At 44.1% G+C, this 72,089-nt stretch overlaps 1 protein-coding gene and 1 long non-coding RNA gene across 2 annotated transcripts; both read left to right on the top strand.

The window, feature by feature from the left end:
- Positions 1–47,969: 47,969 nt before the first annotated feature.
- Positions 47,970–56,794, top strand: LOC115477905. The gene is made up of 3 exons (XR_003943397.1): positions 47,970–48,807; positions 49,381–49,385; positions 56,783–56,794. It is a non-coding gene; the product is annotated as an uncharacterized LOC115477905 (long non-coding RNA).
- Positions 56,795–61,939: 5,145 nt separating this feature from the next.
- DIO3 (iodothyronine deiodinase 3) lies at positions 61,940–63,433 on the top strand. Its single transcript, XM_030215036.1, has one exon. The coding sequence runs from the start codon at positions 62,059–62,061 to the stop codon at positions 62,860–62,862; it is 804 nt and encodes a 267-aa protein (XP_030070896.1). The 5' UTR covers positions 61,940–62,058; the 3' UTR covers positions 62,863–63,433.
- The last annotated feature ends 8,656 nt before the right edge of the window (positions 63,434–72,089 follow it).

Raw genomic sequence — 72,089 nt, 5'->3', positions numbered from 1 at the left:
AGAGGGGAATGTTAATATATGGCCTGGCTTCAGACCCACCACTGGAATAGAGGTGTGCAAAGCCACACGGCCGAAAACAACTGAAAAAGTATTGACAAGGCCAGATAACAAGCAAATGATTTCATATATGAGAATCTGCAGAAAGCAGATCAGAACAATGAGTCTTGACACAAACAGGTACAACTTTCTAAAAGAATATAGCACCTATAATGAAAGAATGATGGATAAAATGGATAAAATGTGGTATTTAAAATGGAGCTTATTTTTTGTATAAGACGGTATAGAGATCATCAGAGGTTAAAGGTATTGCAAAAGGAAGATGTGAAACTGATAAAGATATTTTAAACGAGAAAAACAACTTGTTCCAAAAACATGTTGACATTGCCGGAAAGTGTGGCAACTCTAGAAATAGCTAGAGCGGAAAAGAGTTGGGTACAGAACAACAGGTGGCCGGATATGAAAGTATGATCTAAGAAATTGAGAAATATTTGAAAAAAATAGGTCCAAAATAGGTCCTGCCATAGACTTCTATTGAGATGTGAGGGTATAAAAGAAGAGAGAATTTGGCTTAATTTGAGAGTCCTTCGTCGACACCTTGGAAGCAGCGAAGCTCTGTCCGGTTACCTCCAGAATCTGTACCGAACTGAAGACCCTACTTGGGGTGAGCTGTCAGACTAAACCTGTAATTTGTACCAACTTGAAGACTTGTCTTTGGGGTAAGAAATAAAATATACTTATCTTCCTAAAACTATGTTTGTCTTAATTTCCATCCATTCTTCATTTCCCACTTATTCTACAAATTAATTTATATTCACACCCGTCACTCATTCTGTGTACAGAATACTGTTACTTTTTAATAGAAGACATTTGGGTACATAGATAACCAATAATTCATTTACATCTTGATAGACACAAGACCATGGTCATGGACATTATCCTGATATTACGCCTTCTAATGCCTCCTCAACAGAAATATTACAGGGATGCTATATCAAAACAATGTAGTCAGGCAGCCCAACAGATAGTAGAAGTGCAGACCCTTTGTCCCTGGAGAAGAATATTCCAGGGGAGCAAAGAGGGCCATTAGAATTTACAGTACTTGTAACCTGGATTGGCCACTGTTGGAAACAGAATGCTGGGCTTGATGGATCTTTGGTCTGTCCCAGTATGGCAATACTTATAACTTGTAAGGGCCAGCCTGAGAGTATCTGACACACTAGGCAAACCTTCAACTGTGTGACTCCCCCACCCAAAATGACTCAAGCCCCCTCCCATGTCTAGCATCTCCCTTTCCCCTCTGTATCCTTCTGCAGTCCAGCATCTCCCCTTCCCTTCCTTCCCTATTCCTCCCTCCCCTATGGTGTTCTGCGTCTCTTTCCTTCCCTATTCTTCCTTCCCTGTGGTGTCCAGTACCTTGTTCCTTCCCTGTTCCACTTCCCTATGGTGACCAGAATCTCTTCATTGTCCCCTGAGCTGTTTAGTGGCTTTTTTTCCCTTTCCTTGCCATCTTCAGGGTGGCAGTTGCATAGCAGTCAAGATGCCATCACAAAGCTGGTCATAGCCGGTACCAGGCCTTCAGCATCCATTCATGCTCAAGGCCCACAAGGTCCCACCCCTTCTGAAACAAAGTTCAGAACAGGCAAGATATAATGGGTCTTGAGCATGCACAGATACTCAAGGCACAGTCCCAGCTGCAACCAGTGTTGTCAGTACCCTCACTAACATGCAGGTTCCCTGGAGGGGAAAAAAAAAGAAGGGAAAGGAAGCTGCTGAACATTCGTAGCAGAATGAGGAGATGCCAAACACGGGTACATTGATTGCTGGGAAGCTGCCAAACACTTGTGGGAGAATGAGGAGATGCTAAACACAGTGGCGTTCCTAGGGTGGCTGACACCCGGGGCGGATCGCCGATGCGCCCCCCTCCCCTGGTGCAGCGCGAACCCCCCCACCCCCGGCGAAAGGATACCCCCCCGGTGCATTTTTACCTGCTGGGGGGGTTGCCATGCGTCTGTCAGCTTCGCTTGTTCCATGCTCCCTCTGCCCCAGAACAGGAAGTAACCTGTTCTGGGGCAGAGGGAGCACGGAACGAGCGGAGCCGACAGGCGCACGGCACACCCCCAGCGGCATGCACCCGGGGCGGACCGCCCCCCACCGCCCCCCCTCCCCTTGGTACGCCACTGGCTAAACACTGGTCCCTCTGAGCTGAGCAGGACTACTCCAACTGCATTGCTGCCAGTAGGGGGTGCTGCTTCTTCAATATTGTTTCTTCAGTCACTAGGGACAGGCAGGTTCCCTGGGGTTCTACAGAGCTTGCCTGTCCTTTACTAGTGAAAATGTGATAGCGAGACAGCACCTCCCACTGGCAGGACTATAGGTGGAGGACTCCCGCTCAGCATAGAGGGAACAGTGGTGTTAAACACAGGTACATTGGATTCTCCCATACTTGTGCACTATAAGACCAACGTATTTTCCTAAAAAACTTATATTGATATTGTTAATTCATCTACATCTGTGGATTTATTTAAACATAGTAACATAGTAGATGACGGCAGAAAAAGACCTGCACGGTCCATCCAGTCTGCCCAACAAAACAACTCATGTGTGCTACTTTTGTGTATACCCTACTTTGATTTGTTCCTGTGCTCTTCAGGGCACAGACCGTATAAGTCTGCCCAGCACTAGCCCCGCTTCCCAACCACTGGCTCTGGCACAGACCGTATAAGTCTGCCCAGCGCTATCCCTGCCTCCCAACCTCCAGTCCCGCCTCCCACCACTGGCTCTGACACAGACCGTATAAGTCTGCCCCGCACTATCCCCGCCTCCCAACCTCCAGCCCCGCCTTCCACCACTGGCTCTGGCACAGACCGTATAAATCTGCCCCGGACTATCCCCGCCTCCCAACCTCCAGCCCCGCCTCCCACTACCGGCTCTGCTATCCAATCTCGGTTAAACTCCTGAGGATCCTTTCCTTCTGAACAGAATTCCTTTATGTTTATCCCACGCATGTTTGAATTCCGTTACCGTTTTCCTCTCCACCACCTCCCGCGGGAGGGCATTCCAAGCATCCACCACTCTCTCCGTGAAGAAATACTTCCTGACATTTTTCTTGAGTCTGCCCCCCTTCAATCTCATTTCATGTCCACTCGTTCTACCGCCTTCGTATCTCCGGAAAAGGTTCGTTTGCGGATTAATACCTTTCAAATATTTGAACGTCTGTATCATATCACCCCTGTTTCTCCTTTCCTCCAGGGTATACATGTTCAGGTCAGCAAGTCTCTCCTCATACGTCTTGAAGTTGGTGTATCCTTCAAAGATTTATTGGTCTTTGTATATATGAAAATTAATAAAGAAATTAAATAATAAGATGTAGTTTTTGAAATTATTAACAAAACTTTTAACTTAATACAAAATGTCAGGGCCTGATGCACTAGGCTTTGGGGGCTTTATCCATGCAAACAGAACAGGAAGAAAGCCCTAGTGAATCAGGCCTTTCACGTCAACTTTATTCTTTTAAATAGTGCTGTTCTAAAAATGACTGTCGTCAGTTTGTGTGTACATACAGAGAAGGATAAGATTAGAGAAATGGCTTACTGTTAGTAAATATCCCAGTCAGCTCTTCCAGCAATGTCCAGTGCAAGCGCCAGTTATGTTATTTACAGATGCTTACAGGATATTTTTTGAAGTTTAATTAGACAAAGAGGTCAGTTGTCCAAATTCCAAAGCTCACTGCACTTGAACATTTTGTTCAGAGTCGTTCCTTTCACCATAACACTTTTCAGATACGATTTCGTAGCGCGTCCCACTCCTATTCTACTTATAAGAACATTCTCCTCTATTATGTACAAATTAAACCTAATATAAAATGTATCCAGTCATCCAAATACATGTCTATAAAGATAATGTTCAGAAGTAATCAAAGGGTGAGTTCTTACCTGCGATTACTGTTGCACTGCCGACAGCAGTATAATAAGACAGACTGACGGGTCGCACGGCTTGTGTCATGTGCTGAATTGGAGAACCCCCTCATGTAGGGGATTATCCACGCATCACTGGGCCTATTGCCATTCAGCTACTTGTATATCATAGCTTTAACCAACTTGAACAACTGGTTCGAAAGTAATTCCCAAATGAGTAGCAGGATGAATAGTGTGGCATATTCAGTGGTGTGCTGGAGCAGGCTCTCATAGGCTCGCAAGAGCCGGTTGTTAAGTAAGAATTTTGGGAGCCGGTTGTTAAAGTAGGGCCCTCCATGGCTACTTTAACAACTGGCTCCCAAAATGTGGGCTTGGGCCCCCTGCTGAATTCTCTTTTACTTTGCTGGTGGGGATGCTGAACCCTGCCAGCCAAGTAAATAAACTACTGCTGCTCCCCGCTCCTTGTTTCCAGCTCCGTGCAGCAGGCTGGGACTTCTCGAGCATGTGAGAGAAGTTCCAGCATGCTGCTCAGAGCAAGACATTGGGAGTGGTGGTAGTCCATTTATTGGCTACCAGCAAAGGTATGCCTAGCATGCCCGCACGAAGGGAGGGAGGAGAGAGAGGCAAGTGTTGCTCCCCCACCCCACCCCACCCCCACGGCCACCCCTGGCCCTTCCAACTGCAGAGCTGGCTACGTCCGGAGAAAGAGCCTGTTGTTAAAAATTTACCAGCACACCCCTGGGCATATTGTATTTCTTTACTTAAGAACAATTACAAATAAGCAATTGCTCTTTCTCTGGAAAGAGAGAGGTACGGTATGCCACGTTGATGGGACTACCTAGCTAAGAGTTCCCTTAAAAAAAGAAAAAAAAAGAATAAATATGAACAATATCAACAGATGAAAGCATAAATATTTTTGTTATTGGGAACAATTATTTTAGTCCAGTGGTTCCCAAACCTAATCCTGGAGGCGCTCCAGCCAGTCAGGTTTTCAGGATATCCCCAATGAATATTCATGAGATAGATTTGCGTGCAGTGGAGGCAGTGCATGCAAATCTCTCTCATGGATATTCATTGTGAATATCCTGAAAACCTGACTGGCTGGAGCGCCTCCAGGACCAGGTTGGGGAGCCACTGTTTTAGTCTTTTATCCAGGAAATCAACAGAAACGGGTCCAAGAAGGAAGCTGGATTTTACTCCTCAAACAGGCCTTATAGGCAGACAGTTCAAGCCTAGAATATCAAAACAAAGCCATGTCACAGCAATTAAGACTGCTGAAAGTCAAAGATGCCAACAGAGAGCAATTTTTGAGAGTGAGAATTTAGCCCACCCTCCCAGCCGTGTCCCCATTCACTGCAGCCCCACCTACTGCCCTACCTCAACATTCTAGAAAATCACTTATTTACACCAGTGACAATAGGGATAGATGAGAGCTATAAATAACCATTTCCACTATTCTTGCTGTCATCTCCTCTCACAACTTTTCTTTTAACTTAGCTTCCTTATCAGGTTGTTTTCCTTGTCTTAGGATGTAAAACAACACTGAATATACTACACCAGGTCCTGGAGCACCAGTGCAGCTACCATTGGGAAACTAGAACAAGTTGGACTGCTACACAGGAAAACAAAACAAAGGAGAAAGTCCAAACCTCATAGATGTATAGACAGCAAAGAAAGAAGAGAGGGAGAGAAAAACAAGGATATCCAAAGTTCAGTGTATAGGACCTTTAATATAGTCATAAAATCAATACTTCAAGGACCCAACACGGCCGTGTTTCAGCGTGTGAGCCTGCTTCATGGGTCTACAAACCTGTAGCGTATGTTGGTGGAATATGGTTCTATATTTAGTAGATCAAAGTGCCTTCAAAGTATACCGTACTAGACAGGGTCTCACGCACTGTGCTAAAGCGCGATAGCCCCGGGAAAGCAAAACAGGTTACAAAGCAACAAGAAAATTCAGAAACAGAGCTCCATATTACAAACAAGAAAGTTCAGAAAATAAAAACAAGAAAGTGGGATAAGGCAACTGCTAACCAGTTAAAGTACACTAACGTGGATAAGCTGTTTAGTGCAGGGATGGCCAATCTCCACCCCCTGGCAAACCCCACAAAAAAAACAAAAATATTTTTAGCACCCAGATTAGCGCATGATAATTTGGCAGTTACCGCTGGTTGCCTGATAACGTCCTGTGGTGCACCATTTTAAGCTGCAATATGCATGCATTATGCCTAACACCTGGACGTTTTTCAAATGTCCAGGACTAAAACTAAGACATTTTGAGCTAGACCTGTTTTCAGAAAGAATAAGTCACAAAAAAGTGACAAAAATGACCAGATAACCACTGGAAGAATAAAGGAATTACCCTCTTACTCCCCCAGTGGTCACTGGCCTCCTCCCACTCACAGCCAAAGATGTAAAAGAAACAATAAATACCATCCTCTATGACAGCCTCAGATGTTATAGGCCAATCCTATTAGAGCAGCAAGCAGGTCCCTGGAGTAGCCTAGTGGTCAGTGCAGTGTACTGTGGAGAAGGAGACCCAGGCTTATAATCCACCCTAACTGTTACACTTGTGGTGGAAAGTGTCAGCCCCTCATAACTCACCAAAAACCTACTGTCCTCACATATAAGTGACACCTGCAGCCATAAGGGCTATTGTAGTGATGTACAGTTGGGTACAGTAGGTTTTGGTGGGGTTTGGAGGGCTCACTGCACAATATAAGGGAGCAATGGTGAGATGTGTATCTGGGACCTTCTAGGTGAAGTCTAGTTGCCAGAGAACGTGGTGAAGGCGGTTAGCTTAGCAGAGTTTAGGTTTTGGTGGGATTTGGAGGGCTCACTGCACAATATAAGGGAGCAATGGTGAGATGTGTATCCGGGACCTTCTAGGTGAAGTCTAGTTGCCAGAGAACGTGGTGAAGGCGGTTAGCTTAGCAGAGTTTAAAAAGGGGTTAGACGGTTTCCTAAAGAACAAGTCCATAAACCACTACTAAATGGACTTGGGAAAAATCCACAATTCCAGGAACAACATGTATAGAATGTTTGTACGTTTGGGAAGCTCGCCAGGTGCCCTTGGCCTGGATTGGCCGCTGTCGTGGACAGGATGCTGGGCTCGATGGACCCTTGGTCTTTTCCCAGTGTGGCATTACTTATTTATTTTAGTTATATTTGTACCCCGCGCTTTCCCACTCATGGCAGGCTCAATGCGGCAGGCAATGGAGGGTTAAGTGACTTGCCCAGAGTCACGAGCTGCCTGTGCCAGGAATCGAACTCAGTTCCTCAGGACCAAAGTCCACCACCCTAACCACTAGGCCACTCCTCCACTTATGTACTGATGCCCCACTGCTCTTCTGGGATGTTTATGTGGCCAGTTTACCAAGAATGCTAGCTCCTCCTACATCCCAATGGCTTGATTTTGTGTGTTTTTCACTTGGATTTTTTCTTTTTTTAATGGACCAAAACGATAAATGCACAGCGCACAAAAACATCTAGCAAACAGCTATTTAAAAAAAAAAATAGACATTTTTCTGTTTCAAAAATGGCTATGTTCCCCACTGGAATGTTGGACCTTTTGAGCAAGTTGGACTTAGACGTCATACCGAAAATGCTCCTCTATGTAACTTTGTATGTCAGTACTTTGAAAATATGCCTCTATGTATAATATATCAAGGTAAATTATGTCACAGTTCTTAGTTATTCATTTATTCCCAGCCTTCAAGGCAATTTACAGCTATCAAACATGAAAGTACAGTACAATAATTCTGTGACACTTTTTTTTTTTTATACATTTATGTCCATTTTCCCCAGGTTGCTGTAATTGAAGGCTCAGGGTGCCAAATCCAAACCCTAATTCCAATTTAGCTGGAAGCCTAAAGGATCTGGACTGAAGTGCAGGACAGAAAAAGGAAAAAGCAGCAAGCTCAGTACGATACTTTTTAAATCTGTTTTGAGGAATGCTTTTGTGACAGCTCTGACATCCTTACCTACTTAGCACAGCCTGAAACAAACAACTGTGAAAAGTGTTGGGCAAATATGGATTATGTAATACGCTACGGATAATGTTTAACCAAAGTAACTTGGCAATGAATTCCTGCCAATGCAATTGCAAATTTTGTATCACAGGGTAAATGCTAGATTGTCAATTGGGGTTTTATTTTCCTTTTCTTTTCTTTTTGTGAGTGGGTAGAAAGAACAACAAATCTTAAAAAAAAAAAAAAAAGATTATGAATAGTGCAAAACTGAAACTTGACACTTTTTTATTGACTTTTGCAGTTATTTAACAATTTATGAATGAATCTCATTATACACTCTATAATGTATCATTACATCAAGGTATGAATCAGTTATTAATAAAAACAGATGAACACAACATAGAACAATTAGAGGGGCATTTTCAATATGACATCATTTCCTAGATGTTGCTCTGTTCAGTCCATCTATCTTTTTGACCATTTTCGGAAAAAAAAAAAAAAAAACCAGCCAAGTGAAAAAACGCACAAAATCAAGCCATTGGGATATAAGAGGAGCCAGCATTCTTAGTAGACTGGCCACACAGACATCCCAGAAGAGCAGTGGGGCAATGCACTAGACTTCACTTAGAAGGTGCCAGGTACACATCTCACCATTGCTCCCTTATATTTGTACAGTGAGCCCTCCAAAACCCACCAAAACCTACTGTACCCATCTGAACACCACTACAATAGGCCTTATGCCTGCAGGTGTCAGCTATATGTAGGTGCAGTACGTTTTTGGTGGGTTTTGGAGGGATCACACTTTCCACCACAAGTGTAATAGTTAAGAGTGAGTTATGGGCCTGGGTCCCCTTCTCTACAGTGCACTACACCAACCACTAGGTTGCTCGAGGGACCTGCATGCTGCTCTAATAGGACAGAGCATAACATCTGAAGCTATCATAGAGCCTGGTATGTACTGTTTCTTTCACATCTTTAGGGGGTGGGAGGGGGATCAGTGACAAACTTTTAACCCTGGACATGCTTTTAACCCATTCTCTCTCTCTCTCTTGCACTCCCCTGTGCCTTCACCCATTCTTGCTGTCTCATGTGCCCCTGTGCCTTCAACCGTTCTCTTTCATGTGCCTTCCTGTGCCTTCACCCATTCTCCCTGTCTACGTACCCCCCCCCCCCCCTGTACTTTCACCCATTTTCTCTCTCTCTCTCTCTCTCTCATGGCCTCCCTGTACTTTCACCGATTTTCTCTCTTCTCTCATGTGCCACCCTGTGCCTTCACCCATTCCCTCTCTCTCTCTAATGTTCTAATGTGCCATGCCTCCACTCCCCTCCCGCAGTTCTCTCTCAATGCCCTCCCCCACCCGCCTGCACATCGATCCAGCATCTCTCCCTCCCCTCTGGACCACCAGTGGCTCTCTCTCTCCCCTCCCTGTTTGCTTTTTTTTTTTTCATTAAACCATCACCCTGCAGTGGCAGTGGTATTGAAACACTGCCTCGGCCTGCATCAGGTCTTTCCTTCTCTGACCTGTCCCCTTCTGAAAACAGGAAGTTGCATCAGAATGGGGCTGGAAGGGTCAGAGGGAAAAGCCTGGTGCAGGCTGGGCACTGTTTCAATAGTGTTGCCGCTGCAGGGCAAAGATTTACTGAAAAAAGGTAAACAGGGAGAGGAGAGATAGCCGCTGCCGGTCCTGTAGGGGAGGGAGAGTGCGTGCATTCGTGTGGGTGGGCAAGGGAGGGAAGGCAGTTAATAATTAATCACAATTACATTTTTAATCATGATTAATAATTAATGCACTAATCGTGGCATTAATCATGATTAACATGCAGCCCTAAAAGTGTATCTTCCCTTCATATTACAAACAACTCTCCTCATGTCCTGTGATCTGAGTTGGATCTATATTTACATCTAACCATCCTCCTGGACAACAACAACAAAAAAAAGCCTACAGCAACCTACCTCAACTGGACCATCTAAGGATATCAGAATCAGAAACTAGAAAAGTGCATAACTAAATCTGTGAGTTGAAATTTTATTTTAACTATATATGTGACGTTTGTGAGCCCTTGGCTCAGAGGCGGCTGTGTGAGGATCACTCAACCACCTATGGGTAGATGAAGTCCAAAGAGTATCCCAAAGAACTGAACTGGATTCCAAGTGGAGGTGAACTAAGGTAGCTTTAATGGCAGCAAAAGAACATAAGGCAAAATGCAAACAAACAGCTCAGCAATAATGTAAGGGAAGAGAGGACAATAAGCAGCCTGGCTGCATATCCTAACACTAGCTAAAGCAAAACAAAACCTTAAGCATACAATATTGGCAAATAGTAAGACAGCCTAGCTGTACAAGAAAAGCAAACACAAGGGCACAAGAGACTAAGCAAAAGGCCCGCCCTGGCGGGCAACAGAAAGCAGTAACACTTAGCTGGAAGTGGTGAGACCGCTGGCAGTCAGATAAAGGTTCTGTCAGGACTCTCATGTAAGCCGCGGGATCTCCGCAGAAAGCTCTCTCAGAAGCAGGAGATGAGCAGCTGCAAAGCAAAGGAACTCAAAATAGTCTCTTGTAGAAGAAAACAAACAGTCTCTGAAACGCCAAGGCCGAATGCTCCTAAGGCAAGCAGGTCAGTAACAGTCTCTGAAAAGCCTGAGCCGAATGCATTGGAGCCGACTCTGGGGGTGCTATGGGTGCTTGAACACCCCCAATATTGAGAAAAGTCCTTGTATGTGTCCAGGGAGGGGTTATTTCCATAGGGTTTAGTACCCCCAATAATTTTGAAAAGTTGGCTTCTATGGCCGAATGCTCCCAAGGCAAATGACACACAGACACAGCACAGCAAACAGGAACCAGGAACAGCCCACATGGATTCCTCCGTACTCCAAGCACATCCAGGGATAATTCTTGTCCCAGCACACATAGTCCAAAACACAGCACAGGGCCTACTCACTGAAGCCAGCGACCAGGGACTCATGGGAATGACTGGGGACTCAGCTGAAGGGCAAGAAGCTCTCAGGACTTCAAGGCTTGAAAGCAGGCTTCACTGGAACAGAGCAAGAAGGAGAAACCTGCAGCAATGCTTTAGGCCACGGCCTGATAAGGAACCAGCAGAGCCTCAGGCAGGCCTGAGCTCAATCAAGGATCATTGCCAGAACCCTGAGTACACACAGAAGCCAGCTTAAGAAGGGCTCGGAACTGATGACATCACCAGCTTGGCTTTCACCACTCTACAGTGACCCCAAAGGTCACTGGCTAGAACTGCAGTTAAAATTAATGGGTCTAGATAGAATAAGGCACTGACGAGCAAGGCACGGACGTCAACGATCATGACAGTATAACTACTTTTTAAAACTAAAGTCCACCATCAAACCCCTCTGCACACTCCAAGAGATAAATATTGTCAGCGGCAGTCAACAATTTTTTTAACTGCTATCAGCTTTATGCTCAGACATTCAAGCCCTTAACCCTATAAGTTCAACTGGGCAAAGACAGGACTATGTTTTATGTTTGTCTGGTTAACCTATCCGGTTAAGTTGAATATTGTCACATAACCGTATAAGTTCTGACTCTGCCCCGGATCAGCCACAACACAGTCATTTTCAGTTTGAGTGGTTGGGGGAGCACGTCCTGCAGCGCTATCTGGCTAAGTGCCACTAAATACCTCTGGATTGTCCTGCACAGGCAGTTTAATCAGGCATCAGCCTCTCCTGCCTGGTTAAATCGCTTTGATTATTGACCCCCTCCCCCTCCCTCTGAAACTAACAGGTAACAGATTTAAACAAATTGGTGAAAGTATTTTTTTCACTCAAGCAATGGAATTTATTGCCAAAGGATGTGATTAAAGCATCTAACATAGATGGGTTTCAAAGGTTTTGCATAAATACCTAGAGCGGAAGTCCATAAATAATTATTAGCCAAGTAGATCTCAGAAGCCTAACATTCATCCCTGGGAGGGAGCTGCAGGAACTAAATGTATTGTTTGGGACCTGCAAGGTACTTCCTAATGGCCCAGATACGACACTATCAGAGACAGAATACTGGTCTGACCTAGCATGACATTTCTTATTTTATTTATTTGGCTTCTGCTCACAGTTTTTTTCAGCAGTAGCTCAAGGAGAGTTGTGTTCAAGTACACTGGGTATGATATTTCTCTGTTACTGGATGGCTCATAATCTAAATTTTGTTCCTGAGGCAACGGAGGGTTAAATTACTTACCCAGGGTCACAAGGAGCAGCAGCAGGATTTGAACTGGCAACCTCTGGTTGTTAGGACTGGTGCTCTAACCACTAGACCACTCCTCATGGCATTATAATGTTGCTATAGTTAAATGCTTTTAGACATAGACAACTCAAAGTTCACCGGCACGAACAACAAATTCTATTTTGGGCTCACCATGTAGGCACTGTGATGTCAGGGTCTGGGTTCAGCAGCCCTTAATAGCTAACCACTGAGCCTAAGAGCATACCTTGGAGAAGGTGCCCCTCCAGCATTCAGTGATACTGAAAAGATCCCTGTGCTGCACAGGCACATTATTAAAAGTGGGGAGAGGAAGACAGAGACCATCAAATGTGAAAATAGGGGAAAGAAATGACAAAAAAAATATTGTAAAGCATACAGCTTAAGGATAATAATTGCAGGAATTTTACCTTAGATAACCCTATCTGCCATAAATGTGTTGTATAATTTATATAAAGAAGCATTTCTTCCCTTAGTAGTGAAAGTACTTATCATGCGGTAAAATGTGTCCGCAAGAGGAGATACTGCAGTGACATATTCTTATGATTAAGCAGAATATTTTTTTCCAACCTGTTAAAACTACTCACATGCTTGACAGGCAATAACTCAAGCACTGTAACAGTTACAACTAATGAGATATTCCTAGGCTCTAACAGGAGATCAGAAAGGCTCTGATGCATCCACGGAAGGATCTGTTTAATAGATACTTTGACATAAGGTTGCTTTGAATTTAGTTGCTTGCGTTTCCAAATCCAATATAAATTACATTTCAGATAAAAAAAAGTATTGGTCTGCCCCCTGTAATTGAACACACAAACTCAAGCCTGGAGACTTGCAGCTGAGCCAAGGAAGCTACTTAGCTGCAACCTTAACCTGAACCCTAGCAAAACAGATTCTTTTGGTACCTAGCACAAATGGACAAATACCTGACTTTAAAATACCTTTTGGGACGTATGAACTCCCCCTAAAATCACAGGTCAGGAATCTTGAGATACTGCTAGGCTCTTCATTCACTTTGATTCTGTAAATTTAATGAACCTTTAAAAATTGTCTCTATCACCTGTGGCAGCTACAAAATAAGTACATAATTATTGCCATACTGGGAAAGACCAATGGTCCATCAAGCCCAGCATCCTGTTTCCAACAGTGGCCAATCCAGGTCACAAATACCTGGCAAGATCCCAAAAAAATACAAAACATTTTGTACTGCTTATCCCAGAAATAGTGGATTTTCCCCAAGTCCATTTAATAATGGTCCATGGGCTTTTCCTTTAGGAAGACGTCCAAATCTTTTTTAAACTCCGCTAAGCTAACCGCCTTTACCACATTCTCTGGCAACGACTTCCAGAGTTTAATTACACGTTGAGTGAAGAAAACGTTTCTCCGTTTCGTTTTAAATTTACAACATTGTAGCTTCATCGCATGCCCCCTAGTCCTAGTATTTTTGGAAAGCGTGAACAGACGCTTCACATCTACCCATTCACTCATTATTTTATAGACCTCTATCATATCTCCCCTCAGCCGCCTCTTCTCCAAGCTGAAGAGCCCTAGCCACTTTAGCCTTTCCTCATAGGGAAGTCGTGCCATCCCTTTTATCATTTTCGTCGCCCTTCTCTGCACCTTTTCTAATTCCACTATATCTTTTTTGAGATGCGGCGAACAGAATTGAACACAATATTCGAGGTGCAGTCGCACCATGGAGCGATACAAAGGCATTATAACATCCTGATTTTTGTCTTCTATTCCTTTCCCTAATAATACCTAACATTCTATTTGCTTTCTTAGCCGCAGCAGCACACTGAGCAGAAGGTTTCAACGTATCATCAACGACGACACCTAGTCTCGTAAGGTCCTCTTGTAATTTTTCACAATCCTCCCGCAATTTAATGACTTTGAATAACTTTGTGGCATCAGCAAATTTAATTACCTCACTAGTTACTCACATCTCTAGGTCATTTATAAATATGTTAAAAAGCAGCGGTCCCAGCACAGACCCCTGGGGAACCCCACTATCTACCCTTCTCCATTGAGAATACTGTCCATTTAACCCTACTAAATCCATGTTGACTTTGTCTCATTAATCCATGCTTTTGAATATGCTCTGTAATTTTGTTCTTAATAATAGTCTCTACCATTTTGCCCGGAAACGACGTCTCTCCATATATTGAAAAGACAAGTCTGACCACAGTGGTCCATGCCATACCCTGTACACTGGTCAGACCAAAAAGAGTTTGCACCAGCTCCAACTAATTCAGTTCTTTGAATGCGTAAATAAATGTGTGGATAATTGTGAGCCAGTTGGTGTAGTGTATCTAGTTTTCAGAAAGCGTTTACAAATTCCCTCATGAGAGACTCATGAAAAAATTGCAGTCATGGGGATAACAGGCAATGTTCTGTTGTGGATTAGGAATTGGTTGTTGGATAGAAAACAGAGGGTAGGGTTAAATGGCCAGTTCTTTCAGTGGAGGAAGGTGACTAGTGGAGTGCCTCAAGGATCTGTACTGGGACCAGTGCTATTTAGCATACTTATTAATGATCTAGAAATGGGAATGACGAGTGAGGTGATTAAATTTATAAACGACACAAAACTATTCAGGGTTGTTAGAAGACATAACTCTTAGGAAGTTAGAAGACTAGGCAGATAAAATTTAATGTGGACAAAGGCAAAGTGATGCACATTGGAAGAAATAATCCAAATCATAGTTACTTGATGCTAAGATCCATCTTAGGAGTCAGCACCCAAGAAAAAGATCTAGGTGTCACTGCAGCTGTGTCGAGTCATTTGATTGTTCCTCAATAAAGATTTGGAAATCCATACGTCTCCCTCATGTTTGAATAGAGCCCACCTGTCCTATTACTTTCCATAGGAATCATCGCACCTCCATTGTATATGGTTTTTTGCCTGCCTGTTACTTAAAGAAAGCCACAGCCAAGCAGTGAAACATGCAAAAAGAAGCAGGAAAAACTTGTCATTTTGGAGATAACTGTAGAGTAATTCAGCCCACATCTCCAATAAGGTCATAAGTTATGTATATTTAAAAATTAAGAAAGCTATTTTCAAACATTTACTAGGGTAAATAGCTACTTACACAGATAAAAGCACTATTTGAAAATTGCCCACCCTGTGTGCTGGTAGAAGTGTATATATGTTGTTCCACAGTTCACATATTGTTACCTGCATTTTGGTGGAGATGTTCTCATGGACGGAATTATGGTAGGAGTAGTTTTTTATTTCGATAAATATGCGCTTTGTATGGGTACCTTTTCTTTAGGAAATTTGTTGTACTTTCATTTTGAAAACTGGTACAAAATCTGTGGGTACAAAGTAAGTATCCACAAAACTTTGCAAGCGTGTGGGTATTATGAAAACTAGAAAACAAAAAAACAAAAAAAACAAGCGGATGATATCCAGAAAGACCAAACTAAAGTCACGGATGTAAAAAAGCCAAAATAATTTATTAAGACCCTACACGGTCCGTGTTTCGGCCAAAGAGGCCGTCTTCAGGGGTCTACAGATTGGCATATACAGATATTCTTCCAAAGGTTCTCACAAATTGAGACAATCTCCTGGTGCTATCCAAGCGAAGCGTGGACTCTACAGTCAATAAAAAACGGCTTCGCTTGGATAGCACCAGGAGATTGTCTCAATTTGTGAGAACCTTTGGAAGAATATCTGTATATGCCAATCTGTAGACCCCTGAAGAAGGCCTCTTTGGCCGAAACACGGACCATGTAGGGTCTTAATAAATTATTTTGGCTTTTTTTACATCCGTGACTTTAGTTTGGTCTTTCTGGATATCTTCTGCTTGTTTTTTTTTGTTGTTGTTTTCTTGTGTATTTTGCGGGAGATTTGGACTCTCTTTGTTGTTATATTATGTAGAGGAGTGTGGTAGCCATGTTAGTCCACTCTTAAGGTTATCAATAGAAATCAAACAAAATAAAACATGGAAAAGAAAATAAGATGATACCTTTTTTATTGAACATAACTTAATACATTTCTTGATTAACTTTCGAAGGTTGCCCTTCTTCCTCAGATCGGAAATAAGCAAATGTGCTAGCTGACAGTGTATATAAGTGAAAACATTCAAGCATTACTATGACAGTCTGACAGGGTGGGAGGAGGGGGGGTGGGTAGGAAGTATGCATGGGGACATCAAAGCATATCATTGATATTCTAACAGGGTGGGTGTGGATAGGTGAGGGGAGGGTGATCAACAGAGACATACAGCTTTATGGTTTATAATGGGCTAGGAACCCCAGATCCTTGTTAAGTTCTTTCTGTTGGGTGTTAAAATATTCAATCATTCTGACTTCAAAGGTCTTACGTTCTTGTATGGTTTTAAAGTTACCTTTGAGGATTCTCACTGTGAAGTCACTGGTACAGTGTCCTGGTCCTGTAAAATGTTGATCAACAGGCGTGGGAACCCTGCTGGCACCAGTATTGTTCATATGATGTCTATGTAAATTGAATCTTGTCTTAAGCATCTGGCCTGTTTCTCCAATATAGCATCCTTCGTTACATTTTTTACACTGAATGATATATACCACATTGGAAGATGAGCAAGTGAAAGATCCCTTTATGTTGAATATCTTTCCTTTGTGGATGACTTTGGGGTCCTGTGAAATATTTGGCATAGTTTGCAACTGGATAAATTACAGGGAAGTGTGCCCTGTAACAGAAGGGCACACTTCCCTGTAATTTATCCAGTTGCAAACTATGCCAAAATATTTCACAGGACCCCAAAGTCATCCACAAAGGAAAGATATTCAACATAAAGGGATCTTTCACTTGCTCATCTTCCAATGTGGTATATATCATTCAGTGTAAAAAATGTAACGAAGGATGCTATATTGGAGAAACAGTATGTGCATTGTGAAAATAAAAAAGCCACTTTAAAGCAGCTGAAAGTCCACATTGGTGGATTTGGTCATTCTACCCCTGAAGGCAATATTCACAAGCAACTTATCCAGTTAAAGTTGACAGGATAACTTATCTTATTAATTTTAACCACATATTCAGTTATTTGAGATATATGGATGGATATTCACATATCTCTATCCATATTATTTATTTATTAGGATTTATTTACTGCCTTTTTGAAGAAATTCACTCAAGGCGGTATACAGCAAGAATAAGTCAAACAAAAGCAATAGACAATTACAGCAGTAAAAATATTCAAATGACAATACAGAATGGCATAGTATGCTTACAGTACAATGCCAACACAATACACAATAAAACATTTTAATAGACAGCATAGGGTGTAAGCAAAGGTGGAACATATAGGGCTCCTTTTACTAAGAAGCGGTAAGTCCAACGCAGGATTACCGCTCGCTATACAGGAAGTACCGCCGGGCTACCACAGAAGCCCAGTGGTACTTCCCACCCCTAGCGCACTGTCATTTCTGGTGCTACAAACATGTATTTATTTTTGTAGCGCCGGAGTGTACCCAGCATTAATTGGGCACTGCCGTGCCCTGCCCGGTTACCACCGGGATAACAAGGGAGCCCTTACTGCCACCTCAATGGGTGGCAGTAAGGGCTTCCCCCTGAAATGGTCGCGGAGCAAGTGCTTTACTTGCCGCACGCCTTCCTGCAGGAAATGGCCAAGACTTCTCTTTTACCAGCTATGGAACACATTACCAAAAGCCTTGAAAACGACGTACGACCACCTAAACTTCCGGAAATCACTAAAAACCAACCTGTTTAAAAAGGCATACCCTACCGATCCAACTTAAATGCCTAATCTCTGCAACACAACCAAACTAAAGCACGTAATGGACACAACACAACTCTTCCGTTCTCCGATTCCCTAATGTGGCTGTGTCACATGAACTTGATCTTACCGCAACATCACCCTGTATTTGTTCACACCGGAGCTTGCAAAGGTCTCTCCGGTACTATGTAAGCCACATTGAGCCTACAAATAGGTGGGAAAATGTGGGATACCTATGTAACAAATAAAAAAATAAAATAATAAAATTAAAAGAGATGTTTATTGCATAAAGGCCAGAAAAAACACCCCTCTCCTTCGAATAGTTTTCATCCCTCCTCTGAATTAGCTTATATCCTCCACTCAGTTTTTGTGTGTTCTGCACCGTGACACCAAGGTACTGTCTACTTTTAATTCCACTAGGAAAGGTATGTAGGAATTATACCTGATTCTTCTGTGCCCTCAAAGAACACTGAAGTTGATAATACGCTGAAACCTTCTGCTCAGTGTGCTGCTGCGGCTAGGAAAGCGAATAGAATGTTGGGTATTATTAGGAAAGGTATGGAAAACAGGTGTGAGGATGTTATAATGCCGTTGTATCGCTCCATGGTGCGACCGCACCTTGAGTATTGTGTTCAATTCTGGTTGCCGCATCTCAAGAAAGATATAGTAGAATTGGAAAAGGTGCAGCGAAGGGCGACTAAAATGATAGCGGGGATGGGACGACTTCCCTATGAAGAAAGACTAAGGAGGCTAGGGCTTTTCAGCTTGGAGAAGAGACGGCTGAGGGGAGACATGATAGAGGTATATAAAATAATGAGTGGAGTGGAACAGGTGGTAGTGAAGCGTCTGTTCACGCTTTCCAAAAATACTAGGACTAGGGGGCATGCGATGAAACTACAGTGTAGTAAATTTAAAACAAATCGGAGAAAAGATTTCTTCACCCAACGCGTAATTAAACTCTGGAATCCGTTGCCGGAGAACGTGGTGAAGGCGGTTAGCTTAGCAGAGTTTAAAAAGGGGTTAGACGGTTTCCTAAAGAACAAGTCCATAAACCACTACTAAATGGACTTGGGAAAAATCCACAATTCCAGGAATAACACGTATAGAATGTTTGTACATTTGGGAAGCTTGCCAGGTGCCCTTGGCCTGGATTGGCCGCTGTCGTGGACAGGATGCTGGGCTCGATGGACCCCTGGTCTTTTTCCAGTGTGGCATTACTTATGTACTTATGAAAATAAACACCTAAATATATCAAACATTTTAGAATCCCTAATTATAATGATAAATCCCTTTATGGAGCAAATAACTTCCTAGCTATTTCCTTCCAGAATTCAACAATAGGCACATTGCCAGGAATGCTCTATCCCCTCCCTAGTAACATTCTACACTTGCTGTTTACGTCTCAGTGATGGGTGGCCAGAAGATTGACACCAGGAAATAGTTCTAAATTAGAAAGAAATCATTTAAGCAGCTATTTTGTTTCCCTGGAAGGGTATATGGCACCAAATTATAAAACAATTCACCCTTAGGGAAGCATTTTAACATAGTTGATTTTCAAATCAACTGTGTGGAAATGCTGCTTTAACACACATTTTGGACAAGCTTGCAGGCATTCGTGCCAACATATTTGAAAAAGGGAGTGATAGTCTTGAAAAACAGTTCAAAAATGTATTAAGATGGTCTATAAAAAGTATCATATGCAATTTGCTTGCTTGGTTTCTTATAACAAACAAAGGGGCCCTTTTACCAAACTGCAGTAAAAAGGACCCTGCAGCGGGGACCATTTTTTCTACGTGGTTAGTGCAGAGGACTTTGATCCTGGGGAACTGGGTTTGATTCCCATTGCAGCTCCTTGTGACTGTGGGCAAGTCACTTAACCCTCCATTGCCCCTGGTACAAAATAAGTACCTGAATATATGTAAACTGCTTTGAATGTAGTTGCAAAATACCACAGAAAGGCGGTATATCAAGTCCCATTTCCCTTTCCCTATTGGAGATTCTAGATGGAATGTTGCTACTATTGAGATTCTGCTGCTACTATTTGAGATTCTACATGGAATGTTGCTATTCCACTAGCAACATTCCATGTAGAAGCCTGCTCTTGCAGATCAGCTGCGCAGGCTTCTGTTTCTGTGAGTCTGACGTCCTGCACGTACGTGCAGGACGTCAGACTCACAGAAACAGAAGCCTGCGCGGCTGCATTGCTGATCTGCAAGGGCAGGTTTCTACATGGCATGTTGCTAGTGGAGGAGTAGCCTAGTGGTTAGTGCAGTGGACTTTGATCCTGGGGAACTGGGTGTGATTCCCACTGCAGCTGCTTGTGACTGTGGGCAAGTCACTTAACCCTCCATTGCCCCAGGTACAAAATAAGTACCTGTATATACGTAAACCACTTTGAATGTAGTTGCAAAATACCACAGAAAGGCAGTATATCAAGTCCCATTTTCCCTTTCACCCTTTCCCTTATGACATCACAATATCAGAAGTGAGTCAAGTATTGGGCAATCAAGCCATTGTGACATCACTGGTGAGGTTGACTCTTATTGGTGGAATGAGTGGAGGAGTAGCCTAGTGGTTAGTGCAGCAGACTTTGATCCTGGGGAACTGGGTTTGATTCCCACTGCAGCTCCTTGTGACTGTGGGCAAGTCACTTAACCCTCCATTACCCCTGGTACAAAATAAGTACTTGAATATATGTAAACCACTTTGAATGTAGTTGCAAAAACCTCAGAAAGGCGGTATATCAAGTCCCATTTCCCTTTCCCCCTTTCCCTTATGACATCACAATATCAGAAGTGAGCCAAGTATCGGTAAATCAAGCCATTGTGACATCACTGATGAGGTTGGCTCTTATTGGTGGAATGAGTGGAGGAGTAGCCTAGTGGTTAGTGCAGTGGACTTTGATCCTGGGGAACTGAGTTCAATTCCCACTGCAGCTCCTTGTGACTCTGGGCAAGTCACTTAACCCTCCATTGCCCCTGGTACAAAATAAGTACCTGAATATATGTAAACCGCTTTGAATGTAGTTGCAAAAACCTCAGAAAGGCGGTATATCAAGTCCCATTTCCCTTTCCCTATTTGAGATTCTACATGGAATGTTGCTACTATTGGAGATTCTACATGGAATGTTGCTACTATTTGAGATTCTACATGGAATGTTAATGTTGCTATTCCACTAGCAACATTCCATGTAGAAGCCTGCCCTTGCAGATCAGCAACGCGGCCGCGCAGGCTTCTGTTTCTGTGAGTCTGACGTCCTGCCGTGAGTGAAAATCTGCTGTGAAATGCACTCCAAGTATATAACAATCACATAAAATCGTCAAAATCTTCTACTGAAAATCTGATCAGTAAGAATCTTGCTCTCGATGTAGGTCCATGTTTATCTATAAAGCATCATCAGGAGGCATGACTAACTACTTATCCCCTTTTTCTCAGTTGCACTTGTTTAATCTCTCTCTCTGTTTCCCACGAGTAGATCATTTTGTTTTGGCTATTTTTCTTATTGAAAAATATATAAAACAAAATGATCTATTCATGGAAAAGAGAGAGAGAGAGAGATTAAACAAGCACTTAAATGTTAATAATGCAATGAAAAGCCTCAGACATATGAGATTATCCTGAATAAGAAGATTTTTGCAAGTCTAACAAATTAAAGGAAGGTTTTTATGCCAATGATGAAGAGGAGACCCTAGAGATCATACCTAGCTCTAGAAACCTTTGCTCTGCCTTTGGTGACTCCTAATAAACAATATCCATGGAGCAATCTTTGGATTAAAGATCTTATACTATAGGAAACCACAAGGATTTGTCAAACACTGGGAAAGAACTGCCCCACTCCCAACCTCTCTAATATCCACAAACACTTTATATTCAACTTTCTCCATTAAACCAATAAACACGCAAGTGCCTGGCTCTGATTTTGTTTTAATCAGTGCATCGTAACAAAGAGATTTCCGTGACCAGATAAACCGCTACTGATTTATTGATTTGGGCTTGTTTATAATAGTAGCAATTCTAGATTCTAGAACTGCTGTTTTCAGACTTTGTCGGGTTTAAATTTATTCTTAATCAGACGAAACCATCTATTTATTCTTTGCTTTAGCTCTTGTGCTGCAGTTATTAAAATATATGTCCTCTGGAAGACTCGGATATGTTGTTCTCCAGACTGATGGATTATTCTCCAGAGCAAAACAAACCAGCCTGGGTAAAGGCCTCTACACACAATAAGGGAGAGGGAAATGGGACTTGATATACTGCCTTTCTGAGGTTTTTGCAACTACATTCAAAGCGGTTTACATATATTCAGGTACTTATTTTGTACCAGGGGCAATGGAGGGTTAAGTGACTTGCCCAGAGTCACAAGGAGCTGCAGTGGGAATGGAACTCAGTTCCCCAGGATCAAAGTCCACTGCACTAACCACTAGGCTACTCCTCCACTCATTCCACCAATAAGAGCCAACCTCATCAGTGATGTCACAATGGCTTGATTTACCGATACTTGGCTCACTTCTGATATTGTGATGTCATAAGGGAAAGGGGGAAAGGGAAATGGGACTTGATATACTGCCTTTCTGAGGTTTTTGCAACTACATTCAAAGTGGTTTACATATATTCAAGTACTTATTTTGTACCTGGGGCAATGGAGGGTTAAGTGACTTGCCCACAGTCACAAGGAGCTGCAGTGGGAATTAAACTCAGTTCCCCAGGATCAAAGTCCACTGCACTAACCATTAGGCTACTCCTCCACTAGCAACATTCCCTGTAGAAGCCTGCCCTTGCAGATCAGCAATGCGGCCGCACAGGCTTCTGTTTCTGTGAGTCTGACGTCCTGCACATACGTGCAGAACATCAGACTCACAGAAACAGAAGCAAGCACAGCCGCGTTGCAGATGGCTTCTACATGGAATGTTGCTAGTGGAATAGCTGAAACCACTTGAAATCTCCAAAATCACAAAATCCTTGGAAGAATCAAACACGCAAATCACAATACCAAAGATTAGAACTGGGTGTGTGCAAACAATTCACAAGCCAACTGTTAAGTTAAAGTTATTATAGGGAGCCCTCGGAAAATACTACTTTACGGCAATTTCACATTATTTGCCTAGTAGCATAGTCTCTCTTCATCGGGTCGTCCCTTGATAAACTATTGGTGAATGCTGTGATTGTTGCAAACACACTGCCGAGAGTGCTCAAAAAATATATATAATGTGTGCTTTAAATATAAAAAATGAAAAAACTTTAACTTAACTTGCATGCCACTGCATGTCTCACGTTGTTGGAGTCCACTTAGGCTTCCCCTAAATTACGCCCTAATTAGGGCGTAATTTAAGGGAAGCCTAAGTGGACTCCAACAACGTGAGACATGCAGTGGCATGCAAGTTAAGTTAAAGTTTTTTCATTTTTTATATTTAAAGCACACATTATATATATTTTTTGAGCACTCTCGGCAGTGTGTTTGCAACAATCACAGCATTCACCAATAGTTTATCAAGGGACGACCCGATGAAGAGAGACTATGCTACTAGGCAAATAATGTGAAATTGCCGTAAAGTAGTATTTTCCGAGGGCTCCCTATAATAACTTTAACTTAACAGTTGGCTTGTGAATTGTTTGCACACACCCAGTTCTAATCTTTGGTATTGTGATTTGCTAGTGGAATAGCAACATTCCATGTAGAATCTCAAACAGTAGCAACAGAATCTCAATAGTAGCAACATTCCATCTAGAATCTCCAATAGTAGCAACATTCCATGTAGAATTTCAAAAAGGGAAAGGGAAATGGGACTTGATATACCACCTTTCTGAGGTTTTTGCAACTACATTGGAATCTACATTGGAACTACAGTGAGAATCCTCAAAGGTAACTTTAAAACCATACAAGAATGTAAGACCTTTGAAGTCAGAATGATTGAACTCAGTTCCCCAGGAGCAAAGTCCACTGCACTAACCACTAGGCTACTCCTCCATGGGGCCCTAAAGATATTAGAAATCACTTGAAGCTACCCTTCCACACATTCCATGTGGCACCTGCAACCTTAGATCGCATCCACCATTTCCATCTCCACTTCCCTGTCCTTGTTTCCTACCAAACCAAAGACATTGCTGCTTACAAAAGAGGGTCAACATTCCTCCTGTCACTAGTACAAATCTGTTACTGCTCCGCATGACCAGCCAAGTGTAGATTACAAACTACTTCAACTGGAACAAGGGCTACTGCTAACAAAAGCTTCCTCCCAGAATCATTTGCAGAGGTGCTCGGAGGACAATTTTGGTAGCCTCTACCATAGGGCGTTTTATAGCAGAGATGTAGAAAACAGGTGGATAATAGCCGTACAGCAGACTATCCAATTATGCGTGAAGCACACTGCACCCTAAGGAGCCAAGGAGATCTTATCCCTGAGGGCTGTGGAGTACCACACATGCATCTCATGTTCTGGCTCTCCCCTTAGCTACATGTAGGGGTCCTTTTAATAAGATGCAGTAAGCACTAAGGCATGCTTACCTCAGCTACAAATGCCGCAGAGCATGTCCTGTGGTAATTTTGGGATTGGTGCATGCAATCCACACGCTAAAAAAAATACAATTTATTTTTTAGCAGTGGGGCAGGTCTGGGGGCAGAGAGTGGACATGCTCTGCGCTAATCAGCGCAGCTACATTACCACGCACGAACCGATTAGCACATGAGCCTTTACTGCCTACAAAATAGGTGGTACTAGGGGCTCGCACACTAATGGGAAAATGAGCGCGTGGCCATTAGTACAGGAAATAGAAAAATCGGCCATTTTACCCCTGCGGAAAAAATGGTCTTAGTGCAGGGGAATGACCCGCATAAGGACGCGCTAAGGCAGTTTGGTAAAAGACCCCCTCAGTTTTAGTCTATTATTTTCTGTTATTTATGCACATAGGGGTCCTTTTACTAAGCTGCGGTAAAAGGGGGCCTGTGCTAGCGTCAGCTGATAAAAGGCTGTCTTTTTTTTCTCAGAAAGAAATGGCCGTGGGGTAAGCGAACCACTTGCCATGCAGCCATTTCGGGGGGGGGGGGGAGCACTTACTGCCACCCATTGTGGTGACGGTAAGGGTTCCCGCACTAACCCGGCGCTATCCGGGCAGCGCACTGGGGGTGGGGACTACCGCCGGGCTCCTGCCGTAGCCCGGTGGTAATTCCGAATTGGCACGCGGCAAGACTGTTGTTGCATGGCAACCCTTTATTAAAAGGACCCCATAGCTATTCTTTTGTGTTTGTTTGTTTGTTTGTTTATAATAATAAGGGTGTCTTTTCAGGAGGAGATATCCTTCCTTGTCAGTGATGTCTCCTGACGATCCTAGAGCATGGACAAGCTACATTTTGCAGTCCTACAGTTCTGGAATCCTGAGGAAGCACTACTTATGAGATGAAATGCATCCTCCTGTGCATATAAGCATAAGAGAAAACCTCTACTGTCCTAAACCGAGATTGGATAGCAGAGCCGGTAGTGGGAGGCGGGGCTGGAGTTTGGGAGGTGGGGATAGTGCGGGGCAGACTTATACGGTCTGTGCCAGAGCCAGTGGTGGGAGGCGGGGCTGGAGGTTGGGAGGCAGGGATAGCGCTGGGCAGACTTATACGGTCTGTGCCAGAGCCGGTGGTGGGAGGCGGGGCTGGAGTTTGGGAGGTGGGGATAGCGCTGGGCAGACTTATACGGTCTGTGCCAGAGCCGGTGGTGGGAGGCGGGGCTAGAGCTGGGCAGACTTATACGGTCTATGCCCTGAAGAGCACAGGTACAAATCAAAGTAGGGTATACACAAAAGTAGCACACATGAGTTGTCTTGTTGGGCAGACTGGATGGACCGTGCAGGTCTTTTTCTGCCGTCATCTACTATGTTACTATGTTAATATGGAGACAAGAACATCCTTGATAATGAGACAGATCTAGCTTGTATAAATACATAATAATAATAATAATAAAGAAATAGAAATGCTATTATCCTGAAACATAAGGAGAAATGCTGACAATATAACAGGGTCCTCAGAGAAAGAGAAAATGAATTTACGTTGCCTGGACTTCGTGTGCTCTCTGGAAAAGAAAACATGAATAATTACTGAGAGCAGTGAAGGTCAACAGGACCTGTAAAAAAAAAAAAAAACACCATGGACTGATTAAAGATATTGTAAGGTGGAAATAAAACAACCTTGAGAGGGGCACAGTGGGAGTATGGAATGTAGAATTTGGAAACACTACACTGATACTGCAGTTAAAAAGATAAACATACTGAAATGCTGGAGTCTGCAGGCAAAGAGAAATAAATTTGAACATAAAACTAGCAGGCACAGCTTTTAAGATAGCTGCACTAGCTTTTCCTTATTTACAGATCAACCTAAATAATTTATTACAACCAAGAAAGTTTATCTGGTGGAGTGAAGGGGTAGCCTAGTGGATAGAGTACTGAGCTAACAACCAGGAAAGCCTGCTTCAAATCCCACTGCTGCTTCTTGTATCTTGGGCAAGTTCCTTCATTGCTTCAGGTACAACTTATGCTCCCTTTTATTAAAGGTTGTTAAGCAGGAAAAAAAAAACACTTAGGGCTTCTTTTACAAAGCCACACTAGCAATTCCCGCGTGGCAAATGGGAGGAAGCCCATCGGAATTGAATGGGCTTCCATTTGCCGCACCGAGAATCAGTAATGTGACTTTGTAAAAGAAGCCCATCCTGTATAACATGATTTTGCATTTTAAAGCCCTATTTTACAACCGCATTAAAAATGGGTTTAGCACGTAAGAAGTCCCAAATTAATTTTTTATTTATTTTTGTTACATTTGTACCCCGCGCTTTCCCACTCATGGCAGGCTCAATGCGGCTTACATGGGGCAATGGAGGGTTAAGTGACACCAATGTGGCCGCGCAGGCTTCTGCTTCTGTGAGTCTGACGTCCTGCACATACGTGCAGGACGTCAGACTCACAGAAACAGAAGCCTGCGCAGCCTTCTACATGGAATGTTACTAGTGGAATAGCAACATTAACATTCCATGTAGACTCTCAAATAGTAGCAACATTCCATGTAGAATCTCCAATAGTAGCAACATTCCGTGTAGAATCTCCAATAGTATCTATTTTATTTTTGTTACATTTGTACCCTGCGCTTTCCCACTCATGGCAGGCTCAATGCGGCTTACATGGGGCAATGGAGGGTTAACTGACTTGCCCAGAGTCACAAGGAGCTGCCTGTGCCTGAAGTGGGAATCAAACTCAGTTCCTCAGGACCAAAGTCCACCACCCTAACCACTAGGCCACTCCTCCACTGTTGCTACTACTGGAGATTCTACATGGAATGTTGCTAGTGGAATAGCAACATTAACATTCCATGTAGACTCTCAAATAGTAGCAACATTCCATGTAGAATCTCCAATAGTATCTATTTTATTTTTGTTACATTTGTACCCTGCGCTTTCCCACTCATGGCAGGCTCAATGCGGCTTACATGGGGCAATGGAGGGTTAAGTGACTTGCCCAGAGTCACAAGGAGCTGCCTGTGCTGGGAATCAAACTCAGTTCCTCAGTTCCCCAGGACCAAAGTCCTCCACCCTAACCACTAGACCACGCCTCCATTTTTTTAACACACTTCAGTAAAACAGCCTAAATTGTAATCCCTATTGGGGCAGGGAAATACCTAGTATACCTAAATGTAACTCACCTTGAGCTACTTCTGAAAAAGATGTGAACTAAAAAAAAATAGAAGATACAGTAATGCCAAACACTGGAGCACCTGCCGGTTTTAACTTCTTCGTACTGCTCGTCCACCTGCAGCCTAAAGCCGCTCTTCAGCACCTACCCAGCCACCCCAGCAGCCCTGGTGTCACATCCCCACTCCCAGCAGTAGCCTCTCCAAATTGCTCCTTTCCCCCCAAGCAGTAGCCTCTCTCACTATCTCCCTTGCCGGGTTACCGCAGCGCAAGCCATTTCCGGGGGGTGTTCTTTTTCCCCTGGAAATGGAACACGCTCGGGGTGGGACTACCGCCAGCGGCCACACTGGGCCAGCGGTAGTCCCAAAAGAGCGAGCGGTAAGTCCGCATTGGGCTTACCTCCGCTCTGTAAAAGGGCCCCTTAATAATTAAAACAAACTTATCTCTGCTCTCAGCAGGTTTTCCTCTCTCAGGGCTTCTTGGTACCTATTAGAGAGGTATCAGCTTTCATTCAAAGGTCCTGGGCACTCTCTGGATCTCTGTTCCTCTATTACTTCTTCTGGACAATCCTTACCATTGTCCTCAGACAGTCACCTTAGTAATGCAGATCTGGATATTCCATATCCTCTTTAGTTGAAATCCTTCTGCTCCTCTTGCACTACACAACTTCTTTAACTATCTCGGTTCTCTTTCTCCTGCTTTTGGATGAGCGGCAGAAACATAAGATCATAAGAATAGCCATGCTGGAGCAAGTTGCAGACCTTAACTACTCATTGAGTGAAAAAATATTTCTACCTATACGTCTTAAAAGTATTACCATGTAACTTCATTGAGTGTTCCCTAGTCTTTTTGAAAGAATAAACTATCAATTCCAGGAATAACATGTATAGAATGTTTATACGTTTGGGAAGCTCGCCAGGTGCCCTTGGCCTGGATTGGCCGCTGTCGTGGACAGGATGCTGGGCTCGATGGACCCTTGGTCTTTTCCCAGTGTGGCATTACTTATGTACTTATTTAGGATTTTGTAGACCACTATCATATCCCCCCTCAGCCGTCTCTTTTCCAAATGAAAAGCTCTAACCTCTTAAGCCTTTCCTCATATGAGAGGGGTTCTATCCCCTTAGTCATGTGGTCGCCTTCCTTTGAACCTTTTCTAATTCCACTATATAGATATATATTTTGAGGTACAGTGACCAGAACTGCACACAATACTCAAGGTGAGATTGTACCATGGAGCATTATAGATGCATTAGAGTATACTTCACGTCTTATTTTCTATCCCTTTCTTAATAATTTCTAGCATTCTGTTTGCTTTTTTGGCTGCTGCCACACACTGAATGGAAGATTTCAGTGTATCGTCCAGGATTACACCTAGATCTTTTTCTTGGCTGCTGACTCCTAAGGTGGAACCTACCATCAGGTAAATATGATTTGAATTATTTTTCCCAATGTGCAACACTTCGCATTTGTCAACGTTAAACTTCATCTGCCATTTGGATGCCCAGTAATCCAATTTCCTAAGGTCTTCCTGCAATTTTTTTCAGTCTGCATGCATTTTAACAACATTGAATAGTTTTGCGTTGTTTGCAAATTTAATCGCCTCACTTGTCGTTCTAAAACTGGGACTGGGTACAAGCATTTACTCCAGAAACACAGCACCACTGATGCAGCTCCTTCATCTGCTTTTTTCCTTCTCTGTTCCTGCCTTCCACGTATTTTCTGATCTAAAATTCCTTATGAACATAATGTTTACTGAAGGACTACTGCATTGTGGTCACTTCTGTGGGGAAATACTATGGCTAAAGGTCAGTATAGCTATTCTGGTAATAGAAAATCATTTATGAGGGTAAATTGAGACCTTAAAGAGGGTAATAAAATAGGAGTGGCCTCATTTTAGACAGCAGGAACATGCATATAAGTGGCCACTTACATGACCTCTTATAGAATAAGGACCAGGAGAAAATATGAGCTATGTTTTTATGGTGTATATTTTGCCAGTGGACATGTGCTTAGACAGAGCATGTAAATATGTGCATATGTTATAGTATTCTATAATTTATATGCATTCTAGCTACCCTGTTTCCCCGAAACTAAGACATCCCCCGAAAATAAGACCTAGTAGAGGTTTTCCTGAATTGGTAGATATAAGGCCTCCCCCGAAAGTAAGACCTAGCAAATTTTTGTTTGAAAGCAGGGCCGCCGAGAGCCGGACAAAGCCGCCCCCGGGCCGCCCCCCCCCCCCCCCCCCACCCGAGGTCACCAGGCCCCCCCACCCACCGTCGCTCCCGGAACTAACCTTAAATGCCTCCTTTCACCTTCGCAGCAAGCAGCAGCAGGGCAGACCTCTCCTTCCTTCCGTGCCCCGCCCTCGCGGACGTTACGTCAGGCAAGGGCGGGACACGGAAGGAAGGAGTGGCCTGCCCTGCTGCTGCTTGCTGCGAAGGTGAAAGGAGGCGTTTAAGGTTAGTTCTGGGAGCGACTGAGTGCGGGCGGGCCAACCCCGATACAACCCCTATGTTTCCCCGAAAAATAAGACAGCCCCTGAAAATAAGACCTAGCGCATTTTTGGGGGCAAAAATTAATATAAGACAGTGTCTTATTTTCGGGGAAACACGGTAACAGCTAGACGTGATCATTTACACCAGCCACAGTACTGGTATTAAGTGATAGCGCCTTAAATATAGGTGCATTTTCTGCCACTTGAGCTAGCATTTTATAAAGAAAAGTAGGTGCCTATTTCAAAATAGGCACCTGCCTTCCCTCTTTCCCTTTAGGATCTCTGTTACACAATTACAGAGGAGTGGCCTAGTGGTTAGAGTGGTGGACTTTGGTCCTGGGGAACTGGGTTCGATTCCCACTGCAGGCACAGGCAGCTCCTTGTGACTCTGGGCAAGTCACTTAACCCTCCATTGCCCCATGTAAGCCGCATTGAGCCTGCCATGAGTGGGAAAGCACGGGGTACAAATGTAACAAAAATAAAATAGATGCTATTGGAGATTCTACATGGAATGTTGCTATTCCACTAGCAACATTCCATGTAGAAGCCTGCCCTTGCAGATCAGCAACGCGGCCGCGCAGGCTTCTGTTTCTGTGAGTCTGACGTCCTGCACTTACGTGCAGGACGTCAGACTCACAGAAACAGAAGCCTGCGCGGCTGCAAGGGCAGGCTTCTACATGGAATGTGGCTAGTGGAGGAGTGGCCTAGTGGTTAGTGTGGTGGACTTTGGTCCTGGGGAACTGGGTTCGATTCCCACTGCAGGCACAGGCAGCTCCTTGTGACTCTGGGCAAGTCACTTAACCCTCCATTGCCCCAGGTACAAATAAGTACCTGTATATAATATGTAAGCCGCATTGAACCTGCTATGAGTGGGAAAGCACGGGGTATAAATGTAACAAAAAAAATAAAATAAATTACTCTCTGTGCATGTGAGGATACAAAGGAAACGCAAACACTGTGGTTAAATCAGGCAGTAATTATAATATGTATGCAGATGGCATCCAAGTGTACTGTGATCTGAGTGTTGAGTGAGATGAACAAATAACTAGACTGAATAAAATGTTTGGTGTTTAAGCAAGCATTGGTTACATCAGAACAAATTAACACAGAATCATGCAAAGACAGAATTGCTACAGGTAAGGCATCCCCAAATGTATTGGGTATGTCCCCAAGGTGCAGTGGTATAACTTCACCTGTTAATGAAGAGGTTAATATTTTGAAGGATTTATTGGACTCTTCTCTTTCCTTGCATAGACATGATCTCTGTGGTTAAAATGTGTTTTGCGGTCACGTGATGCAGCGCTGCTGAGCGGACGTCCGAAGATCGACTCCGCTCCAGCCTCCTTCTAAGTCTTAAAAGTTAACCCGCATAGACCCCGTCAGCTGGCACAGAAAATACCTGAAACAGTAGCGGAAACCAAGGGCTCTCGTCTGTGGTGGTTGCAATTCCAGTGTGCAGGTAGATGGCTGGTATGCCAGCGAAAAATCAGCGCCTACAAAAACCACGTGTGTTGGACGGAAGCCCCAAGATGGCGGCGGCGAAAGAGATCGCGGGGGTGACGAGCCAATCTGCAGATACAATGCAGGGGCTCATCCAACAGGTCACGGCTATACTGGAAGAGAAGCTTTCCAAGTTTCAAGCCTCAGTGGAGCAGATTCGTGAGTCGGTGGAGCGGCAAAGCACGAGGCTGCAGCAGGCTGAGGAAAGAGTGTCCCTGCAAGAGGACAAGATGGAGACCGCGGAGGCCCGAATTGCTGTACTGGAACAGAAATGCCTGAGGCTGGCACAGCAGGTAGATGACCAAGAAAATAGAAGCAGGAGGAGCAACATTCGCATTGTTGGCATCCCTGAATCAGTTAAGGACAGAGATTTAAGGCAATTAGTGGAACAATGGCTACTGGAGCAGCTGGAGCTTCAAATGGCTGAGGGTGCTCTGAAGATTGAGAGGGTTCACAGAATAGGTGTGTTGAAGGAAGGAGAAAAGCGGCCCAGGACAGTGATTGTGAAGGTACTTAATTATGCAGAGAAAGAAATGATCCTGCAGGCTTTTAGAAAGAAGAAAAGCTTGGAGTATGAGGGGCATAAATTGATGCTGTTTCAGGACTACTCAGCAGCAGTCTCGGAACAGAGAAAGAAGATGGGACAGCACTGCAAAAGGCTCTTTGACAGAGGGGTGAAATTTGCCTTGATGTTTCCTGCTAAAGTGCGGATTGTACAGGATAATAAAGTACTCTTCTTTACTGACCCCAAAGAGCTGGCAGAGTTTGTGGAGAAGCTATAAAAGCAGAGGATTTGATCAGTGCATGAGGTGGGACTGTGGACCTTTGTAAGTGTGAGGCGCCTGAGGTGTATAAACGTGTACAAGTGAAGAAGAGGAAACGCGCATAGGTTAAAGGATCAGAAAGACCGGGGATGTTGTCGTTGAAAGAGATGGTGGATCCTGAGTACAGAATGGAGCATGGACACCAGAAGGTGGATGCAGAAGACCGGGTGGGACTGCTGGAGATAGCATTCATAAGCTATGATCTCAAATCGGTCCCAGCAGAGGTTACACAGACAAAGCTCCATACTGTTGAAGTTGCGTTAGTTGTTCTGTATGCAATGTTACAATTCTGATTAATATTCCCTTTTTTTTTTTTTTTCTTCTTGTCTCTTTCTTTTTCTCATTTCTATCTTCTTTTGATGTACTGCAAATGGTTGTGGTCTATTTGAACTACTCAGTAGTTTTAGAGCATGAGGTAAGGAAGAGTAAGGGCACACATAGGTTAGTGTCAGAAGAGGGGTACATACTCTACGGGAGGGGGAGGTGGATGCGGGGTAATAGAGTTGGTAATGATGGGTTGGGGGGAAAGAGGTGCATGGCTGTGGGTCTGGATGATGGAACAATGGAATATGATGTGTGCAGAGGGAGGGCAGGGGAAGGGAGGGAAGAGGGGTTTGGGGGTTGGAGAAAGGGGTAGGGAGGCGGGTAGGGGGAGGACTGAGCAGGGGGGAAGGGGGAGAGGGTGGGAGGGCGGGTTTATTACTGGATGTTTCTTTGGTTAACTCTAGGACTGAAGGAGTGGCAAATGTATGAGAGGTACGAGGATGGTATGAGGCACGGGGGGGGGGAGAGGAATACACTCTCACGCTGCTTGGAGACAAAGGGAGATGCATGGCTAATATTAAAATTATATCATTGAATGTAGATGGAGTACACTCTCCAGTAAAGAGAACAAAAATTTTGCAGGCTCTGAAACGTCAGAAAGCTGATGTAGCCATGATTCAAGAGACTCACCTCAGCAGGTTAGAACACCTGAAATTGAAGAAGGACTGGGTTGGGGACATATATTATGCATCATACAATGGGGCGAAAGCGGGGGGTGGCTATTCTAATCAGAAAATCTATTGCTTTTGACTTACATACAATGTATCAGGATCCAGAAGGGCGATTTTTGATAGTGGCAGGAGTGCTACAGGGGATTAAGGTGGGGCTTTGTAATGTATATGCTCCAAATGTGTATTGTCATAAATTTTTCACCTTGTTGGCAGCTAGGTTGATGTCTCTAGACAATTACCAACTTGTTGTAGGGGGGACTTTAACATTACCAGTGACCCGTCAATAGATTGCAAACCCCCAAGGAAAGCAGAAAAGGATTACGAAGATAAAGGGGTGAACTTTCTCATGAGAGAATTAGATTTGGTGGATGTTTGGAGGCAACAACACTTAGAAGATACTGATTACACATTTTTTTCCCACCCTCATGGAGCCCACTCCCGTCTTGACTACCTGCTTGTCTCCCACTTGGTAGGTTTGGCATCGGTGAGGTCGGGAATTGGAGAGCCAGATGTGTCTGATCACGCCCCCGTTTGGGCACAGTGGGCATGGGGGAGCAGGGAGGGTCCAGCCCGCTGGAGGTTGAACCCGGCTTTATATCAGAGTAGGGAATTTTGCTCTTATTTAAGGAAGAGCTGGCTGGAATATAAAACCGATAATGAAGAGCAATCTGTGAGCCCGAGGATATTCTGGGAGGCAGCGAAGGCCGTGCTGCGAGGGAAAATTATTTCATACGTGGCCTCGAAAAATAAAAAATGAGGGATGAAACTTAAAGATTTAACCATGAAGCTGCGGGAGGCGCGAAGGGCCCTTATTGGATGCTCCTCTATAGGTAAACGGCAGGCTTACATGGAGTGTAGGAAAGAAATACAGGAGGTCCTGGACGAGGAGGCGATTTACAATGTCAATTTGTATAAATACAAGTTACATCGGTGGGGCAACAAAACAGGTAAGATGTTAGCGTCTCTAGTAAACCAGAGGCCTGCCAGGAAATTTATCAGTAAAATTAGAGACAAGAATGGGCAGATTTGTGCCACACTTCCGGCTATTAAAAGGGAGTTTGTAAATTTTTTTTCTCAGCGCTATACAAGGAAGGGTCATTCTCTGAGGATAAATGCAGGGAATTCCTGGAGGGGGTGGGACTGCCTACTGTATCAGAGGAGCAACAGAGGATGCTGAGCGCTCCAATACGAGGGAAGGAAGTTCAGATTGTAATTAAGCGCATCCCGTTGGCAAAGGCACCGGGTCCAGACGGGCTGGGAGGGGAATATTATAAAATCCTTCAGGATATGATAGTAGATCCATTTATTGCTATGTGTGACGACATCAGAGAGCAGAGTAGCCTGGGACCAGTGTTGAATCATGCACACATAGTGGTACTCCCCAAGCCAGGGAAAGACGGGGAGTTGGTGGGCTCATACAGACCAATCTCCCTCTTGAACCAAGATGTAAAGATTTTGGCATCGGTGTTGGCGGACCGATTGGGACGGGTGGTCCCCTGTCTGGTGCATCCAGATCAGGTGGGCTTTGTTAAGGGTAGATTTGCGTCGGCAAACATATTGAAAGTGAGTCGGATCCTAATGGAGGGGAAAGGACGGACGGGGGACGCGGTTTTGGCTAGCCTGGATGCCGAGAAAGCGTTTGATAAGGTGGTGTGGAAATATATGTTCTGGATTTTGGAGCGCTTCGGCATCCAGGGGGATTTTCTGGCTTGGGTCCGAGCTATGTATAGCTCACCGACAGCTCAAATTCTTATAAATGGCTCTTTGACAGAGGTTTTCTCTTTGGGGGGCGGAACCAGGCAGGGATGCCCGTTGTCACCGTTATTATTCATTTTAACGCTGGAGCCTCTGGCAGCTAGAATTAGACAAGAGGCGAGTCTCAAAGGCATAAGAGTGGGAGGAGAGGAATACAAAATAAATTTATTTGCAGACGATATGCTATTATTAATGGATGAGGCGACTAAAACTCTACCTTTGGCGATGCAACTTATCCGGGCCTTTGGGACCTTTTCGGGTCTCAGCATCAACTTTGAGAAATCAGAAGCGCTTCCCGTAAGCGGTCGATGTCGGTGTAGAGACTCGCAGAACTTCCCATTACGATGGGCCACGGATGGTATTAAATATTTAGGGGTATATCTTAGTGTGGATCAGGCCTGGGTGTATAAAAGAAATCTGGTAAGCCGGCTGGAAGAACTAGAAAAATTATGTCAAAAATGGAGAGACTTGCCTTTAAATTTCATGGGAAGGATAGCGCTGGTTAAGATGGTGCTACTGCCTAAGCTTTTATACCCATTACAAATGCTCCCGCTGTGGGTGCGAAGGGGAGAGGAGAAAAAGTATCGCAGTATAGTTGGTACTTTTATCTGGCATGCCAAATGCCCTAGGATTGCCTTTGCTAAGTTGATACAGGGCAGAGCACAAGGAGGACTTCCGGATTTGAGGAGATATAACGTAGCAGCGTTAATGCGGTGGATACATGAACTGATGTCGGGAGAGGGACACTATGCCTTACAAGGTTTCTGGGAGAGTTGGTGTAGGCCGAACGATCCTTTTGCGGTCTTAGAATCTTGGGCATTGCGGGGGGCGAGGAAGTTAGTGGAAAACCCATATGTGGCTGCGTTACAACAGGCTTGGAGATGGTGGAGAGGGCATGGGGATGCAGACAAGGGGACTAGCCCATTTATGCCATTAGTGGGGAACATGGACTTCCCGGCAGGAATGGGAATGTCGGTATTTACCAGGTGGCGGGGAAAAGGCTGTAGATTTATAGGCCAACTTAAAAGAGAGGAGGATGGAGTTTTCCAAACGTTTGAAACAGTTAAAAATGAACTGCAGCTTGCTGGCTCCCAATTCTTTGCATACCTACAGGTGCGAGATTATGTGCTGAGTGAGGAGCGCAGGAGTCGGACGGTAGTTCGGTTTACTAAATTAGATCACCTTTTTCTACAAACAAGTTCGCCATGTAATGGGCTGGCAAGGTGGCATCAAATGATTAGAGATCATCAGAAAGCATCACATATGACACATTTAGCGGAGACATGGAGCAGGGAGGTAGTAGAAGACATCACAGTGGAACGCCTGGGAGTAGTCTTTAATAATTTGAGAAGGATCACCACGAACGCTTCCCTTCAGGACATACAGTATAGAACCCTCCATAGGGTACATATCACTAAATCCAGAGGGAAGGTGTTGGGGATGTGGCAAGATGACATGTGTAATAAGTGTAAGGGGAGTGCGGGCACTTTTTTACACTCCTTTATGGAGTGTCCTTCACTGCATGCTCTATGGGTCGGGGTGTTGGGATTGGTAGAAGAAATTTTGCAACGTACAGTGGAGTTGAAGTATTCGGTTACTTTGATGGGCTGCGGGGATTCGCTCCGAGAACAAGGGTTGGGAAGTGCTCAGTCCCAATTTGTACTGTTGACCATGATCATACTGAAGAAATGCATATTAAAAAAATGGGTCGATGAGGAGCCCCCGGATCTAGCAATATGGAAGAACTGCATGTTAGATACAGTGGTGGAAATAAGTATTTGATCCCTTGCTGATTTTGTAAGTTTGCCCACTGACAAAGACATGAGCAGCCCATAATTGAAGGGTAGGTTATTGGTAACAGTGAGAGATAGCACATCACAAATTAAATCCGGAAAATCACATTGTGGAAAGTATATGAATTTATTTGCATTCTGCAGAGGGAAATAAGTATTTAATCCCTCTGGCAAACAAGACCTAATACTTGGTGGCAAAACCCTTGTTGGCAAGCACAGCGGTCAGACGTCTTCTGTAGTTGATGATGAGGTTTGCACACATGTCAGGAGGAATTTTGGTCCACTCCTCTTTGCAGATCATCTCTAAATCATTAAGAGTTCTGGGCTGTCGCTTGGCAACTCGCAGCTTCAGCTCCCTCCATAAGTTTTCAATGGGATTAAGGTCTGGTGACTGGCTAGGCCACTCCATGACCCTAATGTGCTTCTTCCTGAGCCACTCCTTTGTTGCCTTGGCTGTATGTTTTGGGTCATTGTCGTGCTGGAAGACCCAGCCACGACCCATTTTTAAGGCCCTGGCGGAGGGAAGGAGGTTGTCACTCAGAATTGTACGGTACATGGCCCCATCCATTCTCCCATTGATGCGGTGAAGTAGTCCTGTGCCCTTAGCAGAGAAACACCCCCAAAACATAACATTTCCACCTCCATGCTTGACAGTGGGGACGGTGTTCTTTGGGTCATAGGCAGCATTTCTCTTCCTCCAAACACGGCGAGTTGAGTTCATGCCAAAGAGCTCAATTTTTGTCTCATCTGACCACAGCACCTTCTCCCAATCACTCTCGGCATCATCCAGGTGTTCACTGGCAAACTTCAGACGGGCCGTCACATGTGCCTTCCGGAGCAGGGGGACCTTGCGGGCACTGCAGGATTGCAATCCGTTATGTCGTAATGTGTTACCAATGGTTTTCGTGGTGACAGTGGTCCCAGCTGCCTTGAGATCATTGACAAGTTCCCCCCTTGTAGTTGTAGGCTGATTTCTAACCTTCCTCATGATCAAGGATACCCCACGAGGTGAGATTTTGCGTGGAGCCCCAGATCTTTGTCGATTGACAGTCATTTTGTACTTCTTCCATTTTCTTACTATGGCACCAACAGTTGTCTCCTTCTCGCCCAGCGTCTTACTGATGGTTTTGTAGCCCATTCCATCCTTGTGCAGGTGTATGATCTTGTCCCTGACATCCTTAGACAGCTCCTTGCTCTTGGCCATTTTGTAGAGGTTAGAGTCTGACTGATTCACTGTGGACAGGTGTCTTTCATACAGGTGACCATTGCCGACAGCTGTCTGTCATGCAGGTAACGAGTTGATTTGGAGCATCTACCTGGTCTGTAGGGGCCAGATCTCTTACTGGTTGGTGGGGGATCAAATACTTATTTCCCTCTGCAGAATGCAAATAAATTCATATACTTTCCACAATGTGATTTTCCGGATTTAATTTGTGATGTGCTATCTCTCACTGTTACCAATAACCTACCCTTCAATTATGGGCTGCTCATGTCTTTGTCAGTGGGCAAACTTACAAAATCAGCAAGGGATCAAATACTTATTTCCCCCACTGTATGTGTTATTGGGTAGGCATATCACTTAAATCTGCTGTTTCCCTGAGGAATCGCCAATATCGAGATCTGTGGGGGAGAACTCGTACCTTGCTCTGCCAGAAGAGTACTGGTCTAGGTTCCTAGAGTAAGCGTGTAAATAAGAGAAACATCCATTTGGGGGGGAGAGGGGAGGATAGGGGGCGGGAGGAGAGGGGGGGAGGGGGGTGGGATGGGAGGGTATATAAACATAAAATTGTTATGGAGGTCATTGTGGTTTTTTCTGGGAAGGGGGCAAGCTGTATTTGAAGACGTTGTTTTCATGAAAGTGTTATGTTTGTGTAAATGGAACAAGTTGTAATGTTAATGGCACCATACATTAATAAAAATATTTCAAAAAAAAAAAAATGTGTTTTTATCAATTGTGGAATATTCATTATTTACACCCATATCTGTATATTTCAGACTTTTGTATGTGATCCATGCTTTGATTACTGTCCATCTGAGCTACCGAAATCCTCATGATTCAGCAAGTTAACCAGGCATCAGTTTGAATATTGGCTGGTGACCGATTAACGTCCAGGTCAGTGGCAGGAGCCACACATGCTCTGCCATTCAATACCTGGGGTTAGTTCAGATCGTGACTGAATATGCTTAATGGTAAGGCTCATGATTACTTGTGTCCTTGAATTCAGCATTATCCCCTGGATTCTATATAGAGGGGCATAAACGAACGGTGCTGGCCATCTATATGGCCGGTGCCGTAAAGCGGCGCCCTGACCGTATTATCAAAACAAGATAGCCAGCTATCTTTCGTTTCGATAATAAGGTCGGAGCCGGCCAAATCTCAGCATTTGACCCAGCTTTAGAGATGGCCGGCATTGGTTTCCGGCGATAATGGAAACTAATGCCGGCGATCTCAAACCCGGCCAAATGCAAGCCCTTTGGTCGTGGGAGGAGCCAGCATTTGTAGTGCACTGGTCCCCCTCACGTGCCAGGACACCAACCGGGCACCCTAGGGGGCACTGCAGTGGACTTCAAAAATTGCTCCCAGGTGCATACCAACCTTACCTTGGGTGCTGAGCCCCCCAAATCCCCCCCAAAACCCACTCTCCACAACTCTACATCACTACCATAGCCCTAAGGGATGAAGGGGGGCACCTACAAGTGGGTACATTGGGTTTTGGGGGGGTTGGAGGGCTCCCATTTACCGCCACAAGTGTAACAGGTAGGGGGGATGGGCCTGGGTCCACCTGCCTGAAGTGCACTGCACCCACAAAAAACTGCTCCAGGGACCTGCATACTGCTGTCAGGGAGCTGGGTATGACATTTCAGACTGGCATAGAGGCTGGCAAAAAAATATATTTTTTGGGGGGGTGGGAGAGGGTTGGTGACCACTGGGGGAGTAAGTGGAGGTGATCCCCAATTCCCTCCAGTGGTCATCTGGTCAGTTGGGGCACCTTTTTGAAGCTTGGTCTTGAAGAAAAAAAAAGGGACTAAGTGAAGCCGGCGAAATGCTCGTCAGAGCCGGCTCTGATTTTTCCATTATCGGGCGAAGCTGGCCATCTTGTAACCACGCCCCCGTCCCGCCTTTTGTACCCTGCCGAAATGCCCCCTTGAAGTTTGGCCCGCTCCGCGACGGAAAGCAGTTGGTGCCGGCCAAAATCGGCTTTCGATTATACCGATTTGGCAGGGTTCAGGAGATCACCGGACATCTCCCGATTTGTGTCGGAAGATGGCCAGCGATCTCCTTTGAAAATAAGCAGGATAGTCACTTAGATTTAGATGCCATAATCGGTGCAGATTCTATAATATTGCATGTAGCTTAATTGGCTTAGCAAGCTAATGAGCGCTGATATCAGCACTTAACAAGCAATAATGAGCACTAATTGGCACTGATTAGAATTTAGTTGCACAACTCGGTAAGTGTATTCTGTAATGATGTGCGCTGAACTTCTAACACATGCAGGCAAAAAGGGGCATGGATTTGTAAGGGGAAATGAGTGTTTTGTGGGCGTTCTGAAATTTAGGTGCCTAGTTATAGAATATGGCCCAGTGCACCTAAATCTCTGCACCGGGATTTATGCCATGTTTTAGTTGGTGTAAATGGATGTGCGCAGATTTAGGCACTGAAATATCAACTAAGCGTATTCTATAATCAGCGCCTAAATCTAGGTTCCGATTATAGAATACGTTAATCGGCACTGATTTCAGCACCAATTTTTTAGGTGACATATATAGAATCTCCCCCTATATTCTGACAAGGAATTTGCATTCATTGCAGCAAGTGCTTCTTCAAATCCCTGTTTTGGTGCACTTTGTCACAACTAAGCAAAAGGCCTTCTATTGTATGGTCCACGTCTCCGGAAAAAGCTTCCATTGGATCTCCGTATGATGTCTGATCTTTTGGCTTTTTGCAAGTTATGTAAAATCTGGATATTAGAGCCTTTTTTTTTTACTTAAGAGCTGATTTAATTTTGTTTTAAACGTTGTTGGAAAACTTGGTAAAGACGGACGGCTCAGTTTTGTCTTCTAGGGAATTTCTTAATCAATGTGTACATGGTTCGGCAGCTGTCCTCGCATATCACCAACTTTCCCACTATATACGTTCCCCTCCCTAGGGGCAGCTTATCGGTAGGCTTTGGGAGGCAGCTGCGAGAATTCTTAGGAGATGCATTGGGCCAAATTTCGGTCTCTTGGTTTCATGAGGAACTCGGTAGACGATCGCCTATTATGAACTTATAAGAAGTCGCAGACCATTGGGAACGTGATGTGGACGTCCAGTCCCTCCACAACTCCTACTGACATCTCTCAAAAGTGGGTCCCAGCTACTGCATAGCGCAGAACTCCAGGAATGTCATTATCGGACGGTTTATAGAGTTTACTTTTCTCAGAAGCAGGCTTACCACGCAGGGGCCTTAGACATCTTTAGTTATCAGAAATGTAAGTCAGCGGATGCTTCTTTTTTTCATGGGATATGGCAGTGTAGGCATATCAAATCATTCTGGGTAACTGTTGCTAGGTTTCTTCAGGCGATAGTGGTACGTCGTGTGGTTCTTACTTTTGAGAGGGCCGTCTTTCCAGCGCCAGGTCAGTGGGATCTGGGCAAGGGCAAACAATTGTTTCTGGATAAAGCATGTGTCTTGGGGAAAAAAATGCATTCTCACCCATTGGGTCTTGCCATGCCCCCCCCCCCCCCCCTCCTTTTGGTACTGGAGGAATAGGCTTCATGAGCTTATGATCTGAGAGTCTCAGGGCGTGCATTTATCTCCAAAGAGGTAGCAGAGTTTTGTCGCGATTTGGGAAGCTTACCTAAATCAGATCTCCCCATTGGCTCGTAGTCAAATCTTGAATAGATTTTCCTTGGGGCAATAGGGGTGACTGTGCGGAGGTGGATCAGGCATCACAATCAAGGGTAAGGGAGGGTGGAATGGTTGGATAGGGGATCATGCTCTTGCAGTACATAGGTAGGGACCCAAGGACGGTGGTCCCACCTATAACCCAAAGTACTATACAGGGTTTTTTTTTGTTGTTGGGTTTTGTTTTGTTTTGTTTTGTTTTTTTTGGGAGGGGGGTTGTCAGGTTAGGGGAATGGTAGGCTTGGAAAGGTCAAAGGGGAGAATATTGGGTACTCACAACGACATTGCTGGATGTATCTTTTCTTACATGAGGTTTCAGAGTTGAATGTCTCTAGTTTGCTGATTGTACTATTTGGCGCCCCCCCCCCCCCCTAATCAGTGGTATTCATCTGGATGTTGATTTGATGGACTTTGGGAGGGTAGGAGAGGGGCGGGAGTTGAGGGGGGAGAGGGAGTTTTTTTTTTTGGGGGGGGGGAACTTTGATGACAGTTTGCAGCTTGCTTCTTTCTTATTACGCATTACTGTAGACGATTTCTGTACCTACATGTTTCTTTCACTATTTTGGTGTGTCACCAATAAAAACTGTTGCAACTTAATTTTGTTTTACTTGTACTTTTGTATGTTTATTTACTTTTGTAAACTGTCTTTTTTTGGGGGGGGGGTCTAGAAACTTGGAGAAAATACATACATAAAACACATACAGTGGTGGAAATAAGTATTTGATCCCTTGCTGATTTTGTAAGTTTGCCCACTGACAAAGACATGAGCAGCCATAATTGAAGGGTAGGTTATTGGTAACAGTGAGAGATAGCACATCACAAATTAAATCCGGAAAATCACATTGTGGAAAGTATATGAATTTATTTGCATTCTGCAGAGGGAAATAAGTATTTGATCCCCCACCAACCAGTAAGAGATCTGGCCCCTACAGACCAGGTAGATGCTCCAAATCAACTTGTTACCTGCATGACAGACAGCTGTCGGCAATGGTCACCTGTATGAAAGACACCTGTCCACAGACTCAGTGAATCAGTCAGACTCTAACCTCTACAAAATGACCAAGAGCAAGGAGCTGTCTAAGGATGTCAGGGACAAGATCATACACCTGCACAAGGCTGGAATGGGCTACAAAACCATCAGTAAGACGCTGGGCGAGAAGGAGACAACTGTTGGTGCCATAGTAAGAAAATGGAAGAAGTACAAAATGACTGTCAATCGACAAAGATCTGGGGCTCCACGCAAAATCTCACCTCGTGGGGTATCCTTGATCATGAGGAAGGTTAGAAATCAGCCTACAACTACAAGGGGGGAACTTGTCAATGATCTCAAGGCAGCTGGGACCACTGTCACCACGAAAACCATTGGTAACACATTACGACATAACGGATTGCAATCCTGCAGTGCCCGCAAGGTCCCCCTGCTCCGGAAGGCACATGTGACGGCCCGTCTGAAGTTTGCCAGTGAACACCTGGATGATGCCGAGAGTGATTGGGAGAAGGTGCTGTGGTCAGATGAGACAAAAATTGAGCTCTTTGGCATGAACTCAACTCGCCGTGTTTGGAGGAAGAGAAATGCTGCCTATGACCCAAAGAACACCGTCCCCACTGTCAAGCATGGAGGTGGAAATGTTATGTTTTGGGGGTGTTTCTCTGCTAAGGGCACAGGACTACTTCACCGCATCAATGGGAGAATGGATGGGGCCATGTACCATACAATTCTGAGTGACAACCTCCTTCCCTCCGCCAGGGCCTTAAAAATGGGTCGTGGCTGGGTCTTCCAGCACGACAATGATCCAAAACATACAGCCAAGGCAACAAAGGAGTGGCTCAGGAAGAAGCACATTAGGGTCATGGAGTGGCCTAGCCAGTCACCAGACCTTAATCCCATTGAAAACTTATGGAGGGAGCTGAAGCTGCGAGTTGCCAAGCGACAGCCCAGAACTCTTAATGATTTAGAGATGATCTGCAAAGAGGAGTGGACCAAAATTCCTCCTGACATGTGTGCAAACCTCATCATCAACTACAGAAGACGTCTGACCGCTGTGCTTGCCAACAAGGGTTTTGCCACCAAGTATTAGGTCTTGTTTGCCAGAGGGATTAAATACTTATTTCCCTCTGCAGAATGCAAATAAATTCATATACTTTCCACAATGTGATTTTCCGGATTTAATTTGTGATGTGCTATCTCTCACTGTTACCAATAACCTACCCTTCAATTATGGGCTGCTCATGTCTTTGTCAGTGGGCAAACTTACAAAATCAGCAAGGGATCAAATACTTATTTCCACCACTGTACATATGGAATAGATAAAATTTCTTTTTCACACAGTGTCCACGCAAAATTAATTTCACTCATGTAAATCCAACTTTACATAAGTGACAAAACAAATTTGAACAAAATGAAAATGCCAATGGAATTATAAAAAGGGAAATGAAACAATTAAAAATGAACATTTTCCCCCTACATACGACTATTTGAAAGAAGGGGGTTGTTGTCTGTTACCAACAAGGAAAACGTAACAGTATAAAAATGATGATTCTTCCTAAATTTCTGCATATATTTGAGCTACCTCTACAGAAATCCCTAGTGAGGTATTCAAAGGGATTGAAAAGACTGTGAGGGACCCTTTTACTAAGCTGCGGTAAAAGGGGGCCTGCGTGTCAGTGCGTGTTTTTCATGCACGCTGAGACCCCTTTTACCGCAGCGGGTAAAAGGCTGTCCTTTTTTTGAGAAAAGAAATGGCCGTTCAGTTAGTGAACCACTCATCATGTGGCCATTTTGGGGGGAAGCACTTACTGCCACCCATTGAGGTGGCAGTGAGGGCTCCCATGCTAACCTGGCAGTAACCAGGCAGCGATTACCGCTGGGTAAGCACCAGTGCTACAAAAATAGAAAATATTTTTGTAGCACCGAAAATGGCGCGCACTGGGGGTGGGGACTACCACTGGGCTCCTGCGGTAGTTCCGGAATGGCGAGCGCTAAGCCCACATTGGGCGTACCGTCGCTTAGCAAAAGGGCTCCTGAGCTAGTAAAAGGCCAAGGATGCAAAATAGTGCTTTATCAAGCTCATGGAAGTATAGGGGGACTGGATATGCCAAATTTAATTAAGGTTAGATTCCTGGTCCATACCGCTGGCACAATTCAGAAACTGGTGGCAAGAAAGTGAATCTATACTGGAACAAAACTTGGTCTTTTCCATTGCTTGTATTATTATTCTGCCCCCATGGCTTTTGTGTGCACGGCTCAGTTTATTTTGCATTATTCTGGCTGCAAGCAAGTTAATAGTAAGCAGCAGGCTCCTGATAGGTGCATGTAATCTCTGTTCATCTAGGTTAAATGTTGAATGTGAACTATTCTCTTCAGGCTCCTTGAGAACTGTCTGACTCCACGCCTCGGCTCAAGGTACAACCTTTGACACTATTGGCCATTTCAAGAGATCTTACGGGTATTCCATGCAAAGCAAAAAATTGCCATCTCTCTTCCTTTCCACTCCTGGAATTTTGTGTCATTTTTTTTTCCACCATCCATTCCTTCAGTTAATTCAGCATCCACCCACAGACAATCAGCTGAGTAGCATACAGTTATCCATTCTGCAGAAAGATTCTACTAAATGAGAAACAGTACTGCAGTACAGTAAGTTCCTTGTTTACTTATAAATAGTTGGCAATTAAGAGACTAAGGGGTCCTTTTGCAAAGGTGTGATAGCATTTTTGGTGTGTGCTAATGATTATTTTTAGAGCGCACTAAAAATGCTAGTGTGTCTTCGTGAAAGGACCCCTGAGTTTTCTCCTTGGCTGTTTAACTTGTTTAGCTCACTGTTTAATACTGCAATGAAATATGCAACATGAGAATAGTACAGTTATATCTTTCTATTGTACAGTTTACAGTATGTTAGACAAGAAAAAGCTAATTGTTCTGCCTCTAAAGCTTCTGTGTGTATGTTTACGTTATGAGTTAGATCAAGCCAGTTTTCTACATGGGCCATGTATTCTTTATTCTTACAGGCTGAATGCTGCATGTGACACATGCCATGATGTAAACTTTGAAGTCATTAGTCATTTCTAGGGGCTTTGAGTCCTCATGGGTAATATACCTTACCCCCCCCCCCAAGAAGTATCTTGGGTACAGTCATAGACGGTCGGTAGTCAACTGTTTTGGGGAGGCTAAAGGAGGCGGAGCTTACCTCCGTCTCCGTGGAAGCGACGTCACGTCGCTGCCAAGGGCGGAGCTTACCTACGTACTCTCCATGGAAGCGACGTCACGTCGCTGCCACAGAAGTAAAAAAGATAAAACGCGCGCGGAGGGTGGGACTGGGAGGGCGGGCTGGGGGGGTCACAAAAAATGGAAGTCCACGATTGGGCTGGGGAGGCTTAGCCTCCCCGAGTCTCTTATATGGGGCGCCTTTGGGTACAGTGTTGTTTTTCTAGCAAAAAAGGTGCCGGTACTCAAATGCTAGGCCACCCTTCAGGAGTGGGGTAATCATGGAGGGACCCACCCCATAAGAGCCAGGCCACCTGCAACCAGTCGTAGAATCTATGACAAGACAGAATTGGTGTGTAGAGCCTGAGCTCTTTCATTAAAACTTGGGTTCCATGGGTCAATTGTAGCAGACAATGGAAAAGGTGCCGGTACTCAGTACCCCCAAGTACCCCCTCAAAAAAAGCCCTGCTTGGGTATAAAGTCACATTGCCACTGTTTGTCTTCTCTCTGTGCCCTTAGAAACATCATTGTATTCGCTTCTATTGGATCACACAGAGCAGCATTTTTTATTTCAACTAGCTACAGTAAATTCCTTGTTTGCTTATTTGTAGAGTTGTTTATTTAATGCGATTAATCACGATTAATTGTATTACAATATGGTTTTGACTCAATCGCATCATGCTGCTCTCTCCTATAAGGAGGAAGAAAAATGGCAGAATGTTGAATGTGAAAGATGTTATAGGGGAAGAAGTAAAGAAGAGAGAAGGAGAGAAAAAAATAGTGAGGAGAGAGGAGGCCCTGAAAACAGAGTTCAGAGCAGTGACAGAGGAACAGAACCAGAGACAGGGAATAAGATGATTAGCAAAATAAAATCACCAGACAACAAAATGTAAGAAAAATGATTTTATTTTCAGTTTTAATAACTAAAGTACAATATGTCAGTTTTGAGAATTGACATCTGCAGTCTATATTTTGCGCTATACAGGTAAAAATGTGAGGGGGACACTTTGTGTGATCACGCGATTAAGAATTTTAAACGATTTTAATCGTGCAGTTAAACCTTTTAATCAGTGAACAACCCTACTTATTTGTAATAAAATAGTAGGAAATAAAGAAAGTGAGTCTTCTCGACGAATGTTGATCCGGTTTAGCTTACTAATAATACAACCATTACATGTTATGAGCACAGCATACAAAGAAAAGAATAGTCCACAGTTCAGAATATTTCAGATGATACAATTTTTATGGTACACAAAAGGGAATGAGTACCACAGCAAGCTCCTTTTTAATTCTTTAGGGGGCAATTTTCAAACTGTCCACTTTTGGTGTAAAGCCTATAGCTTTTTACCCATGCCCTCTGTTCCAAATCTTAAAGGAAAACACATAGACTTTCCTTTGAAACTAGCTGCAGAAGCAAAGAACCCTTTGTTTTGGATGCATAAAAACTTCACAGTACAATAACAGGTATATTTTAAATTGCAGCCTAGCTATTTCTGATCCCATCTAACACACACCCCTTGAAACATGATCAAATATGATTAAAAGCCCTTTATATTGTGGATAGCCAATTTGAAAGCAGGCAGTCGATTTACCAACATAAATTACTTTGAACATTACCCACTCTATGCATATACCCTCCATATCAGGCCTCCAGGTGAAAGTTTCCTGAACATATAGACACAGGGATGAAAGTCCTGGAGAGCCTGTTATCACTCAGACAGTACTGCTCCTATGGCCACATTAGAGGTTTTCATTTCCACGCTCAAAAGGAAAAGGAACATTGCCCCTGGTATATCTTTGTTTCCCAGTTCCAGATAGTGATTCAGTTCAGGACTCACTGGTTCATACACAGTTGGAGCCAATTTGAAAGCAGGCAGTCGATTTACCAACATAAATTACTTTGAACATTACCCACTCTATGCATATACCCTCCATATCAGGCCTCCAGGTGAAAGTTTCCTGAACATATAGACACAGGGATGAAAGTCCTGGAGAACCTGTTATCACTCAGACAGTACTGCTCCTATGGCCACATTAGAGGTTTTCATTTCCACGCTCAAAAGGAAAAGGAACATTGCCCCTGGTATATCTTTGTTTCCCAGTTCCAGATAGTGATTCAGTTCAGGACTCACTGGTTCATACACAGTTGGATACTGCAGTATTTCCTTTTAATAAAGGACATGGTATACCAGCCAGTGTGATGGACCTCAATATGAATCCTTTCTACAGGATCTCCTGCAAGTAATATTGTTAGGAAGCAAACTGACATTCAAGTATATAGGTGACCATATAATATTCCGGTGTCTGGCACCAGGCCAATTGCACAATCATAATCCCTGTGAGGGGGAGGCTGGTCAAAACTGTACTTCTCTAAGACATCCCAGACTGCCTCATATTTTCAAAGCAAGAAACACAGCAGATCTGGTGGTAGATTTCTGTTGCCCTCATCCTTAGACTCTCAGTACTATTTTGCATTTCCCACATTGAAACTGTTCCTGCTGTTTCTCATACGCTTCAAATATCTGCTCCAGCAGTACAATCCTCATAATACAGTGGGTAGGCTTCTTGCTGGAGTGAAGGATAATGTTGTTGAAGCAGAAGTCCAAGGTGTCACAACTTGGAAGGTGAGCCCTTGGGCTGCAGCTGGGTTGGTCTTGCCTGGTCAACCTGAGGATTAGCTGGGCCCCAACTGATGGCCGGTAAGTTACCAGAGCTAGGCACAAGACAGGTAGGATCATAGGAGGTAAATTTTCAAAATTATTGGGGCTGTTAAGCCCAGTAGAAATAACCCTTCCTTAGACACATACAAAGAATTTTCTCAATACTTGGGGTGCTCAAGCAAACAGCACCCACAAAGTCAGCTCCTATGGGTAGGATTAGGCACTAGACTCAGCAGGAACTGGAGACAAGGCACAGCTGGGACTGAAGGCTTGACTGGAGTAGGAGATAGGGCTAAGCAAGTAGGTAGGATACAAGACAGACGCAGCAAGGCTGACTGGAGACAAACTAGGCAGGCAAGCTGGACTGGAGGCAGGGCAAGGAGGCAAGGCAGGAACCAGAAGGCAAGGCTGGAAGTCAGGCAAGGCAAGAGCTGAAGGCAAGGCAAGCAAGCTGGACTGGAGACAGACAAGGCAGGCAAGCTGGACTGGAGGCAGGCAAGGCAAGGCTGGGAGGCAAAGTAGGAGCCAGAAGGCAAGGCTGGAGGTCAGGCAAGGCAAGAGCTGAAGGCAAGGCAAGCAGGGGGACAAACACTCTGGAACCAACTAGGTGACCTGTTGTGAAGGCAGCTCTGGAGAGTCCAGGGCTGCCTTAAATAGGTCTAGGTCCATGATGTCAATCCTGGGTGCCTCCATAGGTCTCCAGCTGCTGGCCCTGCTGCACCAAACATCCGGACCTAGAACTCCTCATAGAGATCGTGGACCCCGACCCTGATCTCCGCTGAGGATAAGTCATGGCACGGGAAACGGCCTGAGGCCATGACACAAGGGTTGAGGGAGCAACAGTGATGCTGTGGGAAGATAAGATTCTGAGGTCCATGTCAGATTTGGTGGGTCACAGGATAGAGAATTTTCCATGCCAGAAATTGTGTTTATTTAGGCACACACCTGGTAGGCCTGAGTATAATCCAGACCTGGTTAGATATGAATTTTTAAGGATGGCCATGCGCCTTCAGGGAATATTCTCCTTGCTTGTCTGAGACAGTGGGACACAAAAACATGATATTGTCACTTCGCACTAGCCCACTCCATGTATGGGTTGCACTTGTGAACAATAGAAGTCCTAGAATGATGACAAATGAAGAAATTGGGTAAGTCAGATAGTCAAGAGCTCTATGTGTGCTCCCAGGTATGCCTCCAAAGGAAGGATTTTCAGTTCCACAGGTCCTTATTTCAACAGAGATCCAGCAATCAACCAGCTCAGTAGTAACTTTACTATAGCATGGAAGACAGAGATGACTGGACCTACCACTAGGAGAACCAGGCAGTAGCCTAGAATGCCAGAATTTGGGAGACAGCAAAATAGCACAAGGGCCAACTGCATGGAGCATCATGGAAGTTGGGATCCCATGATGTCACCAGCCAAAGACAGAATTCAACTGGGTAGGGCAGCAGGCGACTCCTGCATCACATGATCAACATCAAAACTATTGGCCCCATGACCAGACATGTTTGCAGTGGTGGCCTTAAAGACAAGGAGAAAGTCATGGAGAGTTTTAATAACTAAATTGGAATGGGCAGGTCAAAAACAAGGCTGAAGATTTGCATGGGGAGGGGTTCTGTGGGATGTGGAGTGATGTGGTGCAGAAACTCATTGTGGGCCTCATTGTATAAGTTAGCAGGGGCTGAAAAGTGGGACTTAAATGTAGGACTAGGTGGGAAAAAAACACAGACACAGTAGCTCACTGGAAAGGTTGACATCAATTTGCATAGTGTACCCAGTATTCTTGCACTGGCCCTGGGAAGCCATATAACCTCAGCAAGTTGGTGTTGATGGAATTGACTGTGGCCCATTGATCTTGGTAAGCCTGTTATAAGAGTAAAGTGAAGACAGAGCTCCTAAATTTAATCATCCCAAGGGCCTGCACAGGAGATTTTGGGTCATAATTTCCATGGTGTATGGCTCCTCCCTGCCAGTCTAACCCAGTTTGATTCCAGTCAGTACTTCTGAGGGTACCTAGAGATGCTTGTTTAGTCTGCAGCAAGGCTAAATACTATGTTGAGCCTTGTTGAAATAAAAACAGGTTTTGGTATTTCCTCCACTCTTTATTCAAGGAATAAACTATGACTGCCTGGCGACTATCAGCATTGGCTGTAGACCGGGGAGGGGGGGCTCATGGAACGGCTGGTGAGCAGGATTCTGGTAACTCCTTTCCCTCCTGTTGCCACTTAGTTAGGCAGTCATCAATATACATTGCAGGTCTACATGTATAAGCATATCAACTAGTTTGGATTTACATTACAGAATTTCAGTAATGATGATGGGTGCATTTGAATGAAGAAAACAGGCAGCAGCATAAGCACTGGCAAGTTAGAGGCAAAAAGAAGCTTGCGAAAGAGGTAAAAATATTAAAAAAAAAACTCTCACAGGTACAATAGAAGCAGAATACCTGTGTGGGAGTGAGGACCATTAGGTCATCATGAAGTCAAAAAGGCAGAAGGACTTTGGTAGACTAGATTACTGGGCATCCAAATGGCAGATGAAATGTGGAGCAGCATTTCAGAAAGGCCATACAAATCAAAATTGAAACGCCCGGGTCAGGACGTCTCAAATTCCACTAGCATTTTTGAACAGGATCTGCCAACGTAGGGTTTATTTACTTCTTATAAATAGAAATGGACATTTATGCATCAGTTACATGCGGCAGGACTACCCATTTTAGAATTATAAATGTCTAAAATATGAACAGGTCAAAGCAAGCACATAAATATTTATGTTATGAAATAGCAACAGACATTTAAGTGAGGCAATAGGCAGTGGCATTCTGTGGTTCACTGCCACCCGAGGCGGATCGCTGCTGCGCGTACCCCCCCCCCCCCCCCGGCTGCAGGGCAACATGGCACCCCCCCCCCCCCCCCCGACCCAGTCCCCACCTGTCTACCAGCTCCATCCACCTGGCGCCTCACGCGACTCTGTGCTGCTGTAAAAGAAGAAAATCACCTCGTCGTCGGCCCTTCCCTCACTGTGTCCTGCCCTCTGATGTAGCATCCTATTTTCTCAAGGGCGGGACAGAGTGAGGGAAGGGCTGACGAGGCGATTTTCTTCTCTTACAGCAGCGCAGACGCGAGGCACCGCACCACACAGCTGCCGGGTGGATGGAGCTGGTAGGGATTCGCTAGCAGAGCACACACCCTCACCCGATGACACCCGGGGCGCACCGCCCCGCCCTTGCTACACCACTGGCAATAGGGCAATTCTGTGACTTGGCACCTACAATGGTGTGTGCTTAACATCACTTCTATAACTGCTTCAGGGTGTGCCTAAGATGTTATACAATATATATATTTTTTTTTTATTACATTTGTACCCCGCGTGCTTTCCCACTCATGGCAGGCTCAATGCGGCAGGCAATGGAGGGTTAAGTGACTTGCCCAGAGTCACAAGGAGCTGCCTGTGCCGGGAATCGAACTCAGTTCCTCAGTTCCCCAGGACCAAAGTCCACCACCCTAACCACTAGGCCACTCCTCCACAATACTAGCGCAAAGTCACATTGACTGGCATTAGTTGGTGCAATGCATGCAACTGATAGTATTCTATAAGTTGCATACATAGCTCGGCAGCACGCCTACGGTCTGCTCCAGCCACGTGTATGCCTCCTTGCCCTTACACACTAAGGAAGAAATTCAATAAACAGCACCAAAACATAGGCACTGAAAAGAATTCAGCACTAAGGGCTATTCTATAAAGGGTATACGCCTTATATAGAATACCGTTTAGCGCAGATCCCACGCCTAACTTTCGGGCGCCAGACTTACACCTGCTGAAACCTGGTGTAAATGCTGGCACCCAAGCTAGGTGCAATTAGGCAGTATTATGTAATTTCACATGCAACTTTTCAGAACACCCCCAACATGCCCATGGCCATGCCCCCTTTTGAGATACATGACATGGGAGTTAGGTGCCATGCCTCATAGAATAGCACACATCCAGATGTGTGCACAAGTTTTACTAATTGCCAATTAACTAATTGGCTGTTATCAACCAATTATTGAAGGTTCAGAGCTCATTATCCAATTTATTTGTGTGTGCATCTCGGAAGCATGTCTAAAGTTGGTTGCACAACTTTGGGTGCCATATTTAGAATCTGGGGTTAAGCAACTTTGGCATGTAAGTTATAGAAGAGCAGTTACCACTTATGCAGGTAACTACTACTACTAATACTCATTTCTATAGCAGTACTAGACATATGTAGCGCTGTACACTGGACTTTAAGAGACAGTCCCTGCTCCAGGGGTGTAGCCAGACAGCAGATTTTGGGTGGGCCTAGGCAAGAAGTGGGTGGGCACCAAATGTTCTCTCCCCCACCCCCACATCAAAAAAATATCTCAGCTGGTGGGAAAATGCTTCTCTCCAGTCTCCACCTTGGTAGTCTGCAGCAGGCATGCGCTGAAAACTGAGCATACGAAGGTGCCAGTATTGTGGAGCGCAGCATTTTCATTACCATGTGCTACTGTTGGATGGGCCTGAACCCTAAGTGAGTGGGCCCCGGCCCACCCAGGCCCACCTATGGCTACGCCACTGCCCTGCTCAACAGAGCTTACAATCTAATTAGGACAGACAAACAGGACAAATAAGAGATAAGTGAATTACTAAGGTAGGAATGATAAAACATGGGTACTAAACAAGTGAGTATGGGTTAGGAGTTAAAAGCAGCATCAAAAAGGTGGGCTTTTAGCCTAGATTTTGAAGATGACCAGAGTTGGAGCTTGATGCACCAGGTCAGGAAGTCTATTCCAGGCATATGGTGCAGCAAGATAAAAGGAACAGAGTCTGGAGTTAGCGGTGGAGGAGAAGGGTGCAGATAAGAGAGATTTATCCAGTGAATGGAGTTCCCAGGGAGGAGTGTAGGGAGAGATGAGTAGAGTGGTAACTGCCAATTACTGGCACCTCTAATGTGCAGAAGTGCTATTATTGTATAACATATACATGCACTTGGTGGCTAACATTAGGCATCATGTTATAGATTTGCCCCTTAAATGTTCATTTTAGCCATTTTAGAAACATAAGCATGTATTTTTCTTGAACCTGTTACAGAGCCAAGTATGCCTTTCCAGTTTCTCCTTTGGGGGAGACATCAACCACTAGGACAGTCTTGGCCAAAATCCAGCCTGCCAACTTAATTTTTCTGGCCCGCAGAAGCTCTGTAGAAACATAGATTCCTCGGAGATCCCTGTGTTCCTGCCACAACTGTTCTAGCTGAGCTTGAGCCACACAGCACTGGAAGTTCTGGTTGGTCCTGCGGCTACAAGTTTCATGAGACTTGATACCGCAAGAACAACCCAAACTTCCGGTGCCATGCAGCTCAAGCTCAACGTTAGAGTCACAGCAGGGAAGCAGGGATCTCACAAGAGGACTTTTGCAGTTGAAGCCAGGTGAGGCACAATGAGTCCAACTAAAAAAAAAAAAAGAGGACACTGGGTTTTTTTCAGCTTTATCTTCCTCTGCTACTTTATGCTCAACTACCATAAAAATGAACCGAAGATGGGTGAAGGCGGGGGGAGGGGAGGTTTGCCTATGAGAGAGAGAGAGAGAGAATGGATAAAGGCAGGGGGGCACAAATGAGGGAAAGAGAGAGAGAGAATGGATGATGGAGGGGGGGCACATATGTGATTCTCAGAAAGAGAGAATGAGTGCGTGTGCACATGTGTGTTTTGGCCCTTCGAAATGTTACAAAATATAAAATGTAGCCCCCGATAGAAAAAGGTTAGACAACCCTACACTAGGAGATTAAGAGGGTGACCTCCCCTAATCGCTCCAGTGGAGTGCTTCCCTGAAACCTAAACATCCTAGGTAGGTGGTGTAAATCCCAATAGGGATTTGGGGGGAGGGGGAGGTAAATGTTCATTCCCTTTCTGAAATGGAGACTACAGTTTTAAGGCCTCCCTAGTACACCCCAAAACATGCCCAGACCACACCCACTTGTATATTTTTCAGTTTTAGAGGTGTATATCCCAGCTTTGTGTAAATCTCAATTTAGACATTATGCAATATACATTTCTATAGGGATAGTTATTAAGGTGTAGTAAAAGGTGGCCTTTTACAGATTCTTAATTTATCGTGAGGTTCACAAATCTGTGGTAATTCATTACCATAGGTTGCTGACTCCAACGGTACAAAAAGAACACAATTTGCAATAAACCTTGCAAGCTGCATTCTTCATGTCTCCCATCAATATCAGACTGCAAAGCCATAGCCCAAAGCTTTCCAGAGGCACCTGGTCCCCCCTCCCACCCAGGTTCCACCATACAAACACAAACCCCAGATCCCTGGTCCCCCTTCCCACCTAGTTCATTGTTGAGAAAGTTGTAGACGACTCAGAGCACAGCACTGAGACTGATTTTCTCCTTGAGCAGCTGGACCGGCTTTCTGCTTATTATGCCAAGGTTCATTGGTTCAAACCAAAAAAACAAAAAGATTCCCTACGGAACCTGTGCAGTAAGTGGGTATTTTCAAAATAAGGAGGAAAAAGCCTCAAGAAGCTCCCAGCCAAAAGCCACAGGAGCAGGACTGCTTCATCACTGGCAAAAAAAAAAAACCTCCTTAAAAAAAATAATTCCAATAATTTGAGAATAAACAACTGTTCAAAATATTCCAAACAGTTCTTCAAAACAATCTAAACAGCTAGCAGTACTTAGCTGTGATTACTTTTCCTTCCTCCAACAGGCAGACCATGACCAACAGTGGCCAGTGTTTCGTCAAGCTGCATAAGGTCAAACGGCCGAAAAAATCTGTAGAAACAAAGAAAAAAAAAAATCAAAGACAAGAAGTCTCACAATCTTCATTACATCCAGCTTTTCACTCACTCACTATTGCTCACCTAAACTCCATTCCAAATTTGACAGGACTCAAAAGGCTGTCCTGGAAAAATTGCGGCCCCCATAAAAAGCCTGACATCAGACGCCTAGGACGGCACTATCCAATCTCTTTCCGAGCCAGTCCATAAACCCATCCAATAAGAATAGGTCAGAAAAAATGACACCATTCAAGTTTAGCATTAAGGCCTTGCAGAATCAGTGCATTAAGTCTAAAGATCCATTGTTGCTCCTTCTGCAGTAATATGCACCGTCTATCACTGCCTCTTTTAGATGTATCAATCTGTTGGAGCACCAGACATCATAGAGTCGCAAACAGGTGCTGACATGCATGACTCGCTAAAGGTGATGTTATCTTTTGAGTTTTAATGGCACTCTTATGCTCCACCAGACGAGTGGACAATTGTCGAGAAGTCTGACCCATGTATAGCTTCTCACACGGGCAAATAATACAATAAATCAGATGAACTGATTTACACGTGGTGTTGACAAATAAAGTGTATTCTTCTTCAGTAGAAGGATGTTTAAATGTGTTCATCTCTAACATAAGTGAGCACATGCTACATTCATTACATTTTTTGTGTCCTCTAAATTAATTCTGACATTTCCAGTCCCACTTCTGCCAACATAGAAAGGCTTAACAACTCTTTCAAATTCTTACATCTGCTGTACGCAAACCGCACTCTAGAATGAGAGAAGAAAGGCAACATCTTCAAAATATGGGTCACTTCACAATATGGGTCTTTTCAAAATACGGGTCACTTCACAGTTCTTAGAAGTGTATCTCAGTACACAAGTCTGGACCACTTCTTCCTCTTCTAAAACTTGAGACCAGGGTTGCAACAAAAGATCTCTGTTATTGTATTTAGCATGGCGATAAGCATTTAAAACCACCCTTCTAGGATACCCATGGGCCAAAAGCTTTTCACAAAAACCACGTGCTTGATATCGAAACTCCCTGTCTTCTGAACAGATCCGTCAATATCTCAAGAGCTGTGAGAAGGGAAGACTGTCTTTTAAGGCTCTTGGGTGACAACTAGAGTAGTCTAAAAAAGTATTCACATCAGTGTGTTTGCGATAGTGAAATTAACTGCTTTCTTCTGTACCTTCACATCCAAATATGTGATTTTCTCTTCATCACATTGCACTGTGAACTTGATGGCATATATTCAAATACTCTACAAACTGGGCAAGCAAACCTTATCTGCTTGCCACAACATAAATATGTCATCAATAAAACATACCCATATTCTGATATACATCAGCCTGTTTAATAAAAACAGGCTAGAATAAATGTGTTTATTCTCAAAACGAGACATAAAGAAATTAGCCACAGAGGGTGCCATCGTGGCACCCATGCTGACTCCCATTATTTGCTGAAATATCCTCCCCCTGTATTGAAAAAAATTTGTTTTATTGCAATAGATGCCAGATTAATAATAAAGGATGTAGGGGTGTCCTGATTTCCCCGCTGTTCCAAAACCATTCAAGCACTCCTAAGGCTTCATCCTGGTGGATAGCAGTGTAAAGCGAAACCACATCCAGCGTCACCAATAAATAACCTTCCAGTGACCCTTCCCAGCCTTGTAAATAACTCATAAAATATGTAGAATCTTTGATATATGACTTCCCTGTAGACACCAATGGATGTAAAAAAAAAGTGTCCACATATATCAAGAGGGGTTCTAAAAGTGACCCCCGACCAGAAACAATAGGGTATCCTTGAGGGTTTAGTAGAGTCTTGTGGACCTTGGGAAGCGTATAGAACACTGGTATCCTATAGAATTCTCCATTCAAAAATTGAAACTCCTTCTGAGTTATTAAATTATTGGAATATGCTTCTCCTATTAAATGGAGGATCCACTCTCTCAATACTGAAGTAGGATCCTCCTTTAATTCAACACAATCTAATGCATTGCCAAGCTGTTGAAACACTTCTTCATCATATGCAGAGCGACAATCTGAGCATTATCTTTCAACCCATCCAGGGCTCCATACTCAATCATGGAGAGATTACTATGGTGATCCACTGTGGCTTGTTCCATGTTCTCCAGATCTCTCAGAATCACTTGTCTAAAAATGGATAAAGTAGGATCCAGAGGACAAGGGGGTACCCAGGTTGACTTAGGTTTAACCCTGGACCAATCTAACACTTGATCATCTCATTGTGCAAAAAATATTCTGATCTGTAATTTACAAATAAATCTGTCAAGATCAACATAACACTGAAACATATCATATCTTTGTGATGGTAAAAAGGAGAGGCCTTTGGAAAGGATCATCAATTCAGGTGCTGAAAGGGTATGTGAGGATAAATTTATTATAGTAGAACTATTCAGTGTTGTGACCGAGTCTGTGGATGCCCCTGCCTGATAGGGAGACCCTGTTTATCCATTAGTTGCATACCTCTCCTGCCTCTTCTGGAGTGGCCACTCCGACCTCAGCCTTTCCTTCCGCAGCCTTCCTCTAAAAAAGAGGTATCATCCGAGCCTGAGGAACTTAAATCTGAACGATCACCTTCTTCTCCTTCAAATGGTGGTCTCACATTGTCATTAACCTTATTTAACCACGGAAAACTATTTTCTTTTCATAGTCTTTCTCATCTCTTTGAAATTTCTTAATCTTGGATTCCTGCAAAGAGTATTTGAAAGATTCTATTTTGATCTTTAACTCTTCATGTTGTTTATTAAAAGTGTCAAGTGCACTCTGCATTCTTTTGAGAGCTTTCTCTATCTCGGTATTGATCGACATAGCCATCTCTCTGGTTTTGTCTATAATCAATACCATAAGGTCCAATCAGCACTTATTTAAAATGCCTGCCCATTGAGATGGAAACTCCGCACCATCCAGAAACATCTTAGGTGGTTTAACTATGTGTATTCCTCTTGGTAGAAATTCCTTTGTACAATAATCAATCAATGTTGCTCCACGCAACTCTGCTCTGTCCAGTCGCTTCATCAGGCTAGAGACAGCTGATCATGAAATAGAAAGAGCCATTGAAGGATCCATTTGCATTAAAGAAGGCCCTTTGAGCGTGTCAGAAACATGCTCTGAAGAAAAACTGTGTCCCGTTTTCCAGGATTGTACAGCCATTATATCCTCCAAACCAAAATCTAGATATTAACTACAAATATATGAGGAAGAGAATCTCAAAGGATTTAAAAAAAAAAAAAAAGATTCTCTACAGAACCTGAGCAGTAAGTGGGTATTTTCAAAATAAGGAGGAAAAAAACCTCAAGAAGCTCCCAGCCAAAAGCCACGGGAGCAGAACTGCTTCATCATCAGCAAAAAAAACTCCTTAAAAAATAATTCCAATCATTTGAGAATAAACAAATAAGTTCAGTTAGGCCATCTTGAATAATTCATTTGTTTACCTATCCATCTATGAAAGGTAAAAGAAGAAAGATCCTTTGTTCTTTTTTCAGGCAGCTAAATTTGGTAAAGAGGTTTCTTCTATGCTTTTACAGGCATTGGGGCATGTGAATTTTAGACATTTGCTTAAAACATCCTTGTTTAAAAATTTTGTTAGGCATTGAATGTATTAATTTTACTGATTATGTTTCTTTAATTGTCATTAATTTATCCTAGCTTGTCCAGCTCCTTGTTTTGTAATCCACATTGAACTGCGAGGTACTGCAGGCTCTATAAATAAATTATTATGTTGTTATGTTCCTCCACCCAAACACAATCTCCCAGACCCCGCCCTGGTCCCCCATACCACCTAGGATCCCCCATCCAAACACAACCCCCCTTAAGAGCTTCCCCCTCGAGCAGACCCCACTAAGTAGATGCCCCCACCCTCTGTAAGCCCCCTTAAGGGTTTCCTGTTGTCTAGTGGGTTCAGGGCCTTCCTAGCCCCAGCTTCATAATGGTAGCCACAACTCCCTAGCAGACGTCTCATAGTAGTATCACTAGAGATCAAAAAGCCTTCATACATCAGCTTGACCCTTAGCTGTAGTACCATAAGACTACCACTAGGGGTCACTAGATTATTTTGAACCTGGAGCTAGCTAAGGGTAGGAGCAACTGAAGATGGCTCCTGCTCCAACCCCACTAGACACTAGGGGGCCTACAGGAGGGTGGGGGGGGGAAGAAAAAACTAATGGTCTGCTAAGGCCCCTTTAAAGTGCCTCCCAGAAGCATGTAGCTAGCCAAGTGACCTTCCTCTCCCCTAACATGATGGTGCCATAGCCCATGATATAAAACAAGTGATTCACACAACTAGTTAACTATTCGTAGGCACTTGCCTATTCTACCTATTGGTAAATCAGCCTCTGAGGAAACTGCCAGGTCCAAAAAAAAGTCAAATAAAATTATTATACATCAGTGTTATAAGGCACCACCTTATGATCTGCCTTGGGATGGCTGGCGAGTGCACTCCAAGTAATCTTTTCTATATTGTTTACCAGTAAATAATATTAGGGTTCTTAAGACTGTGTGAGGGGTTTGGAGAAAGAGTAAGCTTCCTAGACTTACAAGTGGACAGGGGGGAGGGGGGTAGTAGGGAGGGGGGATGATAGTTACATAGTAACATAGTAGATGACAGCAGAAAAAGACCTGCACGGTCCATCCAGTTAAATGTGATTGTTAAGGGTAAGAGGTTAGATTGGAAAAAGTGAGTCAAAGGTGAGAATTTACGGTTGCTATTTTTGTTAGATGTACAGTTGGCAGTAGTTCGATGTTATATGTAGTAGTGAAGCTACACATTTTGGAGCACACTGGGGTGGCTCTTTGAGTTATTGTATGTTCATGACACTTTGACTTAATAAAGATACTTTCAAAAAAAAAAAAGAAGACAGCAAATGAGATTGGGAGAGCTGAACCCATCACACATTACTCATACTTGGACAAAGTGAAGGCATTTGCTCAATACTAAAAAATATATATATATTGGGGTGGGGGGAGGGCTTAAGCACCCACAACACATACAGTGCTATCTCCTATGGAAGACAGTAGAAAAGGTGAGCATTATGCTTGTGCTCAGTGAAAATTAAAGGAGTCCTCTAAAAGCATGTCCTTAGAAAACGTCCAGCACTATGCACTGAGTCACACGTTCAGCAGTTGGGGGGAAACACCTACTGTTGTGTCCAAAACTATTTCAACAATAAATGACGTGACTGTACAAGCAGAACTCTAAATCCCGTCCATAAAATTAAGATTTTCTTTATAACTTGCTAGAGCTGTAAAATTTTATTTTATTTTTGCTTCCTATAACTAGTCAGCGCCAGAAATTGAAAAATGTTGATAGCTATATTTTCACCTCCAATGTGCCCTGACCTAGCTAAGTATTTTTGTGGTTTTTGGCATTAAGAACTGACATTTGGCAACTCTTGGGAAGAAAAGAAAAAAAAAAAAGAAACGGTTTCCTGTATTAAATGAACTGGCACAAGTTACGTAAGATTACAAGTTCAAATACATCCCTGCAACCTGATTAAAAAAAAATCCTGCTTATCATCCCAGCTTTCACAATAATTTTAGTGCGAATCGATCAGTCTTCGGGCAACAGCTACCCCTAGTGGCCACAAAAAAAACCTTCTCTGCGAGCCTTTCTTCAGAAGGCAACAGGTTTACGATAAAGGTTTTTGGGTTTTTTTTGCATTTCATGTTTCCCGAACACTTAGGTCAGTACTGGGAGTTTTCGTTTCTAATTTCCCTTTTGTTACGAAAAGGTGAGACCGAGCTTCCTGCACTGAAAATACCTATGCTTTCCACCTTTTGCGACATCTTTCATCCATACCCTTAGATCACCAGGAGTGTAGAACAGTATCAGCAAACATTTGTTCATTATTTCGCAAAAAAAAAAAAAAAGTAACCTTTAACGATAAACTCCATTTCCAGTAAATTTCACATTTATGAGACCTCAGCAATCCTAGATTCTTCTTAAAATATGGAAAACACGTCTGAGAGCTCGGCTCATTATTTAAAATTTAACAAAATAAATGAAGCTTTCAAATTAAAATCTTAAGGCAAGCACAAGTTAGAAATACAGGAAATAATCTATATTAAATGCAGCACATGTGCCCTTATGAAAGCAGGTGTGTTTGGTTTTTAATCAACTTTCACTCCAACAAAAAAATAATGCTTGCCAGTGTTAGCTCTAGGTGTGCAATGTAATCGGAACTGAAAAGAAAATGACTGCTATCTGGCTAAATATTTGAGTTGTTGTTTTTATTTTTTTTTTACTTTGCACCGTGTATACGCCTCGTGCTCGCTGGACTCTGCTATCTCGACTTGTTGCTCTCTCTCTCTTTGAAAGTGACTTCTCTCCCACCCTGATCTACAGGACGTTTTTACTTCACGCAGCCTTTATCTTTCCAATCCAGTTCTTTAGGTCACTGGCGTGTAGTGTAGTGTAGGTAATCCCCAGGCTCCAGTACAAAGTGGGCGGTCCCGGCTGGAGGTGGAGTCTTCTTTTTTTTTCCATTTAAATCCTAGACTATAAAATGGGGCAAGGAGAAGCGGGATTATCAGAGAGGCGGAAAGGAACCCCGAGTAACAACAGAAAGGACTCCGACATCGCGAGACAAAAAGTGAAAAGGGGCGACTGAGCGCGCGACAGAACGATTCCAGCCCTCAAAAAAAAAAGTAGCAATGCTTCACTTAATTGGCTTTCACGCCCTGAAACTTCTGAAACAGGTGGCCGCCTTCTGCCTCTTACTACCTCGCTTTCTGCTGTCAGCTCTGATGCTCTGGCTCTTAGACTTTCTGTGCATCCGAAAGAAGGTCTTGATGGCCATGAGGGAGCAAAGCCATGGACCAGATGATCCTCCTCTCTGTGTCTCCGACTCCAACCGCATGTTTACCCTGCAGTCCCTGAAAGCTGTCTGGCACGGGCAAAAACTGGACTTATTCAAATCCGCCTATTTGGGCTTCTCGGCCCCCAACACCGAGGTCATCCAGCTGGACGGGCTGAAAAAGTCCAGGATCCTCGACTACGCCACGGAGAAGCGACCGCTGATCCTCAACTTCGGAAGCTGTACCTGACCCCCCTTCATGGCTCGCCTGCAGGCGTTCCAGCGCCTGGCGGCTCAGCACGTTGACATTGCGGATTTCCTCCTGGTTTATATCGAGGAAGCCCACCCCTCGGACGGCTGGGTGAGCACCGACGCGGCGTATCAGATTCCAAAGCACCAGTGCCTTCAAGACAGACTGAAGGCCGCCCAGTTGATGAACCAGAGGGTCCCCGGGTGTCCGGTGGTGGTTGACACCATGACTAATGGCTCCAATGCAGCCTACGGAGCCTACTTTGAAAGGCTTTACGTTGTCCAAGAAGGGAAGGTGATCTACCAGGGAGGAAGGGGGCCAGAGGGTTACAAGATCCTGGAACTGAGCAACTGGTTGAATCGATACAGAAATCAGCCTCACGCCCCCAGCGCCGTTGCCGTCCAACTTTAAACACATGCTCTGAAGGAAAGTATTAAAAAGCGCTGCAAACTACGTTGCAGTCCCAGAAAGTATTATCTTTTCCACAACCGCTGACAGGCGGCAATGAGCTCGTGAGTTTAGTTCAGGAAGTGGTGTCTATATCTATTCGAATCATGTTGATTTACAAGCTGGTTTTTATATCTTTAATACGGCATCGCCGAACGGAGCTACAGTATTCACTATACTTCCACTGTATATTGGTACTTTTACATGTTAAAGTATTTTATGGGGGGGGGGGGGGGGTTCCTATGCTTTGCTTCCTGAATGTTATTTTATTTTATTTTTTTTGTGTGCAAGAAAATTTGTTGTAAAACTTGTTCGGTATATAGCATAATGTTCACTGGTGCTTCTAGTATTTTTATGACGACCGATTTTAAACTGGTTGGACCAGAAGATCGAGTCCGATGTTATCAAATACTAGGTTCCAGTAACGTCGCTAGTCTGTGTCCTATTTATGACTTTTGTAAACTGCGTAAATAATTTTTTTTAATGAATTTTTTGTACAATAAAAACTCCAAAAATGTTAAGTAAATTGTATGTTTATTTTCATATAGTAAAGTAAAACAAAAGGCTGGAATAAAGTGCGCTAGATTACTTAGCTTGATTGAAATCATAGGGTAAGATAGTGCCAGTCCCACCTGCTGTGTTTCTTTCATTCATTTGGGGGGGGGGGGGGGGGAGGGCATGGGTGCTAACGTTAAAAGCTTTTGCATCCAGGAGCAGAGGGGCGTGTTCCTGAGTGAAGAAAGGAACTAAACGTTATAGCGTTAGATCCTATAGCCATGAAGGAAGAAGACACAGCAGTAAGTAAACCACTTTCACTTGCCTAGCAGCTGCTGAAAATCCAAAACATTTCTGTGTATAGAGAAAAACATAACTCGCCCCCTCAAGTAGCTGGTGTGGTGTTTACCACATGCTTACCATACACCTCGCACCGGCAGAGTTCCATCTTACAATAAGACCAAAACTCCGTGTGTTAGAAAAATAGGGCTCAGGAGACCGATAGCGCCTTATTCTCTAATGAGATCCAACCCGGATGTCCGATGCGATGCATTACCTCTCAGCCCTAGAAAGTAAACAATCGTCTTTTGCTGGGTAACACTTTTTAATCCTCCTACTAAAGGCACATGAGATATCACCTGTTCAAAGTCGGCACGCCTAGATTTCTTTATTATGAAATGATAGTGCCACCTTCAGGACAGGTAGTGAATGAGCCTCCTTTTTCATCTAATTTAGTTTGCCACGGTACAGACAGCCCTAGTCAAAGATGCATTTTTTTTTTCGCTCTAATTTTAGACATTTTTAAAACCGATTTAGGAGCCAGATGCACTAACTCCACGGAAAGAGCCCTTCCCTTACCGATCCCTTTTAGCGAATCGGTAAAAAACGGGCATGCATGAAGGAAATCGCATGCAAATGAGCTGCTCACTGTTAGCTCATTTGCATGCGATTTTCTTCCTAAGGAGGGGAAGCCAGTCAGCCAACTGAGCATGCGCAGAGCAGCCAAGCGTTATGCTAGCTGCTCTGCGCATGCCAAAGATGGCTTCATACTCATCCTTCACTCAAAAAAAAAAAAGGACATCCCTGACGAGCACTTGGACATTTTTTTTCTTCAATTTTGTGATGGGCATCCTTCTCTTGGACGTGCCCGAAATGACCACGCCGGAGAGAATCAGGGATCAGGACGTGCGAAGACATCCAAATCAAAACTATTTGGGCATCCCTTTCGATTATGTCCCTCCAGGTGTCTCTCAGCCAATCACAGCGCCTTTAGCTGTCACTGGTGTCAGCTAAATGCGCTGTGATTGGCTGAGAGAGACCTGGCCGGGCATAATCAAAAGGGACGTCCAAATAGTTTTGATTTGGGCGTCCTCGCACGCCCCAATTCTCGGCAGTGGTCATTTCGGGCACATAAGAAAAGCACGTCCAGGAGAAGGACACCCATCACAAAATCTGAAGGGAAAAACGTCCAATTACTCATCAGGGACGTCCTTTTTTTTTTTTTTGAGTGAAGGACGTCCAAGTGTTAGGCACTTGAAAGGACGTCCCTGACGAGTACTTGGACGTGGGGGGGTTTTCTTCCGATTTTTGCGATAGGCGTCCTCCTCTGCATGGGTCCTGCCAGCCCCAACGAGAGGTGCAGACCTCCCGTTAGGTTTTCCACAGTACATGGAGTCAGAAAACGGCTGTGCATCTGCCTTGCATGTGCATTATAATACTAATTAGCTCATTTGCATTCCGTTTTCGTTGGCTCGGAGAACCCTTTTGTGCATGTCTTGTTTTACTACTTGCTCGCTAGACTGGCTAGAACTGGCTTAAAAACCACACTGCTGGCTCGTTAAGTTTAGTGCATCTGGCCATAAGTCCGTGCTTTGTCCAGTGCTAATTGTGTTTTCAAAGGAATGCAGACTCCACCTGCCAAAGTACTTAGCTGTTATGCTAGATAATATTAACATTTTTCAGTAAGATTTCAAATAACTACTCCTAGGGGTCTGATGCCCCAATGCTCAGAAGCAAACACAGGTGCCAGAGGCCATTAGTGTCAGACTAGTGCCTGCACTTGCCAGCGCACCATGCTCAGAGTCCCCTACGTGGTGATCATTAAGCGCTAATAGCATTAAAATGATATTTAAATTAGTTCATTTTGTATTCCTTGCGATGCTCGGAGAACAGCGCCCTGAAGCAGGGTGCCCCTAACACAGAAAACCTGGCTTTACAGTTCTTGAACGCACTGCCTTGAGCATCGGGGCAAGATTTTAATCTGAACCATACGGATACGTACTTTTGATCACGTTGGAAGCATTCTGTGGCCCATAACGTCAGAGACGGGGATCCCTCTTTCCTTATTTATCTCTATAACCCTTACACCCCACCAAAACCCTCCATTTTGAACCCTTCCCCCCTCACCCCCTACCCATCCATTTTACCCCTCCATTTTCAAATAATACACAAATACAAGGGTTTGGATGAACAAAAGGCCTCAGCTTCTTTATTGTAAACAACAAAACTTGGAAAGAACAAAACAACCTTATACTTTGGCCCCAAAGCCACCCAGCTTCAATAACACCCATAACCACTCACCCCAATAGCAAAGTGGTGTAATTGTCCCTAGCCCCACCTCAGCTAAGCAAGGGCCTGTGGAGCAGGCATTCCCCCCCCCCCCCCCCCACCCCCTCCATGCCTGTTTAATCACCCAGGTCACCAGACCTTCAATTACACTCTGGCACTACCCCCAGAGCCAGAGGCCTTGTAGCTCAGCTCCAGCCTGCTGCAACAATCATCATGCCCCCAAAGCCCCTCATCCCCCATCACCACCTGCACTATCAGGAGGGTGGGCAAGAAAGCCACCTCCATGGGAAAAAAAGAGCCCTGATCCCTTAAATAACTTCCCCTTTTGACCCCACCTGCCTCTCTCTCCAATCCCTTCCACACCTGACCCTCTTTTGCCCTCCCCCTATCTCCCTCGCCGGAAAGGAGGAGCCTCGTCCTTCCGTTAAGGGTCACCCTTCAGACCTGCTCGCGGGTTTAGTAATTACAGAAGACTTGGATGCATGACAAGGAAGAGGTAATCTAGAATTTTTAAATGAAGGTTGGCAAGATAAAAAAAAACTGCACTTCTATTTTCATTTTTAAAAAGAGTTACAATTGTAGACATCAGAAATGGGTTTTTGCGGTTTGTTCCTGCATAGCTCTTGTGCGCATGCCCCAGCCACAATCCTCCCCCCTTAAGAGTTTGCTCCATCTCCACGCCTCAGCGCAGGCACACGAGAACTGTGCTTGACATACAACTCTTGAGCGCATGTGCCTGGCACAATCCGGAACAGCTCCCTGATGCTCAGTGCTAACAGCGCACCTTTATTTGCATACCATTAGCATTGAGCATTAGGGAGTTGTTCCAGCGTGCTGTTCTGACGCTATTCAGTACAGCGCCGGAGTTTTGAGCTTTGGCCTGTGGAACAGCTGAATTACAAACCTCCTCCCACTTGCTGCTTTTAAACACCAGGTAGCACGAAGCCAGTTTGGAAGGAGAAAGATGTCAAACTAGGACAGGGGTAGGCAACTCCGGTCCTCGAGAGCCGCAGGCAGGCCAGGTTTTCAGGATATCCACAATGAATATGCAGGAGATAGATTTGCATACCATGGAGGCAGTGCTTGCAAATCTATCTCCTGCATATTCACTGTGGATATCCTGAAAACCTGGCCTGCCTGCGGCTCTCGAGGACCGGAGTTGCCTACCCCTGAACTAGGGGAAGTTAGCTCATTTGTAGGCCAATGGTCCAAATCAGTGGCGTATCCAAGGGTGGGCCCGGGTAGGCCCAGGCCCACCCAGTAGCAGCACACCTATGAAGTGTCTGGCAGGGATCCCCAAGCCCCACCAGCCGAAAATTCCCAACAACTGTCCTTGCATACCAGTCTTCCCTCTAATGTATTCCCGCCTATGCGAAAACAGGAAGCTGCATCAGAGGGAAGGCTGTGGGGCCAACATGAGCAGTGAAAATCTGCTATTTAAAAGGTATGGGGGGAGGGGGATGTTTGAGAGACCATATGGCATGCAGGTAAGAGAGGGAGAGACCAAATCACTTGTGGGACAGAGCGGAGTTCTTCTGCCCACCCATCTTGGGCCCAGGCCCACCCAAAATTGGGTGGCTGGCTACGCCCCTGGTCCAAACTCCAGTGGTGTAGGGAGCAGCGCAGAAAAAAAACTCAATACTCAACACTAATAGCGTGCAAATTATATGCATGCTGTTAACGTTGAGCACTGGGAAGTTAAGAGGGGAGGAATGTGCCTTTCAAGCTGTGCACATGCTCAGTCAAACTGGAGAGCAGGAAGCTTGCTGTTTCAGATTAACTGAGAGCTTTGGAACATACAGCACAAGAGACAGGACTTATGAAAGCGTTTCCACTCTTGTCCTGTGCTCCTCTCCTTCCCATGACCCTGTATTAATCACCCCAGTCTAAGCGGTCACCACTGGTGCCCATCTGATAGTGGCGTAGCCAAGGGTGGGCCCAGGTCCACCCACTTTGGGCTCAGGCCCACCCAGTAGCAGCTCACCTATGATGTGGTTGGCAGGGATTCCAAAGCCCCATCAGCTGAAAACTCCCAACAACTGTTCCTCCTGCATACCTTGTAAATAGCAGATCTTCACCTGCAGTGAGCAGCGACTGATACATGCTGTGGGGCCAACATGAACAGTGTGTATTAGTTGCTGCTTGCTGCCAGTGAAAATCTGCTATTTAAAAGGTATGCCGGGGTGGGGGGGAATGTTTGAAAGACCATATGGTATGCAGGTGAGAGAGAGAGAAAGGCCAAATTGTTGCAGGAATTACCACTATTGTTAGCAGAATCTGTGGTACTTCAGGAGTCAAACACCACACACCAGAATGAGAGAAGTCTTCTTTATTTGCCAGCAAACAAAGTAGGACATCAGCGCTAGCTCTCTCCTTCTCTTCAGCTCTCTGTGTCTTGTGTCTCCTGTCTTGGTTCCTTCTCGTCTCAGCTCCTTCTCTAATGTAAGCTGCTTCTGCTCTCCTTTATATAGGGTCCTAAACCCTCCTAGCCCCCCTTTCTCACCAGATGGTAAAGAATAGATTGATTACCCTGTCTTAAACTAATTATCTCTACACATTTACTCAAAAATATCAGTTACATAGGTTTGAGATATTTCCTAAACTGACCTATGACCTGGGGCCTCTCAAACTAGACAATGTGGCACCTATCTCCTGCATTTTATTATTATTAAATTCTCAGATTCCCAGCTAACTTCATACTAACTGCTAACTGGACTCTGGCATTCATTAAGGGGCCAAGGGGCCAGTCTTGCTTAATGGCACACAGACATGGTTTGTTATTACTTTCAGGAGGCCAGTCCTACACTTAGCTATAATCAATCAAGGAGAAGACTTGACTTTCCCTGACCTCTTTCACCTATTAGCTTCATACACAGAACTAGCTAGGACTGTGGATAATTCAAACCAGATGATGACCTCTTAAACTGCAGACAAATCTCACTTGAAAAGTCAGACAAAGATGTAACACTGAATTGAAAAGATATTTTACATAAAGAAATAGAACTTATTAATTAAACAGAATAAAACATATTTTAAAATAAGCAAAAATCAGAATTCCTTATAAGACAAAATCTAACTTATCTAGAATTATTTAAATCTACTCTATCTCCTTCTAAACAGCATTCAGCCTAATCTTTTAAAACAGCTTGCTTGCTGATCCCCTCGAGATTGTCCACTATGCCTTGCTTAGAATGGCATCCAGATGTGGTTTATATGAACTAGCCTTAACAATCCATCACTCAAAAAGGGACAAAGAAAGTTTCATTTCTCTCTGACCTTTCTAACCTCTAGTCTAGCAAAAGCTAGACATTTGAGTAATTAAAACCAGATGGCATTCTACCACTTTACAGGACTGAACCAAACTTAAACAGAATTAACAAATTAATATGATTTCTCTGTCCAAGCTGCCTCAAAATCACTTGTGGGACAGGGGGGGATTCTGCCATCCATCTTGGGCCCAGGCCCACCCAAAATTGGGTGTCTGCCTACGCCCCTGCCATCCTAGCAGCTCCTCCGCCACCTGCTGTAATAATGAGCCCATTCTCAGGATGACCAAAGAGGGAAGGGGGGCCAGTACAGTTCAGGGCGTTTGCAACTTCCCATTCCATCCCCTGCAGCTCACAGAACCACAAGGCCAGTACCAGGACCTTTGTTTAACCTTTCTTCAGACATGGTTTTCAGTGGTATGGGCAGGCTTCGGTTTGTGCGCTGTTTTTGAGCATTGGGAAGGAATCGCTAAGGACCTTTATTTACATAGGACTGACTACATTTTAATGCCACTTTCAGCCATCTTTGGCATTAGTGCTCTCTGAACATTCTGCACGCTCTAATGGCGGCGCTGTTCACCTCCAGCGCCAGCATTAGGTTCTGAGCATCGGCCCATCAGAGTTTCAGGCAGGTCAGGCGTTAGTAGACACACACTGCAGTGATTTCTGCCAATGACCCACTTTATTTTGATTTAGCTCACATCTTTACCAGTAGTTGTACCTGAATGTAGCTCACTAGATATTTCCCTGTATGCCAAGCCCCACTCTAAAAAAGCTTGCAGTATGTCGATTTTTAAACTATGTTTTAGGCATTCTTCACAGGAAATGGAGAATACCTTAGCAAAAGGGGTTCTCAACCCAGTCCTCAGGACACACCAAGTCAGTCAGGTTTTCAGGATGTCCACAATGAATATACATGAGAGAGATTTGCATGCAGTGGCTCTATTGTATACAAATCTCTCTCATGCATATTCATTGTGGATATCCTGAAAACCTGACTGGCTTGGTGTGTCCTGAGGACTGGGTTGAGAACCCCTGCCTTAGGATAAGACCAATGTCTCTCCATGTCATTTTACAACTTATGCTTATTTTTCTTTTGACAGATAAACTACACCTCTAAGTTGAAGACAGGGAGAAAAAATAGAGATATATGTACATAAGCATGCATGGCCATACTGGGACAGACCCAAGGTCCATCAAGCCCAGTATCCTGTTTCCAGCAGTGGCCAATCCAGGTCACAAGTACCTGGCAACATCCCAAAGCACCAGCCATTCCCAACTCAGTTCCCGGGGCACACCTAATCCCATTGGGTTTTCAGGATATCCACAATGAATATTCATGAGTTAGATTTGCATGCAACTTAGGCAGTGCAAGCAAATCTATCAATTTATTATTTATTGTGGATATCCTGAAAATGATCACCCCAGTCTAAAGGGTGCCTCCAGGACCAGGTTTAGGAACCACAGGGCTGCAGTAAAAAGATTTTATGCTCTTTATCCCAGGTATGACCAGTAGATTTTCTCAAGTCAACTTTAATAATGGTTTATGCTTTTCTTTCAGGAACTTGGCCAAACCTTTTTTTTAACCCTGCTATGCTAACCACTTTTACCATATTCTCTAGTGACTAATTTCAGAGCTTAATTAACATTTTTTAAGTGAAGAAATATTATTTCCAATTATTTTTTTAAAGTACTACTTAGTAGCTTCATTACACACCCCCTAGTCCTTGTATTTTTGGAAAAAGTAAACAATTTACATCTACCTATTCCACTCCACTCAGTGTAGATGAAGGCTTTCCCTAGTAGTTCCTGCTGCTGTGGAAGGGTCACCATTTGCCTTCCTCTCCACCCCATTACCAGCATCCCAGACTGTATCTTTCTCTTCTCAGTTTCTTTCTGTCTTCAATACCATCTCTTCTTACCCCCCCCCCCTCCCCCGGGTTTGCTCACATCTTTCATCCTTTGCATACTGCCTGCAAGTGGAGTTGGAGTTCAGGCAGTGGAACATTTTTTTTTTGAGGAGTCAAACTAACCAATTTCTGGTCCCAGCCCCAAACTCTTTAGTTCTTGATGCTGTGTTGAGTAAAAGATTGGTAGGGTCAAAGCCCTAGTTGCTTACCCCATTCTGCTCTCTAAAATCTATCCCATCTCCCCAAATATTCTCCAGACTGGAACATGCAAAGTGTAGCAGCTGGTGGCAGGCTGTTAGGTGCTCAAGTATTTACAGGCCGATGCTCAGAACTTCCACAGTAAGACAACAGCACAGAAACCATACAGCCAGAACAGGGCAGAAACCTAGCTCGCCAATGTTCAAAAAAAATGATATTCAAATTATATGTGCACTGTAAAAGCAAAAGCAGGAGGGAACGTGCTTGGACCGTGCATAGAAGAGTTTCACAATAAGTTCAGCTCCTGTGCACATGCGCCTGGCAAATCCGAACATGAAGCACACATTGGCATCTGTTTTCTGCACCTTTCAATTCTTTCTTAACTTGGAACTCTTACATTTAAATGCAAGAAACAGGTGCCAATGTATGCTTTCACTTTTGGGTTTGCTTTTACTCACACTCATTTGTTTCTCACTACCAGAGCTTAGGGCTTGCAGGGCTTCCTTCTGCTTCCAAATTATATAAAAACCAGCAAAATTTAAAAAGAAATCCTCTCTTCAAATGCCCTAATGCCTGTTCCAAGCTGGCATTATTTTTTCAGCAGTAAGGTGGCTTTGTTTTGTGAGCTGTTCTCTAAGCATTGTGAGGAAATAGAAAAAAAAAGCAGTAAATCTCAAAAAAAAAAAACTCCAAGATGTGCAAATTTTACAAAATGTTCAATTTATTCAGCCCCTGACGCAGCCTTTTGAGAGGG

The sequence above is a fragment of the Microcaecilia unicolor genome, chromosome 9 (genome assembly GCF_901765095.1).
Source record: "Microcaecilia unicolor chromosome 9, aMicUni1.1, whole genome shotgun sequence".
Lineage (NCBI taxonomy): Eukaryota > Metazoa > Chordata > Amphibia > Gymnophiona > Siphonopidae > Microcaecilia > Microcaecilia unicolor.
The sequence above is the reverse complement of the archived record's forward strand: the minus strand, read 5'-3'. Positions and strand labels throughout refer to the sequence as shown.